Source organism: Chenopodium quinoa, unplaced genomic scaffold (assembly GCF_001683475.1).
Source record: "Chenopodium quinoa cultivar QQ74 unplaced genomic scaffold, ASM168347v1, whole genome shotgun sequence".
Taxonomy (NCBI): domain Eukaryota; kingdom Viridiplantae; phylum Streptophyta; class Magnoliopsida; order Caryophyllales; family Amaranthaceae; genus Chenopodium; species Chenopodium quinoa.
Genome location: NW_018745170.1, coordinates 4,628,612 through 4,700,700, shown reverse-complemented (window position 1 = coordinate 4,700,700; position 72,089 = coordinate 4,628,612). Strand labels below are relative to the sequence as shown.

At 37.1% G+C, this 72,089-nt stretch overlaps 6 protein-coding genes across 6 annotated transcripts; 4 read left to right on the top strand and 2 right to left on the bottom strand.

The window, feature by feature from the left end:
* Window positions 1-6,489: 6,489 nt before the first annotated feature.
* On the top strand, window positions 6,490-7,473 carry LOC110710446. The gene is made up of 2 exons (XM_021888739.1): window positions 6,490-6,844; window positions 6,965-7,473. The coding sequence occupies exons 1-2, from the start codon at window positions 6,490-6,492 to the stop codon at window positions 7,471-7,473; spliced, it is 864 nt and encodes a 287-aa protein (XP_021744431.1).
* Window positions 7,474-27,761: 20,288 nt separating this feature from the next.
* LOC110710138 (CBL-interacting serine/threonine-protein kinase 4-like) lies at window positions 27,762-30,005 on the top strand. The gene has a single exon (XM_021888390.1). The coding sequence runs from the start codon at window positions 28,020-28,022 to the stop codon at window positions 29,424-29,426; it is 1,407 nt and encodes a 468-aa protein (XP_021744082.1). The 5' UTR covers window positions 27,762-28,019; the 3' UTR covers window positions 29,427-30,005.
* Window positions 30,006-35,925: 5,920 nt separating this feature from the next.
* LOC110710445 lies at window positions 35,926-36,351 on the top strand. Its single transcript, XM_021888738.1, has one exon. It carries the CDS (start codon window positions 35,926-35,928, stop codon window positions 36,349-36,351), a length of 426 nt encoding a protein of 141 aa, XP_021744430.1.
* A 6,976-nt stretch (window positions 36,352-43,327) lies between these two features.
* On the top strand, window positions 43,328-53,526 carry LOC110710320 (Golgi to ER traffic protein 4 homolog). The gene is made up of 12 exons (XM_021888604.1): window positions 43,328-43,608; window positions 43,867-43,946; window positions 44,393-44,471; window positions 45,787-45,868; window positions 46,015-46,165; window positions 46,573-46,663; window positions 49,212-49,295; window positions 51,129-51,175; window positions 52,090-52,218; window positions 52,446-52,530; window positions 52,857-52,937; window positions 53,359-53,526. Exons 1-12 carry the CDS (start codon window positions 43,567-43,569, stop codon window positions 53,374-53,376), a joined length of 969 nt encoding a protein of 322 aa, XP_021744296.1. The 5' UTR covers window positions 43,328-43,566; the 3' UTR covers window positions 53,377-53,526.
* A 1,290-nt stretch (window positions 53,527-54,816) lies between these two features.
* Window positions 54,817-58,548, bottom strand: LOC110710302. Its single transcript, XM_021888583.1, has 3 exons — window positions 58,213-58,548; window positions 55,992-56,370; window positions 54,817-55,241 (listed from the first exon to the last, which is right to left on the bottom strand). Exons 1-3 carry the CDS (start codon window positions 58,368-58,370, stop codon window positions 55,176-55,178), a joined length of 603 nt encoding a protein of 200 aa, XP_021744275.1. The 5' UTR covers window positions 58,371-58,548; the 3' UTR covers window positions 54,817-55,175.
* A 1,820-nt stretch (window positions 58,549-60,368) lies between these two features.
* Window positions 60,369-60,836, bottom strand: LOC110710444 (uncharacterized mitochondrial protein AtMg00310-like). The gene has a single exon (XM_021888737.1). The coding sequence runs from the start codon at window positions 60,834-60,836 to the stop codon at window positions 60,369-60,371; it is 468 nt and encodes a 155-aa protein (XP_021744429.1).
* Window positions 60,837-72,089: the final 11,253 nt, after the last annotated feature.

Here is a 72,089-nt window from a genome sequence, read left to right as displayed (position 1 = left end):
CGGCTACTGACCTCACTACCATTCACAGCCCACTACCGTTTGCTAAGTGGGGCATGGACATTCTGGGGCCATATACGCCTGCTACAGGCGGCAGAAGGTACATACTTGTTGCCGTTGACTACTTCACTAAATGGGTAGAGGCGGAGGCTGTAAAGGGAATCAAGACGAAAGATGTAATTTCATTCATTTGGAAAAACGTCATCACTCGGTTCGGGGTTCCCATGTCTATGGTTTTTGATAATGGCCCCCAATTTGAGACGCCTGTTCTCAAAAGCTGGTTGGGAGACCAAGGAATTGCACATTACTTTGCATCTGTCGGCCGTCCACAAGCAAACGGCCAGGTAGAAGCCTTTAATAAAATCATCTCAGACGGTCTCAAGAAAAAGATTGAACGAGCAGGCGGCCTATGGGCAGATGAACTACCACATGTTCTTTGGGCCATTAGGACGACTGAAAAAGGGGCGACTGGAGAAACTCCCTTCCTCCTAACTTATGGTGCAGAAGCTGTTCTTCCAATAGAACACTACGAGCCGACTCTTCGAGTAATGCTATATGATGAAGAGGCAAACTGGGAAGCTATGCGCCTGGCATTAGACTCACTTCCTGAAAAAAGGGGCAATGCTGTTTTGCGCCATGAGATCTATCGCCTAAGAATGACTAGATCATACAACAAGAAAGTACACAGGCGTCCACTCAAAGTAGGGGACTTTGTACTTAGAAAAATGGAAGCAGTTGGTAGGGCCAATGAGTCTGGAAAACTAACTCCCAACTGGGAAGGACCCTACCGAATCTATGCGGAAGTCAGGGACGGTACCTACCGTCTGGAAACACCAGACGGACAACCGTTGCCTCGAACCTGGAATGTAGATAACCTTAAAAAATATTTCTTCTGAATGATGTAAAGTAAAGAGCTACTTAATAAAGTTTGCACTTACTATTCAATATTGTATTACGAGGGGCATGCCGTCTGTACCTTTACAGTCGGCTACTCTCCATTGAGTTTCACTATCTTTAGAGGGGCATGCCGTCTGTTCCTTTACAGTCGGCTACTCTCCATCGAGTATTTTACTCACAATACTTAGCTAAAAAGATAAGGGCCTGGCCGATCCTGTACCTTACAGGCGGCTACCCTTCTTTTACTTAGCACCTACGTTCACCAAGAACTTACCAAGGCCATCGGCCGAATGATCAGACCAGGCGCCAATCCACCTGATCAAAACTAAAAAACTAATTCGACCTGTCCCAACATCATAGCAGGCGTCCGACGGCATCCCTCCGGATGAAATTCGTCGCAGAGAGCAGCTCCCTTTTGGGTGGAACATTGTTCTATAAACTAATTACACGGCACCTATACGACGGTCCTAAAGGGCAACCACGTAGCCGTTTTTGAGACAAGGATAACTCTATCACTAACCAAACCAGTGGTAGCAGTTGACATCTGAGTCAGATGACCGCCTGTATTACTTGGGATAAATGCAGGGGGTACCTATTGAGTTAATAGCCAACAAACATTGGCGAATCAAGGGGTCTAGCCGGCCTACGCCGCCTGGTACCTCTACTTCTCAAACAAAGTGACGGCGACTGAGTAACTCCAAAGTTAACTCATAGTCACTCCTTCAAATTTGGTATGGAACCTAAAAGGTTTGAGTCGTCCGCCTGTTTTAAACAAACAAGGGCACTCGAACCCCTATTCCTACTGGATAACCTATTAAGTTAATAGCTTACATTGGTGAATCAAGGGGTCTAGCCGGCCTACGCCGCCTGATACCTCTACTACTCAATCAAGATTGTGACAAAGACTAAGTAACTCCTATGTTACCTTAATAGTCACTCAAACTTAGTATGAAGCCTAAAAGGTATGAGTCGTCCACTTGTTTTTAATAAACAAAGGCTCTCAACCAATACTCTTGCTAGGTTAAAAAATAACGAGTTTAAAGCCAACATTGGCAATAAAAGGAAACAACCGGTACCCGCCGCTTGTTTTCCTACTTAAAATCCTTGGCTACTAGGTAATTCTATTTACTTGGTCAAATTGAATAAAGAGTTCGAATACCGATTGATTAAATGGCCGACTGATCATCTATCCTGGAAACAGACAACCAGTCGTCCAGGGGCATAGGCGGCATACTTACCTGTCTAAACGTTTGGCCATACACAACAGTCGGTCAAGTGAGCAAACTTCAAATACTTAGACAAATTTGAACAAAAACAAAATATTTGATTAAAATGAGCCGGCCATAAAAGACCAGCAGAATATTCAAAACCCCGGCCCCCTGGCCGGGTAATTACAAAGCAAACGGCACGCAGGCCGTGAAAAGAAAAAAATATACTTAAAGCTTAAGAAGGGGGCAGTTCAGTATCAGCAGCAGCCGCCTGGTCAGCACTCTTCTTGCTGGACTCGGCCTTAGCTGCATCATTTTTTGATGCCTTACCCCCAAGTGGCACAAGCGCCACAACCGGCTCTTCCTCCTCCAACGCAACGTCCATCGCCTCTTCTTCAGCAGCCGCCAGGATCTGTTGATTATATATTTCCGAACACTGGCGGTACGTTCTTTCCCATGAGGCAAAGTCGGCACTGGGGAACAGTCGTTCCCAGGTCATGCGTTGGATTTGGGCGGAGTCTTCCACCATCTCCCGGACGAGCTCTTGTTTCTCTTGCTCGGCCTTGTCCGAGAGCTCTTGGGTAAGACTCTTCTCCTGGTTCACCAGGCGTTCTTTTAAGTTAGCCAAAGATTTCTCCATGGCTTCGTAAGAGTGCATTTTTTGGCGAAGGGGTTTCAGCTCGGTTTTAAGTTTGGTGACGGTCCCCTCCAGCTCGTCAACCTTCTTTTGGGCCGTCTCTAGCTGAGCCCGAACAGCGGCGGTCGCCTGCGCCTGATAATAAAGAAGATCAAGGGTCAGTACTTCATTTTGGGCAATTTGAAACATTGCCTTATCACAGCTGGAGGCGGCCATAGCCTTTGCGGCCTTTACCTCTTTGTTTTTCCGATCAATCGGCTTGCGAAGGCTGTTGACTCGGAGCAGGGCCTAAGTACAAAGAAAAACAGGCGTCAGTTTCCAATCAAAAGAGTTAACAGGCGTCCTGGAACTCAAAAGCTCAAAAAGGTGCTAAGTATACCTCAGCTAGGATCCCCGAAATTCCATCGAGGTCAAGGGTGCCGGCACCCTTGACCGCCTCCCTGTCAGATGGAGGAACTATTTTAACCATTGACTTGGCTACCTCAACCAAGTCAAGTCCCTGGGGGCCGGCTGCATTAAGCGAAAGGAAAAAACAAGTTAGACCTAATCAAGAAGGAAGCAAGGGTGAGTTTTTACAAGCAAGTGTCCATACATCTAGGCGGCCCCGCCTGGGTTTTTGAAGAAGTGGCCGGCTGCTTCTCAGCCGCCACTGTTTTCCTGGAAGACCCAGGAGAGCTTGCAACAGTCGTCCTCCGGGCCTTGGGGTCCGGCTGTTGCGAGGAAGAAGCCCTTGGAGTGCCAGACTGAAAACAAAAAGAGTTAGTATATGCATAATACAACTAAAAGGAGGAGTTTTCAAAGCTTACCAAGGGTGCCTCCTTGCTGGGGGAGTCGACATACGACTGCTTCATTAGTGAGACCCGCAGCATGGCCGCCGCAGTCTTAGATGCTGTTATTTTACTCATGGCGTCGGCTGAAAGAAATAAACAGCAAAGTTAGTAAAAATTCCAAGTAAACAAGGCGTGAAAAAACAGAGTATTCGTCAGGCCGGCTACCTCTAGAGCACCGACTGCCGAGGCCACAGGCGGCCAAGAAGTACTCGTCATAGAGCCACTTGAAGCTCGGGACGCAATTTAGGGGTACTTGCTCTCGTACCCCTGAAGTAGAGTTCACCCTAGTCTCTACTTTGAAGAGTCCTTTGTCTAGGATCTCTTTTTTAGCCTTTGGGGGAACAGGCGGCATGCTGCGGCCGCCTGCGAGAAGAGGTGGATCCCTGTTCCACTTATTAAAACGTTTGTTCAGCTCCGTGTCTGAACTCTCGATAATAAGGAAGGTGTTCCGCCAATCCTTCCATTTGTTTGCCTTACCTCTCGTCATGAGGTAACCCCTATGGCTTGTCAATTGATACCAGCCGGTACCTCCCGACTTGGGGTCCGGCTGAGATAGTTCATGTGGGCGAAAGCCTCAAAACTTGGCTCCACCCCGTTCAGTTCGCACCCGGCCACATAGCCGAGTACGTTTACCCAAGAGTTGGGGGCTAACTGCCATAACCCCAGATCATACCCATCTAAAATCCGCTGAACAGCCGGATGTAATGGGAAGCGCAGTCCAGCTTTGATGGCCGCCACATAGCAGCCAAAGCAGCCGTCACCATAGCTGGTACCAGCCGGCCAGACGACAGTATCTTCTGGATCCGGCACAAACAGTAAATACTCCGGGCCCATTTTGTGGTTAGCAATAAAGCTCGCCACGTTGTCTCGCATGGTTGCAATCCGGCCCCGGGGCACCCTGCAGTAGTAGGGGGCGTTTTCCTCTCTGTAAGAGGCGGACGGCTCTGCCCAATTATCCCCCTTCTCCACTGCATGAGAACTTCTCGCCTCTTGTAGGCGGCTATGTTTTTCTTCTGAGCCAGAAGAACTATGGTCAGAAGAGCTGGATTCGGACTCGTCCCCTGACGAGTCCGAAGAGGACGACTCCTCCCCTCTCCTAGAGGGGCCCGCCTCCTCTCCCTTAGAAGGAGCAGAAGGAAAATTAGACATGTCCACGGTTAGATGAGAAGGGAACACCTTGGTCCCTCTCTCAGCACTGTCAGCTTGACAGTCGCCTCGTTCTACATCTGGCGCCTGGTCAGATGTTTCGCTAAGGAGCACCCTTTGGGAGGAGCCGTCTGAGTTTGATATCATAGCAGTCTTTTTTGTTCTGGCCATCACGTTCTGCATAGACACAGATTCAGTCGGACTTTGTATAAAGGGCAAAGATGGGTCCAGAAAAGGGCAGGCGGCACTCCTAGTCCTAGATTCAGCCGTCCCCGGTGACCGGCTGATCACTAACTTAGGGCGTGTCGTGTGCTTCCATGGTGCCATTTCAAAAAATAAAAAGAAAATTAAGAGTAAGAGAACTGAGTTACCTGAACGGGTGACGGTTGATGAAGTCCTGGAAGTTCGGGTCAGTCGGCTTGTCAGAACAGGCGGTAGGCAGAAAAAGTCCGAAAATGTCAGAGCAAGTTCAGGGGTCCGAATGTTCTCGCAAAAGTTCTCAAATGTGAAAATGACCGAAGTCAGCACTTCCTTTTATAGGCAAAATGAGAAGGCGAAGGGTCGCTTCCAAATTCAAATTTGGGCGGGAAAATCTCTCGGCCGTCTGCAAGGTGACACCTGTAACGGGCCGTCGCCTGTCACCGTGCGACACCTGTCACAGGCGACACGTGACCAGTCGCGTGCCACCTGTGAGGGGCAAATGATTAGGGGATTTTTATCCACCAATCACCGTCTGACAAGTGGACCAACCAGGTTCCGCCACGTGTCCTTCACGAAGGCCAACAGGAGCTTGCCACGTGTCAGTCACAGATACGTCCTCCACGGACCACTTAAGACACGCCACGTGTCCACCCATGCCAAGTGGGACAACCGGCCATCAAGGCCCATTTCAGTCTAGAGGCCCGATCAGCCCTAGGTTTACCTTAAGCCTAGAGAGTTGCACGCTTCCCAAGGCTATAAATACTCGATTAATCCTCATTAATCAGGGAACAAAAAAAACAACCGAATAATTAAGAGATCAAGCAGAGAAGAACAGACTTATTAACAACCGGCTAATCTCGCTAACGACGCAGATTACCAACACTAAGCACTCTCACCTAGAGAGATCTCATTACTTTACTTTCTGTATTGATTACTCCTTAATCAGGTACTAACTTGACCGTTGGAGGCGGAGCTCTCAGGAGTCTCCGTTATTTTGCAGGTACAGACGTCCGGTTCCAGTCTCGGAATTGTAACTCTCCCGCAGGACATCAGAAAACCCCGAAACAACTCACATGCATTGATAGTCACTTAGAGTATATATACATGCAAGTGTTATTCAAAACGGAAAGAATCCCAAACAAACCAACTATCAAACCATAACCAAATCATGTCTTTCATTTCCTCCACCTCAAGCTCTAGTTCTTCTGATTTCTCAAATAACGTTGAATTTGACCGGTTAGTTGATGATTATGCTGCTAACCACCTACCTCATATTTTAATTCCCCAACACTCATCACAAGAATCCCAGCTTAATAATGATATAGCAAATGTCACGGAGCCTAAAAGGGATAGGGAAAGAGAAAAAGGGCATGTACAACTATATAACGATTATTTTGCGAGTAATGCAGTGTATAACGACAACCAATTCCGCCGTAGATTTCGTATGCGAAGATCTTTGTTCTGTCGCATTATGAATAAGGTGGTTGAAGGGGATCAATTCTTCTAACAACGTCCGAATGCAGCTGGAAAGCTTGGTTTATCACCGTTGCTGAAATGCACCGCTGCAATAAGAATGTTAGCGTATGGCGTAGCCCCCGATGTCGTGGATGAATATCTACGTATCGGCCAAACAACCTCAAGGAATGCATTGCAACATTTTTGTCAGGGGGTTATTTCACAATTTGAAAGTGAATATCTACGTAAACCTACAGATGAAGATTTAAGGAGAATCCTTCATCAAAATGAATTGCGTGGGTTTCCAGGCATGATTGGTAGTATAGACTGCATGCATTGGGAGTGGAAGAATTGTCCTACGGCTTGGAAAGCACAATATGCTGGTCGTAGCAAGACTGCAACCCTCATTCTTGAAGCCGTTGCTGATCAGGATTTATGGATTTGGCATGCGTTCTTTGGAATGCCTGGCTCATGTAATGATCTTAATGTCCTTTACCGTTCACCGGTGTTTGATGATGTTTTACAAGGTCGTGCACCACCAAAATTTTTTTGGGTAAACTGACATCAATATGAGTTGGCCTACTACTTGGCAGATGGGATTTATCCGAAATGGCCAACTTTTATACAAGGTATTACACATCCTCAAGTTCAAAAAGACAAGTTGTTTGCTGATCAACAAGCAGCAGTTCGGAAAGACGTTGAACGGGCTTTCGGAGTTTTACAAGCTAGGTTTGCTATACTACGACAACCTGCACTGGCCTTCGACGAAGATATTCTTTGTGACATTATGAAAGTCTGTATAATAATGCACAACATGATCGTCGAGGATGAACGACACAACTACACACGGGAAGATGTTTTGAGACGATACTACGAAGAAGATCGACCACAACGTCCAGCAGCGCGGGCGGGACCGAGCACAAGTGCCACGGTGAATAACAACGAGCCATTTGAATTCAACGTCGGGCGGCCGCCCAACATAGATTTCAACGCGTATTTTCAGAGGAGGATTGCCCTTCGTGATAGAGAAATTCATTCGTCTCTTAAACAAGATTTAGTAGAACACATATGGCAGAACTTTCGTCATAATACGACTGAATAAGCAAAGTTGTAGAATGTAATCGTATCGTGTTTAAGTTTTAATACTCGTCCTCGTGTATTATTTTAGCTCAAACCGCTTTTATTTAGTTCGTAAACGTACTGTTATTTAATATCCGATGTATTTGTATTGCCGTTTATGTGTTCATTTCAAAAATGTGCTTCTTATTATGTAATCGTTTAAGTTTAAGAAAACATCTTTCGTACAATCTATAATTGCTGTAATTTTTATTAATTATTATATTCTAATAAGAGCGTAAAATTCAAAATTATATTGAAAATGTTCTTTTTATTAATTTTACCTGTCATTAAATAAATACAAATATAAAACAAAAAAAATAAAAATTTACCAAAATAATTAATAAATTATTAAAAAATATTACATTACAATTAAAATGTAATGAAAAAAAAAATTACATATTTTTAATTGTATTGGAAAGTTAAATATGTGTATTTATGGTGGGGTATAGTAAATAGTGGAGGATAAAGTGATGAGGAGTTTTTTTTTTTTAGAGCATTGGTGTAGAAAAAAAAACCTCTCATGAGAGGAATTGGATGGGAAGAGAGAGAAAGTGGGTAGAGAGAGATTGAGGGGTTTGTTTTCTCCTCATTACTGATAATGGTCTAATTGTTGATAGTTTTTGACAGTTATTCTGAGGAAAGCTTCACCATTCATTTATACCTACCATAATTGTGATTGCAACCTTTACATAATCAATTTTTTTTTTCTATGATCAATTAAGAAGTGTATTGTCAAGATCCTATTGGTTATCTAGGTGGGTCCAATTTTCTAGGAAGGGGTCACCTATCTGACACGTGGTATGTCCTAAAGGTCAGTTTAAACCATTGATGATGTGCCAACACACCACATTATTGTACCTCTAAAATCCCAATAAATCAAATTCAGGGACAGAAAATTTCTATAAAAAAGAGGGAAAAAAAAAACCGGAAAAGCCAAAGAAAATGAGGAATATATTGAATGATTGATGATAATCACGTGACTGACACGAGGTAAGATGTAAAAAGTGGCACTGAACTTGCCAGAGTTGCCTCCACTTAAGAGGTGAAAGAGAGAGTGATGGATGAAATTACGAAAAAGCCCTTTGATCATTTTTTAAGTTCGTTTTGATCATGGAATAAACTTTATTTTGAAGGTATAGATATAGAATAAAATTGCAGCACTACTTTAACCTTTAAGGAAGATCCAAGGAATATGTTTTAAGAAAAATCTAAATTTTTGCAACGTTTCATAAGGGCGAGCATGAGTCGGGTATCCAAATCGATAACATAATTAGATTGGGTATTTGATAACCAATCAATCAATCATGCTAAAATTGATATTCATGAATCGAACCAATAAGATTGGGTAACTGAGCTTCAAGTATTTGGATTATTAGATAGGATATTAGATATCCAATATGCATGATATCTATATATGAAAAGTTAGGCATTGAAATTAAGTTATTAATCCCTTCGTTTTGTAATAGTGTTGCTCAAAGTTTAAGGAAAGTTATAGGGTGAGACTAAAAGATAAATTTTATAATATATGGAGTAAAGTATAGTTAGTGGAGATATATATTTAAATGTTAGTAGGTGAGAGAAATAATAATTAAAAAAAAGTAGTGTAAGTGCGATTAATAGGAGAGAGAAATAATAAAATACTAGATGAAGCCCTTTTTTGTATTTTTTAAAACAAATATTTTTTGTATTTATGTGATAAAATTTGTTATTTTATTCGTTGTACGTAGTATATCATTTAATATTTTTATTTTAAAATAAATTGTGAATTTCCTCTCATCTGTTATATATTTAGATAAAATTCCTAATTTCAAAAGATAATATATTATATTTAACTAATTTAAATCTAAAATCTCATTCTCCAATTTTTCTTATGTGGCATTCGAATTATTTAATTCTAAAAGAAATAGCAAATCTCTTATTTGATTAGCTATAACTCAAATTTATAATCTTACATGGCGCATTAAGAAAATTTTATCCTATGTGGCTCTTTAAAAACTCGTGAAAAAACTCCCCTTTATATATCTATATATATATATATATATATATTAGATTACTGGGTCCTTACCAAATAAGAAAATGTTGCAATTATTATGAAACGGATGTAAAAATAAAATAATGCGATTATTACGAACCGCAGAGAATATGAGATTGTTCAACACGAATTAACCACATTACAATATGATGTTGGCTAATTTACTTATAATATCACAATTTATTCAGATTACGAATTAACTATGACAATGTTAGAGTTTAGGTTTTAGATTACTAAATTTAAGTGGAAAAAAAAAAGTTTATCGAATCGTTTTTAAGTACTTGACGGAGAAGTGAATCATCGGACCGGGTACCTAAAATGTTATGATTATTGGATTAGGCACCCTACTTTTCAAATACCGATACAACAGGTTTTCGGTTGTTTAGAGTACTTTCATTCCTCGACCCTAAGTCATTTTCACTATAGTTGCATCATATTGATTTTTTTTATACTATTTTCAAATTAACTTTAATTATATATGTTTGTTACTTCCTTCATTTTTGAATACTCGCAACAATTTATTTAATTGACACATGTGTCAATATACAACCTAAGTTTAACCTACTTAAACATTTATGCAATTATCGATTAATAAAAACCTTAAAAACAATCACAACTAAAAATTAAGGTTTTGCAACCGCCTAGTACGGTCCCTGAAAATAGTAAAAACGGTCGTTGAAAATAATTGTGATCGTCAACGGTCGTAACAAGGTGGTCATTATTTACTTGGTCGCAAAATGACATTATTACGACTGATTGACGGTCGCAAATTTAATTGCGACCGTTTTCATATTTTCAACAACCATGTGTGAAAACGGTCGCAAATTTAATTAATTGCGACGTTTTAATAACGGTCGCAATTTTTAGATTAGCGACCGCTTTTGACGGTTGCTAAAATTAAAAAAAAATAAAAAAAAATAAAAGGAAAATGAAAACAAGCGCACCCAAAACCATCTCCCCCTTTACCCACAACCTCTTCCCACCATACACCTTTACCCACCACCATTTCACCTTTAATTTACCCACCGCCTTTGACCCGAAACCACCTCAACCCACCGTCTCTCACTCGTAACCACCTTTACCCACCACCACCAACCGCCTCTCACCTGAAACCACCTCAACCCACCGCCACTGCCCACAAAATTATCAAAAATTCAAAAAATTACCCACAAAATCAGAAATAAAACAATTATACAAAATACAGAAAATTATCCGCAAATCAGAAATAAAACAATTATATAAATTTTTCAATTTTTATAAACTAAAGTTACAATAAAACAATTATACATCAATAAAAATTAGAAACAATAAAACTAGATCTACAATCTAGCCTAAATTAAATATCAGATCTAGAAAACCTTGACTTCTTTTAGGCTCGTCCTTGTGACGGCGGAGGTCGTGACGATGGCTCGAGTGTGTGGTCGTGACGAGCAGCGTAGAGGAGAGAGAAATCGCCGGCATCAACACCACAAGCGAAGCTTCCGATTTGAGTCGAAGCTTGAACGAGCAGCGTAGAGGAGAGAGAATTCACGAGCAGCGATTTTCCGGCTTCTGATTCTTCAATTCTCAAAGTGCTTTGTCTGATTTTTCAGCAATGAAAGTCAGAGACTTATGGGATGAGAAAGAGAGAGGAGAATGAAGCAGAGAGAGGAGAATGAAGCAGAGAGAGGAGGGGCGTGCGAAGGAAGAGAAGGAAAGAGAGGAGATAGGCAAAATGGAGGAAGAGCGGCGTGAGAAGAGAGAGAAAGAAAAAAGAGGAAGAGCGGTTGTGTTAAAAAAATTAGGGTTAGTGTGAGTTGGAACCCTTTTTATACCCTATTTAAAAAATAAATATAAAACAATTACGACCGCTAAAAACGGTCGCAAATAGCGACTGTTTAACATACGGTAGCAAGCTGCGACCGTTTTTGGTAGTCGCAATTATTTTATTTTTATTTTTGAATTATTTTCACATGTTTTTTTTTAAAAAAAAACATTATTCAAATACCATTGCGATGGTTTAATAAGTAAATACGGTTGCAAAAATTGTGACTGCCTTTAAAACGGTCGCAAAACTACGACTGCAAAAAAAAACGGTCGCAGATTTCACTACTAGAAATAGGCTGTTTTCAGACGGATTTGTTCCGACGAACTTAAATTCCGTTGGAAAATTCGAATATTCCGACGGAATTTTGGTCAGTAAAAAAAATCCGTCGGAAAATATAAGTTGCGACGGAAAATCCCTCGGAAGTATTCCGATGGATTTTTTATCCCTCGGAAATTAATAGGTTCCAACGGAAAATTCCGTCGGAACATTTAAATTCTGAAGGAAAATAATCCGTCGGAACCTATTAATTTCCTACGGTTCTAAATCCGTAGGAAAATTTCCGACGGAATTTAGGCCTTTTTCGACAGAAATTTATTTAAAAAAGAAAAAAAAAACAAAAAAACAAAAATAAACCCTAAAACTAAAACCGGACCCCTGCCCCCTTCCCTTTTCATTTCTCTCTCCCCGCCCCTTTTGCATCTCTTCCTATTCATTTCTCTTTCTGTCTCCTCTCTTCCTCTCCTCCTCCTCTTTCTCTCTCCTCACCTCCTCTAATCTTTCACCAACTCATAAACGGTTGACTCAACAACAACAACGACAACTACTACAACATCAATTGTAGTCGAAACGAGGCTTGACTCGGTTTCATCAACAACAACTACAACATCAATTGTAGATCTTGTAATTTAGGTTTGTGTTTAGAACTAGTTTTTTTTTTTGAATAAATGTTTAGATCTAGTTAATTGTATATGTAATTGTAATGTTAATTTATAAAATTTATTAGAAAATTATATATTTATACATTTCTATTAATTTTCCTTGTTTAATTTTGGTTTTTTTTATTTTTTTGGGGTTTTTTTGGGGTTTTTTTTCCGGTTTTTAGGGTTAATGGTGATGGTGTGGTGGTGTCGGTGGTGGTGGGGTGGGCTGTTCTGGTGGTGTCGGTGGTTATGGGGTAGGTGGCGTGGGGGAGGTTTGGTGGGTTATTTGGTGGTTCTGGGTTAGGTTTGGTGGGTCTGGGTGGGGTGTTTGGGTGGGGAGATGGGTGTGGGTTTGGTTTGGTGGGTCTGGGTGGGGATATGGGTCTGGGTCTGGGTGGGGTGGGGTGTCTGGGTGTGGGTGGGGTGTCTGGGTGTGGGTGGGGTGGGGTGTCTGGGTGTGGGAAAAAGGGTTGGGGATGTGGTGGGTGGTGTGGGCTGGTGGCGGGGGTTGATATGGGTGGGGATTGTGGAGCTTTTTTTTTTTATTTAATTTTCCGAAGGAATTTTCCGTCAGAATATACCTCCTCTAACGGAAAATTCTGTCGGAACATCTCCACCACCGACGGAAATTTCCGTCGGAACCTTGCGACGGATTTTCACTTAAAGTCAACAAAAGCGCCGACTGAACATAATCCGTCGGAAATTCCGTCGGAATATACATTTCCGACGGAATTTCAGGGTTTTTCGACGATTTTTTTCCGTTGTTGATTGACCCTGTTTTCTAGTAGTATTTCTAGTTTTACGACCATTTTAATGACAGTCATAGAAAAACAATCGCAATTTGACTGAATTCTAGTAGTGAATAATATTTGAAGTCCAAGCAACCTTGGGACTTACTCTGCGGAACCAGATTCGAACAGACAACTTGCCAATTCTTCTTCCTGGCACGAGCAACACCTCCCTTGGACGACTCAAATATATCCACCTCTCCAACAGATAGTGCAAAAGCCACCATCTCTTCCTGGATGTTCCTTTGGGGAGAGTTCCCAAGCTTACATGCCGACCAAGAGCCTATTGGGTTTTGCGTTGTCCAACACCGCGCGGAAACAAAACCCGCCCAAAGATCCGTGCATAAATTAAAGCAACTAAACATGCATACAATTAATTAAACAATAAACACATAATAATAGAGAGAGATGGAGAAAAAGAAGAAAAAACGATCATACCCTTGATGCGTGTTTTCCACTTAGCACGAACACGAACTCACGAACGGAGAAAGAGCCTCAAACGCGACCCCTCCAACATAGTCCACCCACGCACCCAAACTTGGCTAATATTACCGGCTAGGGTAATATTTACACTACTAACAAGAGGATATCTTTATAAGGTTTTCTCAATGGAGATGCCTTATATACAGTTCAACTCTTGTAAATAATTCCCAAGGCATACTTGGGTATTTATAGGCATGGAATCTCCAATCCCTCATGATTCTTTCAATGTGGGACTTTTCATAAAGTGAAAATAGTATTTAATTTAATTCTAAATTAAATTGAATATCTAAACAATTAGCAAACGACAAGTGGCACAAGAACAAAGAGGGTAGGTGGGAGGACCACCAAGCCTTGGGGACCAAGGAAGGCTGTCCTCCCACCACGCGCCAGCTGGTAGAAGCATCCTTGGCAGCAAGGTGTGCCGCGCTGGCTACCTTGTGCTTCAAGGGCTGTGCTGGTCGCTGGGCTTACTGCAAGGCTTGGCGAGCTGCCAGCATTGTTGTGTGGCACTACCAGCCCAGGCACAGGCCAGCTATGCGCGCTGGCCCTCGTGCTGGGTAGCCTTGCTGCACGCATAGCCTAGAGTGCTTGCTAGGCCATGTGCCAAGGCTACCAGCCAGCACGCACAAGGTTAGCGGCATGCTAGGCCATTGCGGTGCTGCTGGTGCCTATGGCACGCACTTGCGCCATGGCTCTTGCCCCACTCTCGTGGTATGGAAAGACCTTGTACTGGGCTTCCGGCCCTAGTATGATATGTTGTTTGACTTATTTATCGTCATCGTCGATTCCTTGAAATTGACTCGACGTTTGACGCTCGGTTTTGACGCTCTAAGCTCGGAACTCGACGTCGGAGTACGTATCCTCTTGTTTGACGTATTAAGGCTTTCAGCTTAATTTGTCGCCTTAGTTTGGTTGCATGTTTGGGTGTGAGCCGTTGGGTTCAGTTAAAAGGAAAGTTGTGAGATTAATATAATTAATCTCACTGATTGGAGAGGCCTCTAGCCCGACTTTCCGATCACTCGACTTTGCTGAATAATTAAATCCGTAATTGATTCTGAATCTTTTATCGGAATAATACACTTGTTCGAAGGAAATCATTCCTTTCAAAGTCAAACTAAGTTGACCCGATTTTGTCGGCAAAGACTGTGGTGCTTCAGATTCAGACTTAAACTATGAGTGTTGACTAATCTTTCCCGGACGTGGACCATCACCTCCAACTAGAGTGACTCTATGCTCCACTTGTTTCTCAACACCACCACAAATAGATAATGTGAAAACACCAGACTCAGAACCAGATAATGTAGACCTTTGCAACACATACAATGTCTCCCGTTTAACACCCTTCAGAACTACCTTTGAACCCTTGTAGACATACAACCCTCCACCTTCACCTTTGAAACTGAACCCTTTTTTGTCAAGAAGACTAATCAAAATTAGATTCCTCGTGACCTGAGGAACATGCCTAACATTGTTCAGCATACATAATTTACCATCATGTGTCCGAACTCTGATGGACCCTATACCAACTGTTTTGCAGACTTCGTTGTTGGCCACAGTAACACCTCCATCAACCTGCTTGTAGTTCGTAAACCACTCCCTGTGTGAACACATATGATAAGATGCCCCCGAATCAAGAACCTACACATCAGAGTAATGCGCATATTCGTCAGCAATCAGGACATAATTCTCTTCTGAATGGGTGTCTCCCTCTGCAATATCTACAGACTCAAAATTTTCCGGTTGTCTCATTTTCTTGGGACATTTAGATTTCCTATGCCCTTTCTCCTTACAGTAATTACAGACATCATTGGATTTTGGACCCCTTGAAGAAGGTTTCCTGGATTTTCTCCCCGAATTCCTCTATCCATTACCTTCACTGGCTACTAATCCGACAGCCTGATCATCTGTACCTGTACCAGACACCTTATGGCGCAACTCTCTAGTATGATGGAAAGCAGGTTTAACCTCCTCTAGAGACACTATCTCTTTACCAATAATACAAGACTGCACACAATTCTCATATGACACTGACAAAGACACTAACATAATTAAGGCAGCATCCTCATCCTTAACCTTAACATCAATATTACGTAATTCTAGCAAAATCGTATTTAATTGATTTAAGTGTTCTCTAAGGGATGTACCTTCAGAAATTCGCAGACCGAATAGACATTGCTTCAATAGCAACTTATTGGTTAAAGACTTCGTCATGTATAGACTCTCTAGCTTCAACCACATACCCGATGCGGTTTCCTCATCCGCGACCTCGGTGATAACATCGTCTGCTAAACACAACATGATGTTGAGGGTGCCTTCTCCTCCAAGATGGTCATCTCAGCGGTTATCGGATTCGATGACTTCTTATTCAACGGCGCCCATAACCCTTGTTGCCTCAACAAAGCCCGCATCTTGATCTGCCACAGACTAAAACTATTCCTCCCCGTGAATTGTCGATTTTGACATTCAAAGCAGCCATCTTTCTCACCAGAATTAAACCCTAGGCCTTGAACCAAAGCTCTGATACTAATTTGTTGTAACGGATGCAAGAAAGAATAAATATTGAATGTAAAATTAACAAGAAAAACAGACACAGAGTTTTACGTGGTTCACCAACAATGCGTTGGCTACGTCCACGGGCAGACGAGAGTAATACTTTTGTATATCTTAGGGAAAATAGATTACAGATTCAGAAGTGATTTGAGACCAATCACAGAAAATAGATTGATTGTCTCTCGGATTTCTAATGTTATCTTTCACAGAAATCACAGATGAGAAATACACATAAGACTCTCAAATTTATGAATAATAACTCAACTAATGATTATCATGGCTAGGAAATAACCTAGGAGTATTTAAAATAATCCTTAGGTTAGGAAAGAGAGGCCTTAATTAAGAAAATAAGGCCCACGAACAAACTGCTCAAAATCAACCAAAAAACCCCCCAGGCATGGGCGTGTCACACATAACATGGGCGTGCCTCCCATCAGTAACCAAGCAGGAACTTGAACTCAAAATGACATGCGTGTGCTGCGTGCACACGACATGGGCGTGCTGCCCCTACGATGCACCTTGTGTGACACTTGACACGGGCGTGTCAGATTTTGACATGGGCGTGTCAGTGCGAGTGCTCATCTTCTTCGTTGAGGCACGCCCATGTCTTAGGAAGACATGGGCGTGGCTCACTGCATCTTCCCAACTTTGAGACTTCTTCGTCGAGGCACGTCCCAAGACGTGGGCGTGCGTGTCGCTGCACTTTCCCATCTTTGCGACACGAGTTTCCTAGCTTCCAAACTTCCTACCTCCCAACTCAAGGCTATCAATTCAAGGCACATTCCTTACATTGTCATTATCCGCCCTTGTGCCTCTCTAAACACCAAGAAAAAAAAAACTATTCGTTGTTAATTTTTTTTGTATCCGTTACATCACATAAATTCGCCATTCAAACTTAAAACATAGTTATAAAAAGTTACCAGTATTTAAAAATCCAAATGAGTCACACTAATGAAAATGATACAAGTCTATAAGAAGGTTCAAGGAAGATGATAAAGTAGCAAATTGATATTATTGTCAGCTAAGTGCTTACTAATAGCTGGTAATGTCGCGTACAAAAGCTACTACTACTTCGTGGAGTCCAGTAAATTGCCAATTAAAGGAGTTAAATGCGTAGCATATCTTTGAAAGTTCCACTTTACGCTTGAATTTTTTTATTTTTTTTAATCAATGCGTATTTGATAAGATGATATTATCATGTGATAAGTGCTACCCATTTTACTAGATTTTCAATAACAATTAGGCTTTGAGTTTGACTTTAATTATTATTATAGATTAGGTTAGAGTAAACTTGGTGGATATACGAAATTGTCAAAAAATTAGCACAAAAACATGAGTCCGATACTTCAAATGGATAAACATTGGTTGGTGAATGTTGAATATTGCTTGGTTACTTTGGATGCTCGCATATTTTTATTTTGTACTCCAATGAGTACGTGTTCGTCAAAAATAACTAAGGTGTTGTTTGGTTGCCTTTAGTTTTCAGAGGCATTTAAAATTCCCATGAATTTCCTTTTGAGTATGTTGTTTGATTGACATTAAAAAGTAAAAATGGAGGAAGTCACAATTCATGGGAATTTCCACTTTCCACAAAATATGAGAAATTACTTACCTACCCCACCCTTGATCATTCACAATTCCTAGGATTTACAAATTCCCAAATGACAACCAAACAAAATTATGTAATTCTTAGGAATTTTTATAAAGGAAGTAATTTCCCATGAATTAGAATTTCCCATGGGAATTTACATCCTACATCAACCAAACAAGGCCTAAGACTCATTTATCTTATTAAGGGCGTGATGGTAAAATAGTTATGAAGGTAGATGTTAGTTGTACACCTGACTTTTAGCTGTAATGATGGATAATTAAAGTGTAAGTGTTCAGTAAAGTAGCGATTTACTAGTTATTACTTGTTACATATAAAAAAAATTAATTTTTTTTTCCTAAAAATATAAATTAAATTTTTAACAGATTCCTCTAATCTTTGAAAAAGCTAATATTTCTAGTTTTGATAAAAGTTACCTCCACCACTAAACACTACTCCAGACTATACTGCCAAACACTTATATTTTCGTTATTAAATAGTGGTTTGACTTGGTCATGATCAAATCACTAACAAGTAGTGTAAGTGAGGTTGATATGAGAGATAAGTAATATAATAGTAATGGGCCCTTATCAAATAAGAATGTATTGCAATTATTGTGAAACGGATGAAAAAAAAAACAGAAAAATGTTATGATTATTACTAAACGAAATGAGTAGTTCTCTAACCGTTTTTTCAAATTAGGAGAATTATTTTAGCATATACTTCTAAGATGTCACAAAAATTCCGCCTCACATGTGTCATTCAAGCTAAACTTCCCATAAATTGTGCTAATGTTTATATTCAACTCGCGTCGTTCATCATAACATTCGCAAATAAGGCATATGATTTTCAATGGTACTAGATAGCACATCACAGCACATACGACCTTGACTTTTGTACCACTTGCATGCTATGCCTAGACCACGTACACATACATGCATAAAAATATGCAAGCTTAATTAATTAAGCTAATTAAGATTTCATACTAAAACTAGCTACCTTAAAAGAAGATCTAATAAATAGGAAATCAATATGAGTAATATGCATGGTTTATATAAGCAAAATTTATTCTCAAAAGCATTCAAGATTATTTAATATCTCAAAGAATATACAATTTCAATACAATCTTCAAAATCTATATAGATTCCCTTAGTTAATATGACTACATAAAATTTAAAGCTTATATGCATATATAGGATGTGCTACATATTAATATGTGGGAAGTTACGTACACTTATTACCAATTGGGTTTTTCGATTTTAGGTGATGAAAAAGTTTCAGACCTGTACGTATATGTTTAAAGTCTCGCTCTGACACCTACATTGGTCCAAACTCCAAATAATATATACGAGTATCAATTTTTTTTTTTAATCTAATTAGTAATTAATAACAATATAATTAATAAATATACGTATATAATCAAACACATCTAAAATCATGCAATGTTTGATTGATGGATGATAAGTAAATTGAATAGAGACATATAGTCAGATGATACATTAATATGAAATACTCCCTTTTTTTTTTCTTTTTTGGAATAAAGGCATATCATCTAACCGTATATTTACCATTGATATAAGAAAAAAATTACTGTATATACATACATAATTACGCGATATCATGTTAGAACCTTTTTACAATTTTTTTTCTATAATTTGTACTAATACAAAATTAATAATGTTAATGGTCAAATATATCTTTGTAGAGATTGCAAAAAAATGCTGCAGAAAATAAGGAAAGGAAATAATCTACATATCGATCAAGCTCTTAGCTAGTTGTTCCTACTAGTTCAATAAGACTTCAATATCCAATTTTGATCAGAATTCAAGCTGCAAAGAATTTTCTTAACGTTAAATTAAAATCAATTAATTATTTTCAAATGGTCGTATTTGGATATAGCAAACATAGCACATTTTAACCGATTCATCAATACTAAAAAAATAAACAATACAATAATTATTTGTAGAAAATACTAAATCAAGAAAATTTATGATGAAATTTTCAAATTTAACCTTATATATCTGTCATAAAAGCTAAGAGTATTACTGTATATCGTACGTTACTTAGTTGAGCAGCACCATACATATTATTATGAATAAATTAACATATCCTAATAAAGTCCACGTATGAAAGCTCTTATCCAAATGATATTTTCAGCTGGAAGAAGACTTTTTGGTACTTTTAACTATTAAATACTTAACATTATTTCCAGATATAACTAATAATGTATGTAGAAAAATGCAAAATTCATACAATTATTATGAAGAATTTTTCATACTCTACGTGTAGAAATTATAATGTAGCAATTCTCGTAAGCCTACGTGCATAGACATACTTATTAGTTATTAATCAATTTATGTGAATAGGTCAGTTCATATTATCCAAATAATAATACACGTAGTAAAAAGATAAAATGAAAAACAAAATTAAAAAAAAAAAAATGAATGTGTCTTTGGCTTCCTATTCAAAGGCAAAAGAGAGAGAGAGAGAGATATGATGCTAAAAAGGACTTTTGAAGTAAATCAAAGTCCAAATTAAACGTGCCTAATAGAATGGATATTGTTTGAAATTCAGATTATCTTACAAAATCGAAATATACTCTATCCATTGAGAGGTTATTTTATGTATCTACTAAGAAGATTGTTAGAGTGGTCATGCTCTTACTAGTAAGCACTTTTAAAAATATATAGCCAAACATATGTGGATGTCAAGATTTGAGAAATTTTGTATTGATCTGTAATTGTCTTTTATGCCATCAGTAAACAATAAGAACGGAAAACATGAATATTAGGAGTTTGACTTTTTTTTTTTGAACATAAAGGACAATTTACTATACATTATCAAAATGGTAAAAGTGTATCGATATGTTACTATAAATTGTGTCAATACTAATCTTTTAATGTATTAAAAGGCATTTTAGTATATTCACTTATTCACTCTTCAAATGATATGATTATCCCAAATTTGTTCCTACAATTATCATATGTCTAAAATAATAGGCAGCTTTCTAAACTGTATGAAAGGATTTTGATTTTACGATGTCACTCTCATTGGTATTATAAACTAAGATCCCAAAAACCCTTATTATATATGGCTGAAACATTAAATTCTAACACTTACTTATAGACCAAAGTGATGAAATAGGTCTAATAATTTCTCCTTGTATTTTATTTTTTTTTTGGAAATTAGGAACGATTAGGTTAAGCTATGGTGTAACGAATACTCCCTCCGTTTTTTTTAAATTTAGTGTTGGAATTGCACGGAGTTTTAGAAGGTTTAATAAAATAAGATGTTAGTGGGGTAGCTAAGGTTAGGGGTGAAAGTAATATGGATTAAATCCGCAAACCAAACCAAATCGAACCGAATTAATAATTCGGATTGGATTTATTTACAACTCGGCTCGGTTTGAGATTTCAAAAGAATTTAATTTGGATTGCGGATTGGTTTCGGTTTTGGGCTTCAAGAAACCGAAAACCGAAATTTAAAACCGAATTATTGCTCATAATCTTAAAAGCCTAATTCCGCAGCCCACTTTCCCCTTCATATATAAACTTCTAAAAAAAACCCTAACTCTCTATTCCCTTTCTTACTCTTTCACACTCACTTTCTCACGGCAAACCTAATCCCTAATTCTCAGTCAATCGCCGACCACCGCTCCTCCTCTAAGCACCGACCAGGCGACCAACGTTAAATTCCTTTGCTCCACCCTCACCAGCCTCTGCTTCTCCGCTACACACTAACTGGCCTCCGCTCTATCATCACCGACCACGAAGAAGCAATCGGAGTTGCGCTTCCCCTTCTACCTATTTCTCTTTCATCATTCTTTTATGTATTTTTGGCAAATTGGTCTCCAAAGTAGTTTCTGTTGCCTAGAGTTACTATTTAGTTGCGGTCTCTTGTCTAATAGCAAATAATTATGCATTTCTAGACTACTCCAATGCATAGTTATTTGTTAAATTAAATTTCAAATTTTATTCTCGCAAATAATTAGTAATTTTTAATTGAATTTTCTGGGTGTTATCGATTTTTAGGTCTTTTTAACTTATTAATTTTATTTAAATTGCACAATCTTTAATTATAAATTACAAATCTACAAAAATTAAGCTAAAAAAATCCGGTTTATGGATTGGATTCGGTTTCTATATTGACAATTCGGCTCGGTTTGGATTGGACTAAATCCTTATTTGGTTTGGATTTGGATTGAAAAATAAAAAACCGAATTATTTCGGTTTGGATTCGGTTTGGGCCATAATCTAAATCGAAAACCGAACTTTCACCCCTAGAAGAGGCGATAAAAAATTGTAAGAAAAAATAGTAGGGTTATTATTTTATTAAAAAGTAAAGTGGTGTGAGAGGGAGTAAGGGCCATTGGACGAGTGATAAATGATAAAGTAAAAGTGAGTGGGGACCATGAGTGGTAAATATATATTATTAAATTATAAAGGTTTCCAAAAGAGAAAGTGTAGCTTATACAAAAAAGGGACGAAAATAGTAAGTGTAGCTTTAAAAAATAAGGAGCGAGTATAATATCCCGTAAACCCACTTTAAAAAAAAGTTTTTGAATTCAACATTTTGTATGCTTTAATTTCAATGTGCTTGTTGACTAGCAATATTACTCCGTAAGTTGAAAACTTTCACTCAGCTCTGTTCTCTCTCCCCTAAAGGGAAGCGTCCCTGTCGAAAACGTAGGAGCACGCCAGAGTTTTGAAGCCACAACTAGTTCTCCGGCGAGTATCCTCTCCTAGTTAACGGATTTTTTCTTAGCATCTTTCCAACGGTGAAGTCGGAGCTGAATCAAGCTCAATGTTGGGCCAAACTCTGCTTAGTGCGTGCTATCCTCTTGCCGCAACATTAAAAGTTATTAGTGTTCAGTTAGCAGCAAAGACGCATAGGATGTTTTGATCAGGGGCGGACTCACCTTTAGTCATAGTGGGTCCGGTGACACAGTATTTTTTTAAAAATAAAATATCAAAGAGACCCCTTATTATAGATAGGTGGTCTCTTTGATGCTGCTATTGGTAACAACAAACAATATCAAAGAGACCTTTTATTAAGATAGGCGATCTCTTTAATGCTGCTATTGCTACAAAAGACTTGCTGTGGTGTTTTTTAAATATTAAAGCGACCTGTTATTTATATAAGCGGTCTCTTTGATGCTGCTATTGCATTTCGCAATTTTTGTACGCTACTTTTTTTCGTTAAAGAGACCAGTTATATTTAATAACTGGTCTCTTAAGTTATCTCACTTTTTTTGTATAATTTTTTAATAATTTTTTTTCCCTTTTTATATCTTATATTTGTACAACCAATTTTAATATTTCCCCATAAAGCTTATCAATTAACTAAAAAATCATAAAGTTAATTCGATATAATAATTTTATTGTACCACTTGTTTATAACATGTTATTTGTAGTATTTTCGACTTGTAAAATTGAATTCTTAAGTACTGTATTTGGTTGTGGTATGAATTTTTGTGTCCTATTTTTGGATTGAAATCAATTTGGTGAAATATATATATACATATATATATATATACATATATAATTTTTGGATTGAAATTAATTATGAACAAGACATGGAAAAAAAATTGTACTTTCACAAATGATCAATAATTGATGGTGACACACTATCTCGGAAATCCTGGATCCGCCACTGGTTTTGATTTGGTTTTTCATCACTCCACCAAGAGAAAGTATTTGTGGTTTCATCTCAGTTTAATTTGTTAGAGACGTCGAAAACATAGGAGTGTCGAGAAAACATTTGGCGGTTTTAGATTCTAATCTTTGTTCTTCCCATCAAAAGCAGACTTAACTGAATTTGTGTCAAGTTTTGAGCTAGAATAGATTGATATGGAATCTCACTTATACTAGAGAGGTATGGATTTAAAATCACATACTTGCCTAAAGTTAGTTCGGTTGAATGTTGAGAATGATTTTTTACATCTCATTAATGAAATGGACAGTAAATCTTAAGAGAAAAGTGAGTATGAGATTTTAGAACCCTTTTGATCTGGGGTTCCACACATTAATTAAAAGACTAACCAAACAATAATTAATAAAATAAATAAAATGGATTTCAAGTCGATTCCAACACATTTCAAAAGGTCGAACCAAACAGGCCCTACGATCATTACATATTAGGTACCATAAAATTGTGAACATCAAGTAATATATGTTTGTGGTTAAATAGCAATTCAATTCAAATGATAATGTTTGATTTCTCTTAGAACATTTAAGTACCAAAATAAATTATACAGTATATGACTAGGGGTGGGACTTCGGTCTGGCAGTTCGATTTGACCTCAGTTTGAAACGGTTTCGGTTTGAAACGGTTCGGGTTAAAACAGTTTCATTTAGACGGCGGGTCGGTTCAGTTCGGTTTTGATTAGTCACAGGTCGGTTCGGTTTCGGTTTATTTTTGTACGATTTAAATTCGGTTCGGGTCATAAACGGTTCGGTTTATAAACAGTTCGGGTCATAATCAGATCGGTTAGAAACGGGTTACTTCAGGGGCGGATTTACTCGGGTCAATGCCGGTTCGGTTTTTAAACGGTTCGGTTAATAATCGGGTCGGTTTGAAACAGGTCGGTTCAGGGGCGGGTTTACCCGGGTCAATGCCCGTTCGGTTTATAAACGGTTCGGGTCATGATCTGACCGGTTTGAAACGGATCGGTTCAGGGGCGGTTTTACCGGGTCAACGTCGGTCCGGGTTCATATCGGTTCGGGTCATGAACGGATTATTTTAAAATGGGTTGGTTCAGGGGCGGGTTTACCCGGGTTAATGCTAGTTCGATTCATATCGGTTCGGTTTATACTCGGTTTGGTGCTAAAATCGTTCGGGTTAGTTTGGTAATCGGTTAAATTGGATCGGGTTGAAATCGAGTTCTAAAAAGTGGTTTTGACCAGTTAGCGCGTTTTGTTTTATATCAAGTTGGGACTAGTATTTCCATTTCATTAGCGGGTCGGCATAGGTTGGTGAAAAAAATAATGGATCGAGTAGAAATTGGGTTTTAAGAGATTTTTGACCGGTTAGCTATTTTCGTTTTATATAAAGTTGGGACTTCGTACTTTATTTTCAGACATCGGATTATATACAATTACACAAATCTTCATTTATTCAATTATTCTATATCATGTTAATATGTTATGTTTCAAGTTTGGTTATACTCTTGTTGTTGTTTATTCGATATTATCATATTAGTCTATTACAAATTTATAATGTATTAATGTATTATTGTTTCATTATTAAATATATATTATTAGGTTATCAGCTTCTTGTTGGATTGTTTTAGATATCGTGTCATGACCATGTTTTGATGAGTTGCTACTTTGAATACGATAAATCGATTCAGATATCAGATTATATAGAATTACAGAAATTCTCATTCATTCTATATCATGTTAATGTGTTATGTTTCAAATTTGGTTATAGTCTTGTTGTTGTTTATTAAATATTAGTCTATTACAAATTTATAAGGTATTAATGTATTATTGTTTCATTATCAAATATTATCAGGCTATCAGCTTCTTGTTTTAAAGATCGCGTCATAACCATGATTTGATGAATTGGTACTTTGAATACGATAAATCGATAATTGATATTGTAATAAACTAATAATTTAATGTTACGGAACTATATTTGGATGTTTAATTAAAATCACGATTATTCAATTTCCCATTAGTCTAATAAAGTAATAATTGACAATTGTTTGTAACTATTCCATAATTTTGGTGTTAAAGTTATATTGCTGAATTACTTTGTTGTCTTACCCTCTCTAATCACCTTTTAAGATTACGTGCCTACAAGGCTGCAACATATATATGTTGCAACTTGCAAGTTAAAGAAAACGGGTGGGGAAGTAGAAGTATTCAATTTGATCGATCATCAACTGTTTTAAGTTTTAATAATCAGATACATTTATCGATTATCTATACATACCAATGATAGTATGATACCAATCGTACCATACATTATTATTTATTACATATACTAATATACATATAACTAATATACATTAAATATGTCATATTGAATCAATTCCAATTTCCAAACATTTGTGTTTCTTACAATTTATAAGTTACATAAAGTTAAGAGTACAGTAGTGTTTTTATTAGTACGTAGCTATGAATAAAAAAAAACATATTATCCAAATCCATTATCCCATGATCCGTGTCACCGTCTTATATTAAATATCAGCCATTGATTTGCATGTCATCTAACGACCTATCATCGCACACATTCCAATTCACGATCCGTGTGTTTTCTTTTCCACCAATCAGATCACTCTTACCATCGTCTCTTTAGTACTCTTTTTGATTTCTCTCTCGTTTTCTTAATCCTCTTCTGTAATATTATCAATTTTTTGAAGCCATGGCTGCTAATATGCTCACTGCTCTCTCGTTTTCTCTCTCATCTCCTCTTCCTTCTTCCTTTCTTCTTCTTCCTTCTTCTCCCTTCTTCAGTCTATGTTCTCCTTTCTTCCATCTCGTTTCTCCGTCTCCGTCCACCGGCACCACGCACGACGGTTTTTATGGTCAAATTCGACCACGAAACTCTAGATCTAGTTGTTTCATGATCGAATTTGGCCTTTTAAAACCAAATTCGAGGCCAAATTCAGGATTAATATATAAGGTGTTTTCGTTCTTCCTTTTTTTATTTTCTGTTTTTCTTTTTAATTTTTTTTCAAGTTGTGGGCAACGGAGGGGGCCGAGTTAGGGTGGGTGCGGCGGCGGTTAGACTGGGTTCGGGTGGGTGGGGAGGGAGGATTTTTCGAGGGAGGGAGGGAGTTTTATGGTGGGTGAGCAATTAGAGTGAGTTGGGGGGTTTCGAGGATGTTGGGTTTCGTGGGGGTGGGTGGGGTGGGGTTACGGTGGGTTTGGGTTTTTTTTTCGATTTTTTTGTATGGGGTGGGGTGGGGTGTGTTACGGTGACAGTGGTGGGTGTGGTTGGGGTTGGGTCTGTTTTTTTTTTATTTTTTTTTATTTTTTTTATTTTTTTATTTTTTACAGTGACGGTGGTGGGTGGGGTGGGGTGGGGTTTGTTAAGGGGGTGGGGTGGAGTACGTTACGGTGATGGTGGTAGGTGGGGTGGGGTATGGGTCTGGGTTTTTATTATTTACGGTGACGGTGGTGGATGGGGTGGGGTAAGGTTTGGGTCTGGGTTTTTTTATTTACGGTGGGTGGTGGGGTGGGGTGGGGTGGGTTACGGTAATTATGGTGGGTGCGGGGGTGGTGTTAGGGTGGGTCTGGGTTGACGTTGGTGGGGTGGGGGTGGGTTACGGTAACGGTGGTGGGGTGGGGGTGGGTTACGGTAACGCTGGTGGGTAGGGGGTAGTGTTAGGGTGGGTCTGGGGTGACGGCGGGGGTGGTGTTAGGGTGGGTTACGGTGGTGGGTGGGTGGAGGGTGGTTGGATTGGGTGGGTGGCCAAATTTTTTCATTTTTTTATTTAATTTATAACTCCTAATTTAGTTATACAAGAATATAATTTTAATTTTATAATAGCAAAAAAATTTACAAATTTAAATCAATAATTATATGTAAAAAAAATTGTACTGTTAAATTACATTAAACATCAAATATATTTCGTGGAATTCTAACAAATTGTTAAAGGCTGTAAATAGTTCAATTTGAATGGAACGGGTTGTAAACGGTTCGGTTTAAATAGTTTGTAATCAGATCGGTTTAAACGGGTTGCGGTTTGAAAATAGTTCGGTTTAAACGGTTTAATGGGTTATAACAGTTCGGTTTAAACGGTTAGCGGGTTGTAAATGGTTCTATTTAAACAGTTTTTTCCTACGGTTTAAACGGTTTCGGTTTATAAACGGTTCGGTTTAATTAGTTAGCGGGTTAACATTAATCGGTTCAAACGGTTTCGGTTTATAAACGGTTTGGTTTGTTATTGGTTTACGGTTCGTAACGGGTTAACATTAATTGGTTCGGTTCGGTTTCGGTTTGACATTATACGGTTCAGTTCGGTTTTCGGTTTAAAATTAGCGGGTTATAAACGGTTCGGTCCGTACTGGTTCGGTTCGGTAACGGACGGTTTTACGGTTCGGTTTGAAAAGTCCCACCCCTATATATGACTCATCTTGTTACAAATTATTATGAACTTTGAGCTTTTCAGGGAATGCAAACAACAAAGCAACATAAAAAATTTTCAAAATAAGAAAATAAAAAAACTAAATATAAATAGAAATTGTCAATTTATTAAGAAAATGACTCACCAAAGTCCCTTATAAAACCCTCACCCTCAATCACTGAACATTTGTCCGTGCCTTCACCCAATTTTATTTACTTGGTTCGCCGGTCCTTTCCTTTCACCCCTTTTTTATTATCTCTCTTCTCCGCTTCCTCCCCCTTCAATGGCGGCAGCGGTTGCAGAACCCCCTTCATCCTCTTCTTCTCCGCCTTCATCTACCGCCGCAAAAACCATCCTCGGAAGATACCAATCCGGTAAACTCCTCGGCAAAGGTAGCTTTGCCAAGGTTTACCATGCTCGATCCTTGACCACCAATCAGTCCGTTGCTATTAAGGTAATCGATAAATCTAAAACCCATCCTTCTATGGAGCCTCGCATCGTAGGCGAAGTCGCCGCGATGCGGAGGCTTAATCATCCTAACATCCTCAAGATCCATGAAGTTTTGGCATCAAAATCGAAAATCTATTTGGTTATGGAGCTCGCTAAGGGCGGTGATTTATTCGGAAAGCTTTCGCGCCGTGCTGATCATCGTTTTCCTGAGCCGTTAGCGCGGAAGTATTTTCATCAGCTTGTTTCGGCTCTTCATTATTGCCACCAGAACGGAGTTGCGCACCGTGATGTCAAGCCGCAGAATCTTCTTCTTGATGAGGAGGGGAACATTAAGGTTTCGGACTTCGGGCTTTCGGCTGTGGCCGAAAGCGCGGTGGCTGTGTCAAAGGAAAAGATGATGTTGCAAACGTCTTGCGGAACCCCGGCTTTCGCAGCGCCGGAGATTGTGGGGAGGACTCGGAATGGATACGATGGGTCGAAGGCGGATGCGTGGTCTTGTGGCGTTATATTATTTGTTATGATAACGGGGTATTTGCCCTTTGATGATGGGAATTTGGTTATAATGTATCGGAAGATGCATAGGAAGGAGTACAGGTTTCCGTCGTGGGTTTCGAAACCCGCGAGGGGGTTGATCAGCCGGCTCCTCGATCCGATTCCGAAGAGCCGGCTGAGCATTGACGACATTCCAAATGATTCTTGGTTTAAGAATCATGGAATGTTGTACCCAAGGAGTGTTAGCCTTGGAGATATGGCTTCATTGGAGGAGAAGAAGTACAAGAAAATGCTGTTATTGGAGAAGTGTAATACTATGTCGGATTCAGCAGGTAACAATGGTGATAGAACGAGGTGTGGCGAAAGTATGAATGCTTTCGAGATTATAACCATGTCGTCGGGGTTGAATTTGTCTGGGATGTTTGATCAAGATTACTCAGAAGGAAGGAGGGAAAAGAGGTTTACGTCGAGGGAGCCGAAGGCGGTGGTGGTGGAGAAGGTGGTGGGAGTAGGTGAGAATTTGGGGTATGAGGTTGAGAAAAGAGAGAATTGTTGTGGGAATTTTAGTGTATGGTTAGGGAAAGGGAGGTTTGTTTTGTCGGTGACGGTGTCCGAGGTGGCGGCCGAGTTGGTCGTGGTGGAGATGAAGGTTGTGGATGGTGGTGGAGTGGGTTGGGATCAAGAAGAAGTTCATTGGGAGCAGTTGAAGTCAGGTCTTGGTGATATTGTTGTGTCATGGCACCAATAAATAATGTGACCTTACCAAAAAAAAAAAAAATTAACAAGAACACATGGTTGATCATAGGGGGATGAAAATTTTCGCCAAAATCAACTGGAAAATTTGGAAAACAGGAAGATGATCGAGCTTTCGAGTCGTATATGAAACGATGATCGAATCGAATCGATGATACAAGGATTATTATATATATCTTCCTAAATGATATTGATGGTGAAAATTTCTTGTACAGATGAACACCCCAGGAAAAGAACTTAGTTATGATGATGTGCTTAGTTTCTTTTCTATAAAGAAGAGAGCTAAATTAGATTATACACAGACAGTTGATTGTAGATTTTGTTCATGATGTTAGTAAACTGGAATTTTAATTTGTCTGTGTTAAACTTTTTAGATAGGGGTTATAAGGGGTTTCCCTTCAGAATTCTGAATCATCAACCATGTTAGTGATGCTTTAAGGTCCATAAAAAAGAAGATGCTAAGAAAATTAGCCATGACAAGCTTGATTTAGTGCCTGTACATTGTAAAAATTTCGACTTTTTATCTCCCTTGTAACATATTTTTAACTAATATATATATGGAAAATTTTATTTATATGTTCTATTTGTTACTTTGTTCTGTAGAGAATTAGTTGTCATATTACTGATAATTAATCTCAGGCAGAGCGAGTTTATAATTTTTTTTCTGTCATTGTCTAGCTACTCAACTGAAGAAATTATTGGAGTAAACTATTAATGATGAACGAGTCATTGATAAAATGGTGGGCCGTCTGTTGATGTGGTATATGTTCAATATAAAACAAGTTGAGATTATATGTATTAGTATATCCATCTTTTCTTGATAGCCATGTATTACATCTGCTGCTGTTTTTGTTTATTTGTTGCAATTTCAATTAATAAGTCCAACTTGTTAGTATGTAGCTAAATCCATTTGAACCCGGAATGTTTGTAAGATTAGTTGGGAGTTAGCTTGTCTAATCAAGTACGTTTCCTAATTACACGTCTTATATCTGTGCAGCTGAATATAGTTGTCCAATGTTCCGTAATTTATTTCCTTTCCTGCTGTTATATGTGGATGAATCAGTTTTTTATGAGAAATTAAACTACTTAGATTTTGTGATGCAGTGGTATTGAAGCTAAACAGCTCAACTCTGCTCTCAGAAATTGTGCTCGTGTGCAGTTGATTAAGAATGGAAAGATCGCTGCTATTGTGGCCAATGATAGTTGTTTGAACTTCATCGAGGAAAATGTAAGTCCATTTTGTTTATATGTCTGCAAGCATATGCTCATACTGGTTCATGAATCGCAACCTTGGTGAATTTGCTGGTGTTTTGTGATTTTTTTTTTTTACCCAAACTTATAGTAACCGCAAGTTGTACTGTGAGAACATGATGATTTGAGATTTCTTCTTCTGAAAGTTCTTCACTGAAATTTCTGTAGGAGTACAATCGTACCATTGGGTTTTAAGACATTAACTACGCTTCAGAAAATTTATTTCTTTTTCTAAACGTCTGCTATCGTTAAAGAATTGTTGTTCTTTATAGCAATGGTTTCAGTACATACTGATGCTTCATGCTAGGTAGAGCTGCAGGGTGCCTCTGTTATGTAGCTATGTTATGAGTTAGCAAGGCTTCCTTGTGCCATTTTATAAAGCTTGTATCCATCGAGTTTGAGTACATCGTTTTTTAGTGCAGGGCAAGTTAATGTAACTGATTTAAGTTTTGAACTGTTTGAAGTTTTTGATCTTTCCTAATAAGTAAGAAAGGAAGACTTTTATATCAACCTCAATGTCATATTTCCTAATATTACAGCAGTCAGAATGTCAGCATAAATCTACATAACTTTAAACCTGGAATGTTTGTAAGATCAGTTGGGAGTTAGTTAGGCTAATCAAGTTTCCAAATTACATGTCTTACATCAGTGCAGCTTATCTGATTGTAGTTCTCTGATTTTTCGTAATTTCTCTCTTGCTTTTCCTTCTGTGATTCTGTCATACGTCGAAACAGTTTTCTGATTCTCAATCACTTAGTTACATAGGTCTACACATGGTCCAGACAGAATGTGTCCTTGAAAGCCTCTGGGTGTAGGTTCCTTTCGTAATTCTAAGTGGACTGATGTATCGGTTGCTGCACTTTCGTAATATCCACAAGAGTGTATATTCTTGGTGTCATTAGAGATTATCCTGGAACACATATTATTTATTAAGTTGTGTTTAATTTGGTAACTACAAAAGAAAATTCCAAGTAAAAAGAAATTACCCTCAACATTATTTTTTGGTCTGTTCCTGTCAATACTCAATAGTATTAATCCTGCCATAGATTGGATTATACTCTGTATTCAGTTATTATACATCAAAGGCTAAGCACCATTCAGGTGGTTAATACAAAAAGTTATATATCTCACATTATTCTTGATTATGACCTTAGATTAAGCCAAATTAATGCTGTCGAAACAAACAAAAAATTCAGTCAATACAACAATTATGCTTAAAAAGAGCTCTAATGATGGGAGTAGTAGAGGAGGAAAAAGCTCCTTAAAGTGACAAAACTCAAGGTGCTTGAAATATGTAATTCCGTGGTGCCAAAGGTGTTCTAGGACACTGGCTATGTTGTATAAACTTCGTCATGATGAACGATGAACAGGCACTGAGGAGGTGAAGACAAAGTGTTGTTAAATTAAATTTCAAGTTGAAGCTTTGTTCAACCATGTGAAATGGTCCCATTTTAGGAAAAATAATGCATGAACCCACATGTGCAATGGTCTTTGTCAAGGAAAAAATATGGAAACATATCAAAATTATACTTATGGGTAGAAGAATCATTACAAGAAGATGCTCTGGACCAAAATCCGAATCAACAATCGTTATCTATAGATTAGCCTATTGGCTTTACATAATCGACCTGCTCAATGCTCGAACTTTTCATTAAGACTATTTTCACCTTGGTACAAGTAAACATCATCTCAGCCTACTAATTTTCGCTTTCATTTGTCTCATTATGATGGCAACCCACAGTTGTATGAGAGTCTTTCAAACGTCTAATAAGTTTTTAGGTGAACCTAGATCTAAGTTATCTACCTTCTTGGACACTGCCTTTGGGATTACTCAGTTTAAAAGAAAGCACTTTTCTTCAATGGCGAAACTTTGGGAATTGATGTTGATGTCTTAGTGCGAGGAGTTGGGCTGAACAAACTTTGTCGTGCTGGTCGCTGAACTTTAGTGTGGCTTTTCTTGGAAGTAGATGAGCACTGATCAGATCTTGGTGAGGAGCCATTAGCAGACTGAGAAGCTGACGAGGAACCTTTCTTTAATTTAAGCTCAATCACAGTATCCTCGGGGTGGAAAATGTTTTCCTTTTCCTCGAATCCAAGAGTGTTTTTGGTTCTTGGAGGAGGGCTTGTCCCTCTTCCTTTGCTCTTTATTATTAGACATACCATCTTGATCATGCCTTTTGGTCTCTGGCTTCTGAAATTTCTAAAAGAAGAGAACTAATTAATAAATCTCAATTTCAGATTTGTCCAACTATATATGAACTTAAAGAGATGTGTAAAAGAAACTGACCATGTCAAAGAAGCCGATCTTTTGGGATGGCATACGAAGACTAGAAGTCTTGGAAGAAAAGGGACTTCTCTTTGCTTCTGTAGTGTCATTCTGTTTTGAAGCATCCTGTCCAGGACTTTGTTTGGTGCAAGAATGAAGTTGATGATTGTTTTGATGGCCTACTAAGTTCAATGTTTGAGAAACATTAATATCATAAGTGATACTACCATCTGAAGTAGATTAATAGAAGAATAAGATTAACAATGCATTCACTTATAGTCCTATATAGTATTCAAAATGAAGTATGTTATAATAAGGCCTATTAGACTCGTGTACATACGAAAGTAGCTCAAAAGGTTCAGTTTATTACAATTATTAACTTGAAAAAAAAAAAAAAAACCTGATTTCTGAAACTACCTTGCATCTCCTGTGATTCCAGCAGGCTTGCAGTCTGTAAATTATCCATGGAAGTTTTACTTGGAGAATAATCAATTGACATATAGTAGCATATGAAGGCAAGAGAGATTGGGAGGATTTTGATACAGAATTAGAGCTCCTTAAATCTGGTTGTTTGGGAACCACCATGCCATGTCCTGTAGTATTTATGGTTGATTCAGTATCAGATAATAAACGAAATCCAAATGAATACTCCTTCCGTTCCATGTATTTTGCATTAGGTTTGGCACTAGCATTCCAGTGATAGGCCAAGTAACAGATCTTGTGACTCAGGGAAAGTACGCAGAATAATATGGGACCGATGGAGTAGTAAATAATGTTAGATTCAGTTCTAGTTTCAGTTTTACCATTTCTGCTGATTGCTCGCAGAGGTGGTTTTTTGTCATGCACCCTAGAGACTCTAGTCTGGCTCCTGATTCCGGTGGATTTTAAAGGTTCCTTCCTGCTAATAATGTTCTTAATCAATTCAAAATAAATTTAGTTATAATGCTTTCAAGATTTTTGCTACTTGCTCATATAGTCATAAATATCTTGCTGTATATCAAAATATCAAATACAGCAGTAACTGTCCTTATCAGCCTGAATTTTTTCAGTTGGATGCTTTTAAAAAGTTCAGCTAAATATTCCAGTCCAACGGTCCTGGATGCGCCTAATCAGTAATGTGATAAGTGGTCAGTCAACTCACAGATTGTGCTTTCACAACAGCAGATCTTGATATCATCTCTGATATTTCAACAGCCATCTGTTGTCGTATGGAGCCTTGTGTCGACACCATCTGAAAGTCCAAGAAAAGCAATAGGCACTTATGCTCAACTGCTCAAGTCATTTATAGATGTTTCTAGCAAAAGCACTATCTGATAAACCTTACCTTGCTTGGAGACGCAACTTTTGTTTTCAACAATGCTGTAAAAGGCCATAAGAGAAAAGACAGTGCGATAAGAAAGAATATCATGAGTGTGACACAGAATAAGTAATGGTTGGAAGCAACTACAAGCAGGGAAGATTACTTTCTTTGAATCGATTAATATCTATCAGACATAATAAGTTCAATGGACAGAAGTAACAATCAGAATACAGTGCTGAGATTGAAAAATACTTTCACAATTTCACTTAAAAACGAAAGTCATGCAGAGCACAAAACTAGCCCATCAGAACAGGTTATGCAACTCATACTTCATCTGAAACGAGTAAGCGTCTACTTACACTGACATTTCTGTTTTCCACCAGATCCAACGCCTAGTTTCTGACTTAATTTTCTTTCCCGGCAAACTTTACTGCAAATTTCCAAATAAACAGTTATTACTTGCATTCAAAGGGATTAAAAAGTTTACTCAAAGTCACTTTACACACCTCTTCACATTATCTTCATTTCCAAGTGAAGATGATACCTCAAGATTCTTGAAACCACTATTCACAAGACACAATTCCTCGAGTTCAAGAAAACCTTAAACAATCACGAAAGTCAAAAGGATCAGTTAATCGTACACACGTTTAAGTTACAAAAATCGTAAAGATGTAAAATTAAAAAGGCATGTACATACCAGGGCTTGTTAAAAATGCATGATCCCAAGCTAAACTTTTTCTTGAATTGCATTCTTTATCACCATTTTCCTTTTCTAGTCGAAAAGTTCTTCGTTCTTTTTCAGCAAAGATCGGTACTTTATCTTTTGTTCCTCGATAAACCTCAGGTTTGGAATTGCATACTAGATCCTTTTGAGTGTCAAATGACACTGTTACATAAAATTTTTCGCAATGAATTGAGTTAATCAACATGCAAGACTAAAATAATAAAAATATATATTAAACCATATAATTAAAGTCGATTAATTGAATAGTGCCAAATTTCTAAACATGCTTATTAACATGTTAGTTGTCTAACCCTGCCATGCTTTTTCATGGATGATTTCATACCTAATTACCTATTGCGATATCGGTATTAGTATTCATAAAGGAGGTTTCTAAGGTACGTACTTCATAATCTATGTTGAATAAATTTTCATGTACATGTGCGTAGTTTGTATGGTATTGGAGGAGGTTTTCAAGGCACTGCTTAATCTATGTAAAATAGAATTACATGTGCATTATGTCTCTGGAGTTTGTGTTGACATTAGAGGAGGTTTCCGAGACACTTCATAATCTATGTCATATAAATATATTACATGTTCATGAGCGTGTGTGTGGTATTGTGATAATTCTAAGACACTTCATAATCTATGTTGAATAATTTTACATGTACATGTAGTATGTGTGCGCAGTTTGTTGAAATTAGAGGTGGTTTTGATAGACTTTGTATATTTGGTAAATATTTTTGTAAAATATTTAATTAGTTTACTTAATTAGGTTTCTAACCCTGATTTGTACATTTGTACATATACACTTTGGTGTTTAATGAAAAACCCACGGAATTGACTTCCTTCATGGTATCAGAAAAAGTTACAATCCTTCACTCTAAACCCTAGCAGCCGTTCTTCTTCTTCTTCTTCCTCCTCCTTATCTTCTCTTCTCCTTTTCTTCATCAATCATGGCTGAAGCACCCAAGTTTCATCCTGCTCTCACCATCACTAATGTCCCTATCACATTAGATAATGAGCATTCCTTGTATCATTCTTGGGCTACTCTCTTCACCAACCTTGCTAGGGTTCATGATCATCTGGTTTCTCCAACAGACGTGAAAGCAAAGGCCGCCTTTGAGGCAAATAAATCTGCTGATATTGCTTTGTGGAACCGTCTTGATGTCGTAGTATTACAGTGGATTTACGGCACAATCTCCTTTGATCTTCTCCACGCTATCCTTCGTCGCAATGACACTGCCGAGGGAGCATGGACACGCCTTGAATCTCTTTTCCAAGATAACAAGGCTTCTCGGGCTACCCACCTTGAAGAGGAAATTACCAATGCTGATTTTGAGGATTTTAATTCAATTGACACCTACTGCAATCATCTTTAATCTCTTGCGGACAGGTTAGTTGCTGTAGATGCTCCGGTGACAAATGGACGTCTTGTTCTTCGACTCACAAGTTCATTTTCGGAGGCTTATAGTGGTACGTTTGATTATATTCAAAATCAGGAACCATTGAAAATGGTGAAGTGCACCATTAAGTCACGTCTTTCACGTGAGTCAGGTGGCTCTGGGACCCACACTAATGCCGCCATGGTTGCTGCTCCAAGCAGCGATTCTTCTTCCACTCCCAAGTGCAACAAAAACAATAATAAGGGGCGAAATAGCAACAAAAATAAGGGGAAAGGAAAAGGATCCAGTCAGTAAAGTGGGTCCGGTTAGCCTAGTCAGCAGTCCAGTCAGCCCGGTCAGTCGTCCAGTCAGCACGCTCAATGGAAGCCACGCTAGTAGGCCCCACCGCCACAGTGGCAGCAGATGTGGCAGCAACCTTGGGGAGGCTGGTCAGTTCCACCATGCCCTTACCCTGCTTACTCATGGCAGCCACGGCCCAATCCTTCTGTCCATCGTCCAGCTAGGTCAGACCTGCTTGGGCCCAGGCCACAAGCCTACAATGTTGTAACTCCATCTACTGCTAGCTATACACTCACTGACATTGAAGCAGCCATGTATGCTCTCTCGTTCTCTCAACCCGATGGGAATTACTATATGGATACGGGGGCTACGTCTCATATGACAGCAGATGGAGGTATTCTATCTTCTTATTTCAATTCTAGCTATAAACATCATAACATTGTTGTTGGTAGTGGTCATTTAATTCCGATCGTTGGTCATGGTAGCGCTATTTTACCTCCACCCCATCCACCATTTACCCTAAACAATGTGGTACATGCTCCCAATCTCATTAAAAAATCTTGTTTCCGTTCGTAAATTTACCATGGATAATATGGTTTCTGTCTCTTTTGACCCTTTTGGTTTTTCTGTCAATGACTTACAGACGGGGAACAGACTAATGAGATGTGATAGAACCGGAGACTTATATCCTCTTTTCTCCAACACGCAAGCCATTTCTTCCAACAATCATTCAACTTTTACTTCCTTATCTTCCAATCTTTGGCACAATCGTCTAGGTCACCCCTGCGATGCTATTCTTCAGTCTATTCATAGTAATAAGTTTATTGATTGTAATAAGGCTTGTAAAAGTTATTGTTCTTCTTGTCCTCTTGGGAAACATTCTAAACTACCTTTTTATGATTCGTTGTCATATACTTTTCTTCTGTTTGATATTATTCATAGTGATCTTTGGACTTCTCCAATTGCTAGTACGTCCGGCCATTGTTATTAAGTTCTATTTCTTGATGACTATAGCAAATTTTTGTGGACTTTTCCTATTGCTAGGAAATCTCAGGTCAAACAACTATTCTTATCTTTTCATGCTCTAGCTAGGACTCAATTCGAAGTAATAGTAAAACATTCCAATGTAACAACGGAACGGAGTACATAAATGGCACTTTTAAGCAGTTATTTTTTATCAACATGGCATGCCTTTTCGCCTCTCGTGTCCTCATACTTCCCCTCAAAACGGGAAGGCTGAACGACATATTAAATCCATCAATATTATCATTCGCACGTACTCTTCTCTCTCATGCATCTATGCCACCCTCTTTCTAACATCATGCTCTTTCTATGGCAATTTATTTCCACAATATCCTCCCTTCTAAGGTCTTAGATTACCAACCACCCACTCAAATCCTCTATCAAAGTGACCCTGATTACTCGGGTTTGCGTGTCTTTGGTTGCTTATGTTTCCCTTTGTTTCCTTCCACTACTATCCATAAGTTACAAGAGAGGTCGACTCCTTGTGCATATTTAGGTCCGGCTCCTAATCATCGTGGCTCGAAATTTTATGACATGTTTATTGGTAAAATCATAATTTGTCGTCATGTTCGTTTTGTTGAAACCGAAGTTCCATTTTCCAAAGTCTATAAAACACAACCTTCAAACTATGATTTCTTGGATGAGAATATTAATTCTCAGCTTCTGCATTATATCTCTCAAGCTCCTACTCCCACTATGCAACTTGACCCAAACGTCCAATCCAGCCCAGCTTTTTCTTAATCTAGGCTGTAGTCACATACGGGCCCAGACCCCCCTACAGATGGCTCCTCTTCTAATGTCCATTCACGGACAGCTGCTCCCACAGGCCCACAGCAGCAACGACCCATCTCCCCTACTCCAATCCTCCAAAGTAGTCCGGTCCATCAAGTCTCTCCCCCATCTAGCCCACATACATACTGCTACTACACAGCTTCCATCTCCACGGTCCACCACTCACACTACTCCTAGGCCTACCAACCCCATGTTACACCGCATGACTACTCGTGCTATCAATGGTATATTTAATCCAAATCCAAAATACTCTTCCAATCTACACATATCTACCACTACATTTATTTCCCCTATCCTAAAAAATCCTGTTAGTGCACTACGTGATCAAAATTGGAAGAGTGAAATGTTTGATGTTTAATGCTTTAATTGATAATAAGACTTGGGAATTAGTGCCTAGACCACCTAATGTGAATGTTATTCGATCTATGTGGGTTTTTTCGGCACAAACATAAGTCTGACGACTCTTTTGAGCGCCATAAGGCTCGTCTTGTAGGTGATGGAAAGACTCAAGAGTAGGGTGTTGATTGTGGTGAGACGTTTAGCCCTGTGGTTAAACCTGCTACCATTAGAGTAGTTCTAAGCATTTCTCTCTCTAAATCTTGGCCCATTCATCAAATGGATGTCAAAAATGCTTTTTTACATGGTCATCTCAATGAAACAGTTTATATGCATCAACCCCTGGGTTTCGAGACAAAGATTATCCGGATCATGTGTGATTATTGAAGAAGTATTTGTATGGTTTGAAACAGGCTCCTCCTGCTTGGTACCAAAGATTTGCTGATTTTGTTGCTACCATTGAGTTCACTCACAGTAAGTTAGATCACTCTTTATTCATCTATAAGAATGGTTCTGGTATTGCGTATATTCTTTATATGTGGATGACATTATTCTTACGGCTTCTTCTGATCATCTTCGTAAGAATATTATGACTCTCTTGGCTCTGAGTTTTCTATGAAGGATCTTGGTCCTCTGAGTTTCTTTTTGGGTATTGCCGCAATGGTCTTTTCTTGTCTTAGAAACAGTAGTATGCTGCTAGTATTGTTGAACGTGCCGGAATGTCAAATTGTAATTCATCTCCTACTCCCGTTGACACAAAGTCCAAACTTTGTGCCACCAAGGATGCTCCCTATGATGATCCGACTAAATATCGTAGTCTTTTAGGTGCTCTTCAGTGCCTTACTATAGGCGTCATTCGAAGCGCGCCTACCTAAGCGTGTTATGAATATGCTTGGCACTCTTAGGAAGTGGGTATTGACATACGATTAGGGACAACAATTAGGGACAAAGCATAGTAGAGAGTCGCCAACAAGTTTTTAAGGAACTTGTAAACCGTTCACGGATCATTTAAGGCAACCACGAAAAGGGGACAATAATAGGCAACAACGATTGACCCGTGAAGGTTACACCCTCATTTATAATCCATGAGATTACTAACTCCGTATGGTTCGGAACCACAAAAGGAGGATCGGGGACGATGGTACGAAGTGAGTCATGGAGTCACATTCGCCCATATTGGCCTCTACTCGATTCTTATTGTGAAAAGTGATTCCTGCGATCTCAAAGGAATACAAACATAAATTCAATTTACTCCAAACTATTATTAAGCTAAATTGGTTGAATGTTAATGCAACATATAATTCTAAAATATTGTGATCTCTTGATTAAACAACAAGATTAAAAAGGAACCTAAACCGGTCGTCTTAATTATCTTATTAAGCGTTATCTTCAATTACATATTCCCTTTAACATGCAATATGATGATCATAAATATAATAAAAACCAACATCAACATTGGAAGCATTTTAGCCATAATGACGTTAGTCAAATCAAAGCATAATAACCCTAATCATGATACTAGCAATAAGAATAAAAATAAGAGTAATTAAGTAAATTAATTACTCACGTTCCACGCTTCTTTAAGTTTCTACATCATGAATAAAAACGTTAGTAACTTCAAAGAATAATAAATAAATTGAAATTAAATTAAATAAAAGTAGAGTTGATTTGGGGCCAAACCCTCAAACAGTTATACCTTTCGCGCCTTGGTTTAAGTATGGAACTTCGGGTGTTGTATGGACTCTGAGGAGTGCTTAAGGGAGGAATGGTGTAATTAGGAAGGCAAGTTTTTAAGGCTTAGAATATGAGAGAAAGAGATTAGAATGTGTGTTTGTGCCCTGAAACTGACAAATCAGCCTCGTTTTTATAGAAGAAATGAGTAGGGTGATGCACGAAACCCTATAAATGAAAAGCGCTGCGGAGAAAACCCTAGAAATTGTTGTGTCACGGCATAAATTGCCGTGACACGTCACACATTTTCGTGACACGGTACAGATTGCCGTGACGCGACATTTCTGCCGTGACACAGTAGATTCCTTTTCTGGAATTCCGTCTACATTCATTTTTATCTTTTTGTTTCACATTAAGTACAGGATAATTTAGGCGTCGTTTCAGTGTTTTGGGCTTAATTAGGTTTAGGGTTATTAATATTTATTAATCAGGCTTAATTAATAAATAGAATGAAATGGATTAAAAAGGTATAGGCTAGAAATGAGGGCTAGACTATGCTTTGACTAAATACTTGGACTGATCTGTTGACTGACTTGTAGAATGTGTTTGATTAAAAATGTATTTTAAGCACTCTCGAGATTAGATACTCGACCCGACCAATAATGGCGGTGAAAGGTTGTTCATCATCGGGTTTGGTTTTGGGGAGACATTTTTAGATGTCTACACTTACCTTTACTCAGCCTGACATATCTTATGCCGTGCAGCAGATCTTTCTTAATATGCATACTCCAACAAATGAGCATATGAACGTTCTCAAGCGTATCGTACGCTATATTCAGAGTACTTTATCTTATGGTCTTCACTTGTACAAGTCCAATGTTTATCGTCTTATCTCATATACAGATGCAGATTGAGGTGGTTGTCTCGACACACGTTGTTCTACATCAAGTTATTGTGTATTTCTTGGGGATAATTTGATCTCTTGGTCTTCTAAACGACAACCCACCTTATCAAAAAGTAGTGCTGAAGCAGAGTACAAGGGTGTTGCAAATGTTGTTTCTGATTCCTGCTGGATCAGAAACTTGCTTCTAGAGTTGCATTGTCTTATTCAGAAGGCTACTCTAGTTTATTGTGACAATGTGAGTGCGATATACTTATCCGACAATCTTGTTTAGCATCAACGCACAAAACACATTGAGATGGATATTCACTTCGTTCGTGAGAAAGTGGCTCGTGCCGAAGTTCGTGTGCTTCATGTCCCACCCGTTATCAGATTGCAGATTTTTTTACCAAAGGGCTTCCGTACGTATTTGTGGGACAATCTAAGAGTACGTGAACCTCCCGCTTCGATTGTGGGGGTGTGATAGACTTTGTATATTTGGTAAATATTTTTGTAAATTATTTAATTTACTTAATTAGGTTCTAATCCTAGTTTGTACATTGTATATATATACTTTGGTGTCTAATGAAAAACCCACGGAATTGATTTCCTTTAGGTTTTTCTAGACACTTCATAATTTATAGCGCATAAATTTATATTTACTTTATTGTAAGTATTTGTGTAACCATGCAAGTATGCAACGTTGACTTATTTCATCATTTTCGGAGATCACCATCTTAATCAAGTTGCCTCATTGTGAATCATGAATGGCTAGAATCTCAATCTACCAGGACATGAGATAATCTAAACTAAGTATGTGACTAATGTGAGCACATTGAGTCGTGAGCACATTGAGTCAACATAATACTCCTTTTATGTTGTGCCGTTTATGAGATTACGGACGCTCAAGGAAGGGGCCGAGGATGAACATATATTAGGGCCCAATAGTTTTTTTTTTTTGTTTTTTCTAAGGCCCAATAAAATTTTTATTACATGAAAAGCTTATGGCCTTATCTCCATTTTTTTTTGAATGAAATGTTATCTCCACCTTATTCAAACAATATTTACTAAAAATTATCAATCAAGTAAAAATAATTTCAATTTAACAAAAATAATTTAATTTTGGTAAATATAAATTTTAGTTAAGTAATAATTCTTCAATGGTTAAGAAAAACATGAGTTTCTCTTAAATGAAAAAAAAAAAAAACTTTGCCAGATGCACGTAACAATACAACGTATCACTTTTCTGTTTGGTCAGCCAAATTCGTCGGTCTTGTTCTCTTCACCTAAATCAAATAAAATCATTAAAAATAATTTAATTTTAGTAAAAATAATTTAGTTCAGTAAAAAAAAAAAGATCTAAAGTTTAGTTCAATAACATAAGTTTTAATCATTAAAAATTAGTAACTTTAATGAAAAAATTATAATAGAGAATCAATAAAAATTAAGTTTTAATCATTTTAAATAATTTAAATTTAGTAAAAATAATTTCAGTTTAGCAAAAATAATTTAATTTGAGTAAAAATAATTTTAGTTCAGCAGAATTAATGTGAAACCTTTATTAGGGTAAGAACCTGTTCTTTTCACCTTATTTTTACCGAACTAAATAATTTTACTAAATTTAAATTATTCTTATGAAATTAAATTATTTTTGCCCAACAAGAATTATTTTTAATGATTAAAATTTATTTATTTTTTATAAATTGAACTTAATTTTGTTGAATAGAAATCAGTTCTACCAAATTAAAATTGTTTTTATTGAATAATATCTGAATGAGTGAATAGAAAATAACCTAACTATGTCATAATTCATGTCATGTCATACCATGTCAATGAGAGTAATTTTGTTATTTTTGAACATTATGAAAACGACCGGAATTTAATCTTTAACTCGAACCGGTCCTCTAATTGGTTCGAGTAATAAGTAGGAGGCGTAAGAGGTCTAACCGTCTAAGACTAAACTTAATTAGATCCAGGAGGACATTGGTCGGTCCGATCAAGAAGACCTGGGCCTAAATAACTCCCCTGCTTTCCTATTCCAAATTGAAATCAAAATTAGCTGTTGACAAAAGATATTACAGAAAAACTTTCCATAAAAATTGAAGCAGATCAATACATAATTTCCCTTCAATTCAATTCATCATTGCAAACTTACAATTACCCAATTAATATAATTCCTCAAATCATAATTTACCGGTTATACGAAGAACATGTCTCGACCCAGAAAAGCTTCTCTGCCTGCTGCTCTTCAGGTTTTTCTATCTTGAATTCTGCTACTCTAAAATCTGAATTGTAGGAAAAAAAACGTAAAAACCCAATCTTTAAATTTATTTTTTTGATGTGGGTTTTTGATTTTTAGTCTTTTTGCTGCCTTCCCATTTTAATTTTTACTATTAGATCTCAATTTGGTTTAATTCTTGTTGCTTTGCTGATTAATGTGATTTTTTAAAGGTTGTTAATTTGATGTTAATGTTGGTAATTGATGTAAATTATGTTTAATTCACATGCAGAGTATTGAGAAGTTACAGAAAGTTATAGATGGAGGGAATTTTTATGGAGCTCAGCAGATGTACAAGTCTACTAGTGCTAGGTATGGATATATATTGGTTACTTTACATTGATACGTATAATTCCTGCGGTTGGAAATTAATAGTCACGTAGATAGTGTAATTGGAACAAGTCACGATATAACACTTTGATTGTGTAATTTGAACAAGTAACGATAACACATTGATAGTGATATTTGAACTCGTAACCAAATAAAACATTGATAGTGTAATATGTACAAGTAACGAAAAAGCACTTCGATAGTGTAGTTTGAACTCATAATGAAACAATCAAATCTTGACCAAAAGGATTGAAGTATATAACTTTTGTTCAACATCCTTCTTGTGTGATTTATGTATTGTTCTTTGAAGTCATTGTATTGAGTATTGACTTACCTTGGTTTCGGGTGCATTGTGTAATTTACTTGTAGTTATTTTGGTTACTGCTTTTTTTTTTTGTGCTAATGCAGTTGGCTTGCTGAAATTTCAGATACATAGCTGCTGAGAGGTACTCTGAAGCATTGGATATCCTTGAGTCAGGTGCCTGTCTCCAATTGAAACATGATCAGGTCTTCTTTATCAAACACGTAACTTATGAATTCAATTGATTTTTGATTCAATTGTATGCTGAGAGTGTGGTCTTATTGCTGAAAGTTATGCTAAGTTTCTGTAGGACTTAACATCGATTTGTGATTATGGCCGCTTTCTTGACATAGGTTAAGGACTTGTTTGTAGAATTTATCATTCATGCATGTGAATATGATCACTTTCTTGATACTAAGTTTATGTGGGAATTTGGCTTCTTGTTTGTATTGTATGAGATCAAAAGGTTATATTCACTTACTGTTGTCTTGAATAAATCATACACCAGACGTAGATGAAATTTATTTGTAATTCTTGACCTTTTGGATCGGTAACTTGTAAATTTCATTAGGTTTAGATTTTCTAATTGATCTGTGAGTTGCACCTTTTCTTTCTTATCCCCTTCTTCTCTCGCAAATTCTCTCACCAAAAGCAGCAATGCTCCTGCGATTCCTATCTGCAGATTATGTTATCCGTGTCTAGCAAGCTGCAACAAAGGGACTGCTCAAGACATTCTCAGTTTTTTGGCTGTAGTTGGTAGTCAATATTTTAGTTATTATTGCCTTTAGGATAAAGCTTGAAGTGGAATCTTCTGAAAGAGCTGAGCAGGAGATAACATAGGCAAGAAAATCATCATACAATTGTATTTCCTATTACTACAGAGAAGGACTTGGATGCATTGGAATCTTTGAATGTTCGTTGTGTAGTATTTTCAGGATAATTGCCGCTGTTGGAGATCATTCCATGTTTGGCATTGTCATTGTAGGGATAGATTACGATAACTTAATTTCTTTCCATAAGTTATTATCCTTTTATTTTGTCCTAATATATTCTTAAAGTCCCATGAAGCTGTGTTGATTTAGGATGATACTTCCGTTATTTGGAGAATTAGAAGCCTAGGTGTCATACTTTACCTCCAAATTGTTACATATCTGAAATTTCCTACATCCTATGAAATTTTAAATAATTAACCTGTTGAATGTGGGGGTTTAATTAATCTCGTTGATGATTTTGTTTGTGCTTGATAGGTGGTATTATATTGGCTAATCTCTTAGCAGTTTGTATAAAGGCTGGTTTTACGAAATAGGGATCTGCCCTTTGCTAGACAACCATATATACATCCATGCATGGTCAACCTTTTGCCATTTCGCTTCTGTATCTGTTGAAATATGTGAATTTGCCTAAATATGACTGAGAGATTGTGAGGCCTGATTTTGTCTCCGCTGGATGTAAAATACTTTCATTTTTAATTGTTGTGTATATTGTGTTTTCTCAATTAGTTAAAATCTGGCATATGATCAGGTTACTTGTGGTGCTGAGCTGGCATTGTTGTTCGTAGAGACACTTGTGAAAGGAAAATTTCCTTACAATGACGACCTACTTGGTCAGTACTAATTTTTGATTCAGTATATATCTTTTGTTTGCATTCGTTTTATTTAGAAAGTATTTATTGTTCGGTACTATGTTTAGGTCTAAATTTTGTTGAATATAATCTGTTTGTGTGATCTTATAAAAAGTAAGTTTTGTTAGACCGTCTCAGGAAAATCTACGAGGCATTTCCTCGAAATGCTGTACCGGACCATGTTGGAGATGATGATGACATGCAAAAGCTTTCTGAAGCTTTGGGAGCAGCTAAAATACGTGTGGAGGCATGTGCTTCTTTTCTGAGGGCTGCTATCAGGTGAGAAATAACAAGTAATGTTTAACTAAGAAGATCTTGAGTTGCATGTATGCATACTACATATGTCTGCCAGTGAACTTGAGCAATGCTTTTTCATGATCTTTGTCCATTAAAGTTTAGCATACTTTGGAATATTTAGTAACATTGTAAAGGTGAATATGATGGACTAAAATGTTGAACTGTTAGACCTACCTCTAAATAGATTTCTAGGCTCGTATGCTTCTACTTCCAATATAAGACAGCCGTTCAAAAGCATTTAAGCGGTCAATGAGATTATTTGTCATTTTCTTATTTTGAGACAATACAAGTGTATTAACTTCTTTTAAATAGAAGCAATGATACTATGAATTATGATCATATTTTGTGAAATAAAGTTTATTGAATTGCTACTTGTTTGTACTGCTTAGGTGGTCTATTGAACTTGGACCTGACAAAAATGGTTCCCGGGACCTACATACTATGCTTGCAGAGTACATATATTCCGAGACACCTGAGGTGGTAAGTTGACAGTGAACTGGCTGCAAGAATGGTAACAGCTGGCTAGACTTATGGTTGTTTGGTTATTTTAATTTAATTACATGTTTTAAGCTAAACAATGATCTGTTGAACTCCGGTTTTCATTGCTAAATCTTTTTAATTTATGATAAAATATAATTTTACTGAAAAAGACTGCTTTGAAAAATGTGAATATGTGATGGTGCTTGTTATTCTGTTTTTGTTATGGTACTATGTATTTTGTACAAATTGCTTTAAAAATAGGATGGTAGGATAGTATTTTAGAAGCTGAAATAGTATGTGTGTGGCCTAGCTTTCAGTGTTCTGACCCAAACATAGAATCCTGGACAAACACCTCAGTTCTTAAAAAGTTGAAACAATTTTTCCTAGAACATAGAAGCTGAAGATTATACCTTTTACTTCTAACCCGGACGTAGGATTATGGTTTGGTGCTGGCTCGTTGCTACTTTTTGTGTCTTGCACTAGTATCTGCAATTAATGATTCATTTGGTTGATCACGTATGCCCAAGAAGAACCTTAATCGTCCTTATCTTTATATACATCTTCCGTGTTTACCTCTTAGGAAGTTTCACAAATATTGCAACATGCCCGTTTTAGGAAAACAAATATCTCCTGTCACAATGCAAATACCCAATGTACCTTGTTTTTGCTATTGCTTTAGTTAATGCATACAATCACATTTACAAGTTTGTAATTTAGCCTTCTGTCTTCTCCTTTTTCCTACTACCTAAAATCTTGTGCACTCCCTCCATGTTGCAATATTATAGGAACGAAAGAATTATAAATCCTTTTTCATACATTCAATGTTATAACATTCTATTGGTTAGTTTGGCCTTGTTGGGCTATTACATTTTGGCTATTGTTTGGTTCCCCTGGCATGTTTTACCAGTGAGTAGTATAAATTGTTGACTATTTTAGCTAGTTGGCGATATTAATTGTTTGTATGCAAAATCGATGTAACTGACCTTTTTTTCCATATAGCTGGCCAATAATAGGCATTCTTAGCATAAAAATACTTTTCAACCAATTGAAAATTCATCAACTTAACGGTTATTTTTTTTTTTCTTTTTTTTTCTTTTTTTTTTCCCCCCCATTTAAACTGCCTAACTGCAGTAATAAGCTTAAATCTAAAAGTCAATATTAAAAAGTTGGCCAAATGCTATTTTCCAAACAAGGCTTTTGTTTACTTTGGTCCATCTTTAGTTTCTCTTTCTCCATCTCACTTCTTCGTTGAAATTTATAGTGAAAATGTAAAATCAATCCCTGCAAATGTATTATTCGGGTCTATGCTAACATATTGGGTCTATGTATGATTTCATTATTTCGATAATCATGAGAAGGAAAAGGAAGAGGCAAGAAAAGTGAGGATTGGTAACTGATATGGTTTAGTCAAGCTAGAATTTTTATAAAGACTACAAGCTTCTCTGCTGAATTAATATGTCTTCTGCCTTATTTGGTTTTCATGGGATTAGTTTTGAAGCATTTAGGATAGTTTGAAATAGTAATTCAGTCAAAAGGTTGTTACTTTTCATTTATACAACTATCAAAGCTGGACCAAATCAAGGATTATATCTCCAGAAACAGCTTTGTAGAAAATTTGTGATAGAAAGACGAGTTCAGAAAAGCTACTCAGTGAGTTCTTGGGGTTGTTTGGCAATCGGCGGTTGGCCGTTGGCTTGTTTGCTTGGCTTGTTTGACTAGCTGGAAGCATTAGCCGTATGGATTAGCTTTTTAAGTTAGTTGTTTAAGCCGGCTGTTTACAAAAGTGCTTGGTAAAATTATTTATGATTGTTAGCTCTTTATTAGTGATAAAGTAGGCCAACAAGCCAAAAGCCAATAGAAAAAACTACTCCTATTAGCTTTTGGCGGAAAAGCCAACAAAAAAAACCAACTACCAAACATATTTTTTGGCTGTTTGACCAAACTAAAAAGCCAAAAGCTAGGCAAAAAGCCAATTGCCAAACACCCCCCTTATAGTTTTGATCTAAGATGTTGCAGGATTGTGGGTAAGGTCTTAGGTATAGATCATTGTTTGTAACTGCACTCTATCCTCGTGAATTGATCTGTGTGACTGATTCCTGTCTTGCTATCCATTTAGTCAAGCACTCATTGAAGCTGTCTATCCACTTCTAAAGACATGGTCTTGACTATTCTATGAACCAGATAACTTGTTTACCTCTTGAATTGCTACCTCCGTTTCATATTAGTTGCAACTTTGGAATATTTTATATCTCACAAATAATACCCCAAAGTTGCAACTAATATGAAACGGAGGTAGTAACTAGTTCTTGAATTAACTAGTTGAACTACCAGAATAATGTCGTATTTATGGCACAGGCCTCAAGCTTTCTGACTTATAGAAATTGTTCTGTTAGATCTTTGTTGAGAAGCATGATCTCTTTCATTTGGGCAATTAATATTTCCTTTTTTTGTAAAATGTTGGGTCTGTATGATGTACTTTTATTTTTTGTCTATTATGGTTTCTTATAGATTAATGGTATAATTCACATCCACACTTTCATAATTGTAGGACATGGCCAAAGTATCATTCCATTTTGTCCGTGGGAATAGTCCAAAGAAATTTGCTGATACACTCGTAAATTTCATGGAGAAGGTAAAGCTTTCTGCAAATGAATCAAAGATGTCGCTTTCTCTTAAACTTTTGCAATGGAAATTAAGCCGTCAAATATATTCTATAAAGCATTTTTGCTATAAGCATGGATTGCTTTTCATGTTTCGCAAGGTCTTTGCATTTATTGGTTATTATTTGAGTGAAAATCTAATGAATGGGGATGCAAGCTTTATGGAAAGGCTTTTGGTTTGCAAAAGTCATCCAGCCACTTTAAGGATTGTAGATGCATAACAAAGAAGATATTGTGTTCTAAGGTTCTGAGATATGTTTTTTTTTTTTTTTTTTTTTTTCTTTTTCCCCCTTAGATATGTCAATCATTGTCCTCTTGTTTATTAGTGAAATAATATAAAAAAATAAAAAATAAAAAACAAAAACAAAAGGAAACTTGAAGTAGACTAGGACTCTAGTAAAGCCCTCTTAAGATTTTTAGAGATCAAAGGTGTTTCTTTTTTATGATTCCATGATATAATAGCTCTGTCCATTAGATGGAAATATTCCTTCTATTCAACAAAGGGACTAAATAGTAACTTTGGTTCAAATACGAGGCAGGAAAACATTTGAGAAATGAAAATAAGGATAAGAAATCATTATTGGGATTTTTATATTTTGTTTATATACAATTCTTTTCAACATGTTTGGTGTTTACAATGAAAAGAAGTGAATTACATGACTCTCTCCTCTCTATCTTTCCTCCAAACCTACCATAGTTTGCCAGCTCTCTAATTTCACCTAAACACCTCTCTGGTTGCCACCATCTCACACAACTATCCCTGGCATCACTAACACTCCCACCAACTCGCATACCTAGAACCCATCACCATCTCACATTCTCTCAAATATGACCACATAAAGAGGGTATCAAATTTGGTCTTTGGTTATTATATCTGACCAATAAGGAAGAATTTAACACCAAAGGTCAAGATTTCAACCAAACACTACAACATAGGCAATTAATGTTTGTTTTTAGATCATTTCTTTCTAAAATACTACCATATTTCCGCTGGTAATGGGGGAATGTTGGTGATGGATCGTGTGTAGTAAGATTGGAGGAGTGGAAGTTATAGCCTTGCGTTAATTTTTTGTTAGATGTGCTTAAAATATTAAAATAGACATTGGTGCTGTCTTCCTCTCTTCATCAGACCTGGGACCATGCACCCTGTTATGAGCTTGGAGGCTGTACTGTTGTAATTCTCCAATCTAATTAAATTCTTGATTCATCTCTTTAATCACCATTTTGGTTATAATTCTTTAACTTCTCTGGTATATTTAATTAAAGAGCTATCATCTCTAACATCCAAAAAATAATTCTAGGCCAGATTAACTTGATCACATTTCGTCTTTGAACTATCATGTTAGTTGGCCATTTTCTAACTTTAGCCTCTAAAGTCTAAAGACTCTAAAACAAGTCTCCCAATGCAATACAATTACTTGCAAATTCAACAACTTATGTCTATATACTGTCATTGTAAGAGTTTCAAGTCTAAGTACATCCCATCCATCACTTAGCATGATAGCATCCAATATTTGTGCATAATCGTATCTTAAATATAGCTTAGTCTAACATGACTTAAGTCAACAACTGTTTTTTTTTTGGGGTGGGATTTCTCCTTCTAAAAACAGGAAAGATGATTTTTGTGTGGGTGCATATGTCACATGCGTTTAGTTGTATTTATCTTAAGACATTGTAGGAGAGATATAGTACTTTGTGACTTGTGAGTGAAATATTAGCTATATATGGTAGGTGACTTCATGAAGATTTATGTGCTATTTTTGTAAGATATCTTTTTAATTCAGTGATGTCTGCCAACTTTGCAGTGTTACCCTGGAGAAGATGATTTGGCCATTGCTCGTGCTATTCTTATGTGAGCTTTTCACCTTTAACATTCAGCAACTTCTTGCAATTTTCTTACAATTTAATATTAATTAAATAGAATCTTTAGTGGAATTATGTTAGTGTTATCCTTCACCATTTGAGGGTATGTGTCATAAAATATCTATCAATTTGAAAGGATCAAAGTATCAAAATGGAACTGGTTGAGATTCTAAAATTATAAAAAAAATTGTGCAGATGCCCTTGGATCTTGAGTTTATGATGTAGACCTTTTGATCATGCGACTATAGAGCATGTGTGTTAGAGCTGGCAATAACTGACACGACACGACAACACGACACGAACCGAACATGGAAAAAATGGGTTAGTGTCAAGGGTTTTCAACACGTTTAATTAAACGGGTCAACACGACACGACACATTTAATTAAACAGGTTGGGTTAGTGTTGAGATTCTCAACACGAAATTAACACAACCCAACCTGCCTAATATAAAAACCCAATAATTTATGGAATTATTGATAAATATATTGAGTAAGACCAATATTTTTTCAATTCAACACGACACGAACCGAACACGAAAAAAGCGGGTTAGTGTTAAGGGTTTTCAACACGATTAATTAATTAGGTCAACACGACACGACACGACACGTTTATTAAATGGGTCGGGTTAGTGTTGACCTTCCCCAACCCGTTTAATTTCCAACACGAAAACGAACACGACACGACACGACACGTTTGCCAGGTCTAGTGTGTGTGCTCGTGCTCAAGCTCGCGTTATAGAATTTATGTAAACACCTCACAAGAAATTGCATTGCAATTAATTGCATGTAAAATATTTTAGGCCTTTTGCCGACATTAATTTGCTTTGATCCCTGTAATTGTTTGTTTCAAAGAAGTTTCAGAAATCTGAAAATTAATTTAGTGTATACTATTCTCTTTTGCAGGTATCTAGCTTTAGGTAATATGAGAGATGCAAACTATGTTCTGAATGAGGTCAAGAAGCAGTCGGAATCTAAAGAATTAGATTTTCCAGATTCGGATCTTATGCAATTTATCAATTATCTCTTGCAAACGTAAGTCACAAGTCTTAACCACTATCATATAAGTGTTAATTGTTTCTTGGGGTGTTCTTGTTTTATCTTTCAAAGGAAAATTTTCTAACTTTAGTGTTTAGTAACGATTGATGGCGTGAATTATGATATGTGAAAACCCTGTTTTGCATTTAAGACCAGCAATGTTAGTTATGGATGAGGTCAAGGGATTGTATATGTCTGAATTCTCCCTCCTTTTGCTTTTGCAGGTTGGAAAGGGATGCTTTGCCTCTTTTTAGAATGTTGAGGCAGAGTTACAAGTCTAGCATTGATGTAGATCCTGCATTTAATGAGGTACTTAACAAATTCGTCTTAGTATCTTGAGAAAACATAACATGCATGATCTGAACTTTTTCATACCTTCTTGGATGTATTGCACCTTGTAATTTGAGAGCTCTTTCTCATAACAAGTTCAGGTGCAATTATTATGAGGACACGACTTATCCAAGGTTGGATTATTTGTAGATGTCTAAAAATTGAGATAATTCATGTTTTCTGTTGGTCACTTTCATGCTAAAGTTCAGTTGAGATTCTTCAATGAATAAACTCTGGACACTTTTTAAATGCTTCTTCTGATTGAATTTGTGATATTGAGCTTCTGACTTTATTACATGGTTCAGTTCCTAGATGAGATAGCAGAGAAGTTCTATGGAGTGCGACGTAAAAATCCCATGCAAGGGATGTTCGGGGATATCTTCAAGGTTATTTTTCATTCTTAATACTGTTATTGCTTTTCGTTGACTAGGAAATTTTTCCAACTAATGATTTCTCAATAGACCCTTTTGTTGATTGTAAATAACAACCTTTTAATTCACTTTTTCCATTAAACCCAGTCTTCCTCTAGAATGTGGCAAAAGGTAGAGTTTTTTGATCCGAAACTGAGGTTTTGTTTTTGTTCTTGATGCTTTGAAACTAAGAGAAAATTACATAAAGTTTGCTTACCTTTTTTTTCTCCTGCACAACACATCATAGTAAATTTTTGAAATGAATTTGATAAGGTAGTTTTCAATGAGCCTATTAATAAGGTCGTAGTTGCCTAGTTTTAATAAAGAAACTAGGAAGCTAACGCAATGCAACCTATGCGACGATATTGATCCTTGATTACTGTCTTTTGTTCTGCAGATGATGGGAGATATGTAACATTATTGATTGATCAGGCGGTAATGCTGATCATGTTGTTTATTGTATCATTAGAATTATTATAGGTGGCTGCTCGAAAAATTATGACACTACATTATTTTGTATCAATAATAATTTCTTTCAAAGTAACAATTAGTCAAGCTTTCAATATGCCATTTTCAAATTTTGCTGGCACAATTTCGGTTATTTGTTCCTAGTTATCAACCAATAATCTGTGTTCAACTTCCTTTGCATAGTTAAAATTTAATTTAATTTTTATTTTTATTTCTATTTTTGTATACTTACCAAACTGAATGTTGGTAAGCCAATTTGTTTATAAATGAATCTTGTTTTAGAAAGTGAATCCAATGGTGTAGAACTTCAAAATTTATATAAAATAAATGGTAAATGTTTACTATGTAGCACGGAGTAGTAGTTTATGAATAGAAAAATTTGTGAACTACCTAGTTTGTATGTACAGCTTTTCGTACACACTTAATCCGTATGTACAAAGCTTGATTATGTTTAAAAGCGATTAGTCCGATGGCTTCTTCCTTCAGTAAGCTAATTTTACTTTCAACTTTACACATTTCTTCGTTTTAAACTCTCTAAACAAATTATCTCTGCAGACATCATCATTCATGCAACAAGATCCGAGGATCATACGCTTGGCCACAACTTCCATGGCATTATGACAATCTACTAGTATATCTCATTTGCGAGTATAAGTTATTCTTTGGAAATTTCTTGGAATCTGAATCCCTAGATTGGTCTCGTGTGTTTTGGTGTACCGGTGAGTCGGTGACGAAGAAATCCCCCATCAACGACCAAACCCATCAGTATAACAGCAAAAATAAGCAGGAACAGCAACAGGGACATGAAGTATGCAGTTGCATTAATACATAACGCACTACTAGCTATCTGAGAATCGGAAAATCAATAATTATTAACAGTAACTACTGGTACAGAGAATTAATTAGTTGATTAACCATTTCTGTTTAAGTAACAAGAAACTCCAGTTTACTACTAAGCCAGTAAGCCATTACCAATTTTTGCTGTCATCATTTCACATTTTCAGCTTCGTTTTTTTTTTTTTACAAGAATTTGTATTAGACATGTTTTGGTAAAATAAGTTGTAAATTACTTCTTTCGTCTGGATTTAGTTTGATTTTTCACATAATTCCACATCTAAAGGTTTCTGTTAGTTAAAAATGACTGAAAAATGCCCTGTTATGGATCTGACATAATTACGAGGCATGAAACATGAGGCATAAGACGACTATACTCACTCGATCCCAGCAACATTAAGAACCTGCTTCAAAGAGTAGATGCCACTTACAGTACAAGAAGAGATTATTTCCAGTCTCATGCTAAATTGGCTTACCAAACAGTCTGTCAACACAAGACACGACCAATTCGATCTTCTAAGAGACTCTTGATCTCCAAATGTAATTCAAAAGAGGGAAAGTAAAGCCATGTGGTGACTTCCGTTTGAGATAATAAAGCAAACTACAAGATTTTTTTCAACAAAAACATAAGTATCTCGTAGTTATAGTCACCAGTCTGGAAAGGGCGTAAATATACATCTGCAAGACTCCAAGTAAATTGGAAAGAAACGTGAAAGAAGCAATTTTCAAGTTGCAATTCACCGGATTAAAAGAAGTGAATGGCATCACTTGAAAATATAGTATCAATTTTACAACTCACATACCAAGTAGATTAGTGCATTATACAGAGAGGAACAGCAACGGGGCATAAATGCAGCGTAAGGTTCTCTTTCTGACCACAACGGCCCAGCCCGTCATACCAAGCAGAACCAGTTATTCATCAATCACAAATTGTACCCCATTCTCTTGGCGAAAGTTATGAGTTGTATGATCCACCACCTACAAACAGACAAATCACAGTTACACGACCAATTAGTTTAGAAATAAAGCTTCTCAGAGACACCCTCATCCAATTAGGATGATTCATAGACTGCCACAAAAGCTACTCTAAGCCTCGAAGATAAGCTCCAAGAGTGAACTTCTTGCTAAATTGCAATCTACTCTGTAAAGGGAGCTAATTAACATCTTGGTCCTTAGATGGATCTCCACACATAAAATTGGAACAGAAAGTTGTATGGAGTAAAGTTAGCAATACTACTGGAACCTAGAAGAAGTAGCTTATAATGTATGAAGACAAAGAAAGAGGTTAATAAAAGAGGAGGCAAGACTGACTATTATAGTAAGTGAAATGTCACCATAAATTATGTGACAGGGACACACAAACACAAAGTATCAATTAGGGATTCAGGGGACAATGAGATCACATCCTAATTGTGAAACATTGGAACAACATTATCTATAGAATCAGTGGAACATGGGAATATCACGTAACACGCAAGTACTATCTGAGAGTAAAAGACTAGTTTATCAACCATCAAATTTAATTAGCACAAGTTGCACAAGTAAAAATGAATTCTAAGCCACCACATTGGAATACAAAACGCCATAGAAGACTCTTTTTGGGACTTATAAGCTGCCTCTAAAGATTGCATGGTGTTGGCAATCAAATCCAGCACGTTTACAATTAGAAAGTGCCACAGAATAGAACAGATATCAACATACATTGAAAGAAAGCAAAGTGAAACTCACATTTGTATTAGTCAATTCTAAGTTGTAGAAATCCATTGCACCTTGGACAAATAAAGGCCCAGCATGCCAAGTCCCAACATTAAGCTTAAGAAACGTGGGGCCCGTAACTTTGAAGACCTGCACTTCTTCCACACTAGGAGGTACATATAAATGGCCACAAGGTGACTTGGCAATTTTTTTGCTTGGTTCCACAACATTTGCACTTGAATCATTCACTTCTTCCACACTAGGAGGGATATACAAATCCACTATGGATGGCTTAGCAACTCCAAGATACCATACATGGCCACCAATGGAGCCTAAGCACTGAGTCACATTTGCATGATGGGTGATTGTTGAAAACTTGAGTCCTCGATCTTTTAGTTGCATAATGTAAAACCTGACATTATACATTAACAAATTGTTAGCTACATCCGCTGAGGAACTTTAATAGGCGACTAAGAAACTAAGAAATTGGGAGAGTGGACTAAAGAAAGATCACTAGTTTCTATTAAAGTTGGTGAAACATATATCAAGTTATCTATAAGCAGATAAGTTATGAAGTAGTCGTACCCAAGGCGACAAAGCTATTCCCTTTTTGCCTCATCCTAAAAATAAACAGGTTTAATAGAGATTGCAGAAAATTGCAACTGTCCATTATTTGCAATCTTTTGCAAATTGCAGCAAAAACGTAAGTTTCCTACGATATACATATCAATGGCAAAAGGAAGCAAACACATACAATCATAAAGATAACTACAGCAAAATGGTCATAAAATTCTCATACAAGATCAAGATGGGGACCATACAAGAGAAAATAATCAGTTCCATCTACTCAGTTTGCCAATAGTAAAGCCTAGACCTATAAAAAAGGTGTTCTAGCAACTGAGCTCCAATTGCAATAATATGTAAGTAAATCTTCTTCGAGGTGAACGAAATCCCACTAATCTAGTTTCAGTGGTAAAAAAAAAAAAAAAAAAAAAAAAAAAAAAAAACACATTGTCTTCTCTCAAATATTAATCTATAACTCTCAAATCTTTGTAGAACATTGGCTCCTTTGGCGCGTTTACCAATGAAATATATTAATTCAATATATTAGTACGTGCTAGGTATTTTAACACATTTTCCAGGTTATACTCCTTAAGATTGAATACAATGTTGCCACAATCCAGAAAAAAAGAAATCCTTTGCCACATGGGTCATTGGAACAATCTCAACTTGATAAGAAATTATTTCTTTATAATTAGAATGACCACCCACCACTTATAGTATACACTTGGTAAATACAAAAAGAATCAAACAATTAAGGTAAGGCGGCTCTAAAGATAATTTATGTTAAGTTGCTAACATGAGATTATACATTGAATGGTGTGGCTATTTACCTAACAGTTTGGTAGCTAATCCTACTACCCAGCAAAACGACGAATATGTGCCATTTCTCCCTCCCAACAAAACCCCATCTTCACATTCTTGTTGCTTTAAATTAAATTAAATTAAATTATCTTAGTCAATTAAAGTAGTGTTAGATTGCTACATATGTGCTAAGTAGAGTTTTTAAATTGTACAAACTATAAGCCCTACATGTGAAACCAATACTTTCCGTACACACTAATTTCATACATCAAAGGATAATGTCTGCGTGACTCGAATCATACCTAATTCAAGCAGCATAATGTACCCATCTAATTATAGCTTACATTTTAACCTATTCAATTAACCTGGAAATCTTAAAGATGAGTTTTTATGTCCACTAATTATACCAATTTAGAAAGATTTTATATGAATAAAAACAGTAAATGTAGTAAAATCAAGCATAATTTTGTAAACTCAAACTAAAAATACCCAACCAAATTCATGGAACAGTTAGATTAACCCAGCTCAGGCAACATAAAATAGCAGCAATTTAATCAAGAAATAAACAAAAATGAATAAACTACCAAAAAACCACCCAAAATCCTAGTAACCCAAAAAAACAATTATGGAGTAAGTTTCAAGAGAATTGTTAAACAAATTGCAAGTTTTTCACACATATAATTCCAATATTTTATAAATTAATCAAATTACTAAACCCTCAATGTAGAACTAACCCAATAAAATTGAACAGAATACCTAATAAACCCAACATTAGCAGCAATTTAATCATCAAAAAAAAGCAGTAAAAATTACAGCAATTTAATCAAGCAAGAATGAAGAAACTACAAAAACCCAACAACAAAAAAGTCAAGGGAGAGAGAAATTAAACCTGGGAATTCCCCGGGAAAGGTCAAGCTGAGCATCATGAGGTCCAAATTCTTCACCATCAGAAGAAGATTGGATAACTTGACCATAATCTTTGAAATTTTCAGGGGTTGCTTCAACTGCCTTCAATTTCACCAATTTAATCTTGTTTCCTCCTTCCATTTTCAGTGGCTCAGTTTTTTGGGGTAAGGTAGTAAGAGATTCTTGTTCTGGGTTTATGTTTTTGTTGTTGTTGTTGGAGGTCCAATTTCATGAAATGAACTGAATGTCGTTGAGTCGTTGACAAAGATATTGGTGAACGGTGATGATATTATTTTATAGAATTTGCGCATTTGATTGGCCGGTGCGCTTTTGCCTTTTTGTTTATGGATTAACTTTTCTTCCGTTTGGTTTAATAACAATTGCAACACTTTAAGTGACACACTTGTCAATATATTGATCCTTAATATTATATGATGTGTTAATAAGAAATATAAAAAGTTAATATAATAAAAATAATCTAAAGACTAATAAAAAAAAAATATTACATGGCAATGTATGTTTTTGGAAATTTTGTAAAAAAATCACCCTCAAATACACCACTTTTCTAAATAATCAATTTTTTTTTTTTTTTATAAAATTTGAAAAAAATAAAAACCCACCTCCAAAACACTAATCGTTGGTTGGTATACCTGGGTGTACCATGCCCGGATCAAAAACTAGTTTTTAAAAAAAGAGGAAAGAACATAACTTATATTTATAATGAACATCACGACTTTATAAAAAATATAGTATTAAAATATAAATAACGTGATAATTTTGGTGAATCGGTTTTTAAATAGGTAAAAGATAATTACCAATTGATTTTTAACACGTATTTAATGTCAAATCATTTTAAAATATTCAGTTTTCTATAATTTCTCTCTCTAAAATTATTTTTAATCAAGATTTTATTTTCAAATTTCAAATTTTAAAATTTGAAATTCATTTTCAAAATTTCAAATTCCAATATTTTTTTAATTATGTTCTCTTTCTTTTTAAAAAAAATTCTCTAAATAACCAATTATAATTTTTTATATTTTGTTATAATATTCATCTTGGTCATGTGTATTTATTATGATGTTCATTATATGATTTTTAAATGTCCATGTTCTTTGACAGCAATTTTAATGTACCTTTATTGTCACATAATGTTCATTACTTATTGTGAAATGTTTTCTAAATTTTGTTTTAACATGTTGGGTAAATATAAATAATGTTTTTCAAATAATATTATCATGTTCTTTAATTTTTTAGGAAAACGGTTAGTAGGCAATTTATTGCAAATCAAGAGCCGCCAAAGTTGTGAGACTTTGGGAATAAGAGTTCATACAAACTAGCTCTGAATTATTTCTAGTATCCCATCTTGCTACTAGATGGACTATCGAGTTGCCTATTCTCTTAACATGAGAAATAACAAAAGAGTCAAAATCATTTGCAAGACTAACAATATCATCATAAATGAGCCATATAGGAGAGAAGCCTGTTGAATGGTTCTCGATCTTGTTGACAACTGAGCTTGACTCCCCTTCAATCCAGATATTCTTGAACCCAAACCTTCGAGCCAACCCCATCCCATACCTCACTGCTGCTGCTTCAGCCAATTCCACATCCCACTCCCCATCATACTTTTTGGTAGCAGCAATCAACACACGCCCAGCCTCATCCCTCACAACTGCACCAAGGCTCACGTAATTATCAGCCACAATGTGAGCGTCTGCATTGATTTTAATCAGACCAGCAGGGGGGCAGCACCAGGATGACGCTGAGATAAAGCTTGGGGAAGAGCGTTTACTGTGAACCTTGTGAGCGTAAACACCATAATCAACCACCCAACGCACAAAGCCCACAGCAACAAAGGTAGCATTTAACGTGGCATTTTCTATATGGCGACGAAATAATTTCTGCTTCATTGCCATGCTCCCTTTGCTCGCTTGCCACAAGAAGTGTCTTAACTTAGGCGGACCATTAATATGCCACACAAGCTTCCATACTTCCCTATCATCATCACTCTAGGATGCCTCAACACCATTCAAAATGACCCAACCTGCCATACAAGCAACCAGATTTCACAGAATAGTCCCCATTTTTTTATGGCCACCAAAAAAGAGTATCCTTTGGCTTTGTTTGTGAGATAGACAGCTAGAGAATAAGCTTGCGGTCATGCTCAGAGAATAGAGATTGCAGCACATCCATTCTCCATTCCCCACAGTCAGCATCGATCAAATCAGCCACCCTTAATTCCGGATCAAAGTGAGAATCATGCACCGGGACAGCAGTGGACGGTTTCCTAGGCAGCCATGAATCAAGCCATACCCGAATGTTCACACCAGTTCCTACACGCCACTTTAGACCATCTAACAGTAAGGATTTTAAGCCCCACAAGCTTCGCCAGGAATAACTTGGATCGTACCCCCGAAAAGCCTCGAGCACCGAACTGTTTTTGAAGTGTTTCGCTTTAAGAATTGCATGAGTGAGGGTGTTAGGTCTCGTATGAAGTCTCCAAATCTGTTTTGCAAGGAGAGCTTGATTGAAAATTTTTAAGTCACGAAATCCCAAACCCCCAAGAGCTTTAGGCTTACATAAAGACTCCCAATTATGCAAATGCATTTTTCGGGTAGACTCTGTAGAACCCCACTAAAACCGAGCGAATAACACATGAATCTCATCGATTAGACCCTCTGGAATCTTGAATATGTTCATCATATATGTGGGGATAGCTTGTGCAACCGCCTTGATCATTATTTCTTTTCCAGGTCTTGATAGCAACTTCTCTTTCCACCCTTGAAGCTTTTTCCAAATTCTCTCCTTAAGCCCTGCAAAAATCACCTTTTAAGATTTACCTATGATGGTAGGTAAACCTAAATATTTCTCAGGTCTCTCAACCTCATTTACCCCCAAAACATTCACAATTTCTTGTCTCCGATTCGCATCCACACATTTGCTAAAAACTACATCCGTCTTATCAAGATTGACACTTTGCCCGGATGCTCTCTTATATATGCTAATAATATTAGCTATTTTTGAGCATTCTCTCACCGTAGCTCTAGCAAATAAAATGCTATCGTCAGCAAAAAAAACAAGTGTGAAATTCTAGGAGCCCTAGTAATAGCAAACTCGCATACCATGAATCAATTTCTCATTAGCTGCCTTTGTGATTAGAGTAGAAAAGGCGTCTGCAACAATAAGGAACAAATATGGCGAGATAGGGTCACCTTGTCTCAACCCTCTAGATGGAGTTACTGAACCTAAACTTCCCATTAATCTTGAATGCAAAAGACTCACTTGACAAGCATTCCATTATTCTTTGAACCCAACTATCATTGAACCCCATTTTGTACACGACCCTCTCCAGAAAGACCCATTCCACCCTATCGTATGCTTTCCTCATGTCAAGCTTCAATGCCACCGAGCCATCTCTGCCTTCACCCTTTCTCTTCATTGCATGGAATATCTCAAAAGCCACCGCGACATTATCAGTTATCAATTGTTTAGGCACAAAAGCACTCTGATTGAGCGATATAATATTGTCAAGAAACGATTTCAGCTTATTTTCCATGGTCTTCGAGATAATCTTATATAGCACATTACAACAACTTATAGGCCTAAATTCCGTCATACTTATAGGATTTTCACATTTCGAAATTAGAACCACACAAGTCTTGTTAACCACATTTAAATCAATATTTCCATGCCACCAATTTTTCACAAAGCAGATTATATCATTCCCAACAATATGCAAAATTTCTGAAAAAATAAAGCGTGTATATCGTCAGGGCCCGGAGCTTTATTTGGATGCATTTGGAACATAGCTGCTTTGATTTCCTCATCCGATGGGGTAACATTTAAAGTCTCATTCATCTCTCTTGACCCCACATGCTCAATGCCTTCGAGAGCCTACTCAAAATCCCAAGGAGAATCAGAAGTGAATAGAGTCCAAAAATATCGTTCAACAATGCCTTCTAGCTCCTCCGTTTTGTTGCGTCATTCCCCATTCTCATCGAGCAGCCCCACGATTCTATTATAGCTTCTTCTTTGGCTTACTTTATGGTGGAAGTAAGCAGTGTTTTTATCTCCATCTCGGATCTTATTCGCCCTCGCCCTCGCATGCCAATAGGACTCTTCCAATCTATGCAACTCTTGAAGCTCATTTGCAAGAGACGAACACAACTCAAGCATCGCCGCATCGGGATAACGTTCTTGCGCCTCCTTCAGTTTCCCCTCTGTCACTCTTATTTTCTTTTTTAAATCACCAAAACATCTTGCTGCCCATGCTGACAAACTCTCTGCACAAAGGATAGCCTATGTGTCGCTTGTTCCCCAATACTTGCTGCCCACGACTCGGCTACAACCTTTCCACATTCATCACTCGAAAGCCACATCGCCTCAAATTTTTAAATTGTTTTTCCTTCCTACCCCGCTCATAATAATTGCTGGCTGAAATTATCAAAGGGGCATGATCCGATTGATAAATCGATAAGTGGCGCACATCAGTGTAGGGGAATTCCGAACACCACTTTACATCACCGAGAAATCTATTAAGCCGCTCTCTCTTAAAAGTCTTCGGTCTCATGCCTTTCATCCAAGTGAAAATGCTACCCCTATAACCTAAGTCTTGCAAGCCACAATCATCAATAGCATTCCGGAAAGCATCCATCATTCTCTCACTCCTTGAAGCCCCTCCTTCTTCCTCACTATGACTCACAATCTCATTGAAGTCCCCAAACATTATACACGGAAGAGTACTGCTTGACTTGATGTTAGTCATTAAAGACCATGTACGATGTTTGTTCTCTGTCTCGGGCCATCCATAAATACCAACTGTTCTCCACACTGGACTGTCAATGTGATCACAAATGTCAACCACAATATGATGAACCGATGAGAATGAGTTGGTTTTGACATTTACATCTCTCCACCATAGACCAAGACCCCCTGAATTTCTATTGCTACTAAGACATATCCCATTAACAAAGCCACATATATTTCAAATTCTCTCTAACTTACTAGCATCAATTTTCTTCTCCATTAGAAAGACGATGTTTGGCCGCTCTCTCCAACACCAATCTCGGAGACCTTTTTCCGTCCAAGAGTTGCCAAGCCCTTGGACGTTCCAGCTAAATATCTTCATTGCTTTTCGAGGGTGTGGTTCAAGCCACCACTTGATTTATGCTGTCTCTAGCCGAGTTCTTCAAAGAAATTTTAGCTTTCTTTCCATCACCACTGTCACCTTCTCCATCATACACCCCTACACTCTCCATACCCTACTTCCTCTTAGCCCCTGCTTGCTGTGCATACTCCGTCTCCATAGGATTAGTTTTAGTGGACCCTTGTTTAGGATTAGGTGTAATGTCAGCTACTTTAAGATTAATGCTTTCTTTCCTCAAATTCTCCACATTTTCGACCCCACCAGTAGTTATGATAGGTTTTGTCAACCCATTATCTCCTGTCAAAGCCTCGAGTGTCTCATTATTTTGCACTGTCATAAGTTCACTCTCATCATAAGTTTGCACCACATTTGGGACCCTCACATTCTCATCAATGTCAACCCCTTTTGTTCTCAACACTAGTTCGGTATTTGTTGCGTTCATAACAGCCATCAGTCTAGACTCCTGTTGTCTTGGTGAAATATCACGATCTATTTTTGTAGGGCTTGAAAAGAGCAACTTATGTGCCACACTAGGCGGCCCCAATTTTATCACCCTAGGATCATTGTATAAGGGGGCCTTGCCTCCTTTGTGAACTTTCAAATCAGTCATCATCTTCACCTCCTTTTCTCTTTCCGAATCAGAAAGTCGGATTTGCTTTCTTGGAGATGCTCGCAGCCATGGTCCGTATTGGTAGACTGTCTCCTCAGTCTCTTTAGAGTTTTCTTTTTGTTGGCACTCCCTGTTAGTATGATCAAGTCCACCACAATAAAAGCAGAAGTCCGCCAGACGTTCATATTGGATATTAATCCATTTTGAAGCAAAGGGTCCAGTAGCCAGTCACATACCTCTTCTCAAAGGCTTATTAATGTCAACAAGGATTTTAATCCTCATAAATTCCCCCCAACCAATAGGATCAGTATCATCAAACTCTAAAAATCCACCCAAAAACTCACCTATTTCTTTCATGACAGTAGCATTACGCTTATTAACATCCCTCAAACGAACCCATATGGGGGAGTGTGTAAAGCGTACCTCCGATGGTTGCTCGTCGCCATTAATTTCCTTTAGGATCAGCATCTTGTCATCAATGAACCAAGGACATCCATCCAACACCCTCCTTTTGTCATCCACGTTGAAGAATTGAAACACAAACAAGTTGGTTTCAACCATTCTTATTGCTATATTATCACGCAGCCTTCGATCGTCCATAACTTTCCTACTATCGTAAGATTCAATTGAACCTTCGCCTCATCATCATTATTCGACAAATCCCCATCCACAATTGCTTCTTCTTCCTCTGTGAGTTGGAATTTTTCCCACTGCTTGACTAATTCCTCTTCCGTAATTGCTTTGGATCACTCGAATGTAGAATCTAGTAATCAATAGCCAATTATTTTGCCACAGGTTGCACTGGTGAACGAACGAAAACGAAACCCTAGACAAGGACTATGAGACCCTAGTCGAGGGACTCATGTACTTAATTAATATAGCAAATGTTCTTTAGATCTATCGAAAAATCAATCATCAATAGAATAGGTCCCAAAAGTATATCATCTTCATCAACCTTTATGTTCCCAATTTATTTCAAAAAATATATATATATACACAATTAGATGATATTTTTTTTTTAAAAAAAAAATACACAAATAGATGAACATAGTTTGTAACGTAAAGAACATATAGTTCAAATCCAAAGAACATACATAGTTTGTGACTATGAAAAACATATAGTTTAGACCCAAAGAACATATTAATTAAGGTCAATGAATGTATTCATTCCAATTAAAAAAATGAATATGGATAAAAAAAACTGATAAAAGAACATTTATCCTAATCCAAAAGAACTTCATCTTCAACATCCGAAAATAACACAAATTAAAAAAAAAAATTAAAATAATAAAAAAATAAATTATTTACATTTTCTTTAAGTGATGAATTCATTAACTAATGATACATGAACAAATATAATAATCTAAAAACATCATCAACAACAACAAAATTATGAAATATAAATTGGAAAAAAAAAAAAAATTAAAACTACCTTCTCATTTGGTGACAAAATCTAAAATTAAATATCATTTGTCAAAAACATCAATCTGGTGATCATAGATCGTGACGAAATTCACCATGAGCCACCATTTTCTCTCTAAAAAATTAATTTCTTTCTCTTAAACTTTTATTTTCTCTCTAAAATTCTCTATTTTCTTAAAAGCTGATTATGAGCAATTATGGATATGGGAAGCTAAAATTATGGAAAGGAAATAACAAAATCTTTCGGTTAAGGAGCATAAATTTAGGAAGATTAAGGAGCATAAATTTAGGAAGCTGACCTTTTTTTTTTTTTTTTTTGAATAATAATTTTCATCCAGGTGTAGCATGAGCATGGTACACCCCTGGTGTACAATGTAAATTTCACCAAAACACAAAACCAGTAGGTATCACCATTCCTACTTTATTTCAGCTTGTTTTCCAACTAAAGGATCCACGTGCCATCACCCTATTGGCAAAAATTAACAAAATAAAAAAAAAAAAAAAAAAAATTAACCCCTCACCGAGTAACCCCTAACGGACTAAGTAATCCTGACCGAGTAACCCCTGATCGAGTAATCCCTCACCGACCAAGTAACCTCTCACCAAGTAACTCCAGCCTCACGATGTGGCCAGCTACATATGAAACTTTGTAATTTACTTTTATTCAGCTTATGTTTATTTTCTTTAATCTATTCCTTACATTGCGTGTTAAAGGGCTATAAGTCAAGTAAATAAAAACGGAGAAAATATACTAATAGTGATAAAAGTTAGTAGGCGGTCCCTGCAGGCACTTGTACGGTGCATCGTACAACCGTTTTGTAAAAAAGAAAAAAAAAAGCGAAAAGAACATAATATAGAAAAGTAATGAACATATACCTATAGTGAAAAGAACATATTATTAAAATGTAATGAACATATACCTAGAGTGAGAAGAGCATATTTGCACCAAAAAAGAGTAAAAAGAACATATGTCCATGTTCTTTGATTATCAGTGTGATGTACTTTTATTTGTAACATAATGTTCATTGCTTATTTTGAAATGAATTTTGAATTTTGTCTTTAAATTATGGTGGGTAAATATAAAATAATGTTCATTACATAATATTATCATATTCATTATTAATATTACAGATGTTCTTTAGATATACAAAAATAACATAAAGCTGAATGTTCTTTACAAAACAACTATATGTTATTTACAAAACAGTTGTATGTTTTTTACAAAACTGCTACATGTTCTTTTAGCGTTTTTTGTCTGTACCAAGCATGGTACAGACGCTTATATCTTAAAATTTTCAAAAAAAAAAAGTCAAATGTGTCAATATTTAGGAAATGAGGGAGTATGTTTTGAAAAAGTTCCCTCTAGGGTTTTCTCTTGGGAGGGTTTCCATCTAGCCATTGCTAGTGTTTGCTTCGTTCTCGAAGATTGATCAATCCTTTTGGCCTATTATCTATCTTTCGATTCTATCCTAATCCAATTACAATTGTGTTCCTATTTCCTTCATACATGGCACGTATCGAAAAAGATAGTAGCGATGTTTTAGACCTTAATAAAGACCCGACTAGTGTCGACTGGGTGGACGGAGGAGGTGAAGAAGAAGATGCGCAGATTGAATTATCTATTGTTGGGAGGATTCACACGCCTCGTAACGTCAATTCTAGTGTCCTAATAAACACGTTAAAGAAGATATGGTGTTGATTTATTTAGAGTGTTGTGGTGGAGAGCTCGCTCCACTTGTTAGCGTGCTCGTGAAAGGCAAGCGCTACCCGCTCCAAAAACGCGACAAAATCGCGCTAAGTTTCCGGAAAATCTGTCAGATTTTGGAGGCGCGCCCGCGCCACAGTTTGGCGCGACAAAATCGCGTCAAGTTTCTGGAAAATTAGATTTTTTGGAAGAACTAAGAGGAGCGCCCGCGCTAGAAAGTGGCGCACCCGCGCAGCTGTGGTGGCGTGCCCGCGCCTCCTCGCTCGTCTTCGGTTTTGCGGTTATTTCCTTTATTTCGTATCGATGCTTTGTTTTTTGGAGACACAGAAAAAACTCCTTCCTCTCTGAAATTCTTCCCTCTCTACTTTATTATTGAAGAACTTTGCAAACTCTTCTTTAATCCTCCATCATTAAAGTTTATTGATTGAGAATTTAATCATCTTATCACACTTCTTTGTGCTTAGAGTGTGGTGTTGTCTATTGTATCTCAAAGTGAGTTTCCGGTTTCAACCCAAGCACCGAGGTGGGGGAAATTATCACTTTAGGAAAGTGTATACACGCCTTAGACAAGTATCCGGTATAGAAGACTCACGTGGTCATTGGTTTTCTCATGTTCTTGGTTGTTTTCGGCTTGGAGTGAGGCAAGTAAAGAACCTTTTATATTAGTATTATTTTGTTGTAATTTCCGTTTTACTTTGTTAATTCAGTGCTTGGTTTGTAATACTACGTTAAGTATTTGGTGTTGTAAATTTCGTTGGAATTTATACACATTCTAGGGTTTGTCCACCATAGTTAAGTAATTCTTGTTGTGTAGAATTGCATTGTAAATCCTAACAATCTAAAGTGATAATTTGAACAACATGTCTAGTGTGAAAGAACTTACCACAAACTTTGTCAAACTCAAGATGGTGTGGAATTTCGACGATGGAAGAAGAAGATGTATTTTATTCTTACATTGTTGAAGGTTGCCTATGTTATTAGCACTCCTAGACCGGTAGAACATGAGAATGAAACAATGGAGGATGTGCGTGAGAAATCTAAGTGGGATAATGATGACTTTATATGTCGGGGACATATTCTCAATGGGATGGAGGATGATTTGTTTGATGTGTATCAACATGTTGAGTCGGCTAAAGAACTATGGGAATCGTTAGAAAGCAAGTATATGGAGGAGGATGCTTCTAGCAAGAAATTCCTTGTAAGTAACTTTAATGATTTCAAATTTGTTGATGGTAGATCAATTATGGACCAGTTTCATGAGATACAACGTATCTATAGTAACTTGAAACAACATGGAATCAATGTTGATGAATTGTTTGTTGTTTCGAGTATTATTGATAAGCTGCCCAATAGTTGGAAGGATGTAAAACATGACTTGAAACATAAAAAGGAGGACATATCTTTGTCCAATTTGGCTACCCATCTTCAAATTGAAGAAGGGATAAGGGCCATGGAGAAAGCTAAGGATGGAAATCCTAGCTCTTCCACCATCAATGTGGTGGAGGAAGGCAAATCTAGTGCTTCAACTAGTGGTAAGAGGAAGATGTTTAATTCCTCTAAGGGCAAGTCCAAGAAACAAAAGGACAACAACAAGTATGCTTGTTGGGAGTGCGGTAAGACTGGAAACCGCAAGAAGGACTGCTACATTTTCAAGAAGAAAATGGAGAAATCCAAGGATGGTCAAGCTTCTAAGAGCAAGGACCAACCCACCAAAGGTAATTTATTACATGAGGATGAATTTAATTCCGGTATGGATTTAAATGCAACGGATCCTAACATATTTATGGTGCAGGATGATGACTCATGGTGGATGGATTCGGGGGCTTCAAGGCATGTATGCAAGGTGAAGCATTGGTTCAAAACCTTTCACAAGGTTGGTGATGGAGAAGAGCTCTTTATGGGAAACAACTCTACCATCATGGTCCAAGGAAGAGGAAAAGTTGAGCTGATGTTTAGTTCGGGCAATAGTATCATCCTTAGGGATGTATTATATGCTCCTAGTATTCCTAGAAATCTTGTATCAGGCCCAACCCTGAATAGACTTGGATATAGACTAGTTTTTGAAGCAGATATATGTATTATTACTAAGGGTAGCACTTTATCGGACGTTGTTATTTGTCTCATGGTTTGTTTAAACTCTCATTAAGAGAGAAGTCTATAATGTTGGATGATGTTTGTTTTAATGTTGGTAATGACAATGGTATGAATTTGTTTTCTTTATGGCATTCTAGATTAGGTCATGTGAATTACAATAAGTTGAATTTCATGTCTAAACTAGAACTTATTCCACCATGTGATATTGCTCTTGATAAATGTACTACTTGCATGCTTAATAAGATCACTAGAACTCCTTTCCAAAAAGTTGAGAGATGTTCTAAGATCTTAGAATTGGTTCATAGTGATTTGTGTGACTTTTATAGTACACCTTCTTTGGGAAATAAAAGATACATAGTTACGTTTATTGATGATTTTTCAAGATTTTGCTTTGTGTATCTTTTATATTCCAAAGATGAAGCCTTGGTTAAATTTGATATTTATAAGAAAGAGGTAGAAGTGCAAGTAGAATCTTTAATAAAGAGATTGAGAACAGATAAGGGAGGGGAGTATTATGATTCTGCTTATTTCCAATCTTTGGGTATTATTCATGAGACTACAGCTGGTTATGCACCACAATCAAATGGTGTAGCTGAAAGGAAGAACAGAACTCTTCAAGAAATGGTTAATTCCATGCTATCTTACTCCGGTTTGAGTGAAGGGTTTTAGGGTGAAGCTATGTTGACGGTTTGTCACATACTTAACCGTGTTCCCACTAAGGGAAAAGATTCCACTCCTTATGAACTTTGGTACAAAAGGAAACCAAACTTGAAATATCTCAAGGTTTGGGGTTGTAGGGCAGTTGTAAGAGTGCCCGGTAACAAAAAGAGAAAGCTCGGTGAAAGGGGCTTGGAATGCATTTTTATAGGTTATGCTGAGCATAGAAAAACCTATAGGTTCTATGTTATAGAACAAAGTGACTTTATTTCGAAACATTCGATTATTGAGTCACGGGATGCAAATTTTGATGAAAACCAATTTTCATCAATGAGTAGACCTAAGGATCTACAAGTAAGTACCAAAGGGAAGGAAATTGTTGATTATAATGATCAACTTGTTTCTCATGTAGGTTCATCTAATAATGAAGATGAGACTCCTCATGTTAGAAGAAGTAAAAGACAAAGGAAAATTAGGAATCCTCTAGATGACTTCATAATTTATTTGGTTGAAGGATCTAGGGATGTCCTTAGTTATACTACTCCATATTGTTTCAATGTGGATAGTGACCCAAAAACTTATAGCGAGGCCATATCTTCCCAAGATAGTGCATTTTGGAAAGAAGCTATAAATGATGAGATGGAATCCATCATGGGAAATGACACTTGGGTCTTAGAGGATTTACCTCCCGGTTGCAAACCTCTTGGTTTCAAGTGGATTTTCACTAGGAAAAGGAGACCGGATGGCTCCATAGTGAAATTTAAAGCCAGATTGGTAATCCAAGGCTTTAGGCAAAAGCATGGTGTTGATTATTTTGACACATATGCATCGGTTGCAAGAATAACCTTGATAAGGTTGTTAATTGCAATGGCTTCGGTATACAATCTAGTGATTCATCAAATGGATGTCAAAACAACATTCCTTTATGAAGATCTAGAGGAAGAAGTGTATATGAAACAACCCGAAGGGTTTGTTTTGGAAGGACAGGAAAATAAGGTGTGTAAATTGGTTAAGTCATTGTATGGACTTAAACAAGCACTAAAGCAGTGGCATCGGAAATTTGATGACACGATTTTGTCCTTTGGATTCAAGGTGAATCAAGCTGATAAGTGTATTTATAGCAAATTTGATGACAAAGGTCATGGTGTCATCATTTGTCTATATGTTGATGATATGCTTATCTTTGGTACAAGTCTACAACAAGTAGAATTGACCAAGGAATTCTTATCCTCATCTTTTCAGATGAAGGATTTGGGGGAGGCGGATGTCATTTTGGGCATCAAGATAATTAGGGACAATGGAAGGCTTATATTAAGTCAATCTCATTACGTTGAGAAAATGATCAAACGGTTCAATATGTTTGATAAGTGTCCTGTGAACACTCCCATGGAACCCAATGTAAAATTGGTTAAGAATTCGGGGAAAACGATTTCCCAATTGGAGTATTCAAGGATAATTGGATCCTTGATGTATGCCATGACAAGTACAAGACCGGATATTGCATTAGCTGTGGGAAAACTTAGTAGATTTACTAGTAACCCGGGTGCACCAGCATTGGTTTGCAGTTCGGAGGGTCTTGAGGTACCTTAAGGATACATTGGACTATGGTTTGTATTATAGTGGATTCCCTTCGGTTTTAGAAGGATATTCTGATGCAAGTTGGATCACTTACAAAGAGGATGATTCTTCTGTAAGTGGTTGGGTGTTCATGTTTGGGGGAGGTGCCATTTCATGGTCTTCCAAGAAACAAACTTGCATTGCCGATTTCACTATGGCAGCAGAATTCATAGCTCTTGCCTCAGCTAGTAAGGAAGCTGAGTGGTTGAGAAATCTCATGTTAGAGTTGCCTTTATTGTCTAAGCTAATGTCACCGGTGGCAATCCATTGTGATTCGAATTCGGCTTTGATAAAGGCATATAGTCAAGTGTATAATGGTAAGTCTCGGCATATTTCACTAAGGCATAGCCTAGTGAAAGAGCTTATCAATGATGGGGTCATAAGTCTTGACTATGTTCCTACGAAAATGAATTTGGCGGATTGCTTTACTAAAGCAATGCAAAGACATTCCATCATATTTGCTTTGATTGGAATGGGTTTATGTCCTAAAGCACAAATTTGTGAAACCCAATCTAACGCTTGAAGAAACATCAAGTCTTAGATTCAATGTGGTTGAATTACATTTTTGTTGTTTGTTAGCAATATTTGATGACCCATATTGCTATGTTA

Excerpts from the sequence above, each read along its gene's own strand:
- LOC110710444 (XM_021888737.1), bottom strand. The coding sequence starts at position 60,836 with ATGCATTTGCATAATTGGGAGTCTTTATGTAAGCCTAAAGCTCTTGGG.
- LOC110710302 (XM_021888583.1), bottom strand. The coding sequence starts at position 58,370 with ATGGAAGGAGGAAACAAGATTAAATTGGTGAAATTGAAGGCAGTTGAA. Across the intron at positions 56,371-58,212 it reads CTTTCCCGGGGAATTCCCAG|GTTTTACATTATGCAACTAA; the intron begins GTTTAATTTCTC and ends GTATAATGTCAG. Across the intron at positions 55,242-55,991 it reads TAGAATTGACTAATACAAAT|GTGGTGGATCATACAACTCA; the intron begins GTGAGTTTCACT and ends GTCTGTTTGTAG.
- LOC110710138 (XM_021888390.1), top strand. The coding sequence starts at position 28,020 with ATGGCGGCAGCGGTTGCAGAACCCCCTTCATCCTCTTCTTCTCCGCCT.
- LOC110710445 (XM_021888738.1), top strand. The coding sequence starts at position 35,926 with ATGGCTGAAGCACCCAAGTTTCATCCTGCTCTCACCATCACTAATGTC.
- LOC110710446 (XM_021888739.1), top strand. The coding sequence starts at position 6,490 with ATGTTAGCGTATGGCGTAGCCCCCGATGTCGTGGATGAATATCTACGT. Across the intron at positions 6,845-6,964 it reads CTTTGGAATGCCTGGCTCAT|ATGGGATTTATCCGAAATGG; the intron begins GTAATGATCTTA and ends ACTACTTGGCAG.
- LOC110710320 (XM_021888604.1), top strand. The coding sequence starts at position 43,567 with ATGTCTCGACCCAGAAAAGCTTCTCTGCCTGCTGCTCTTCAG. Across the intron at positions 43,947-44,392 it reads TACAAGTCTACTAGTGCTAG|ATACATAGCTGCTGAGAGGT; the intron begins GTATGGATATAT and ends CTGAAATTTCAG. Across the intron at positions 46,664-49,211 it reads ATTCCGAGACACCTGAGGTG|GACATGGCCAAAGTATCATT; the intron begins GTAAGTTGACAG and ends TCATAATTGTAG.